The sequence below is a fragment of the Alligator mississippiensis genome, chromosome 4 (assembly GCF_030867095.1).
Source record: "Alligator mississippiensis isolate rAllMis1 chromosome 4, rAllMis1, whole genome shotgun sequence".
In the NCBI taxonomy this organism is placed as follows: domain Eukaryota; kingdom Metazoa; phylum Chordata; order Crocodylia; family Alligatoridae; genus Alligator; species Alligator mississippiensis.
The window spans coordinates 47,765,609-47,837,697 of NC_081827.1; the positions used below are offsets into that span (position 1 = coordinate 47,765,609).

The 72,089-nt window shown below is 43.4% G+C and overlaps 1 long non-coding RNA gene across 1 annotated transcript; it reads left to right on the plus strand.

Annotated features, from left to right (window-relative positions):
* The first annotated feature begins 24,805 nt into the window (after positions 1-24,805).
* Positions 24,806-58,522, plus strand: LOC109284291 (uncharacterized). The gene is made up of 3 exons (XR_002091689.2): positions 24,806-25,055; positions 32,913-33,071; positions 57,940-58,522. It is a non-coding gene; the product is annotated as an uncharacterized LOC109284291 (long non-coding RNA).
* Positions 58,523-72,089: the final 13,567 nt, after the last annotated feature.

Sequence of the window (72,089 nt, forward strand, 5' to 3'; positions counted from 1 at the left end):
TACCAAAATGAACAGCATTGCAGCCTACCCTGAACCTTCAGTACACAAGCAGTTTTGGTATAAAGATTATCATAATGCATAATGTTAAAGGCACAGCTTTTCTGACATTTTTAAGAGTGCTTGGAGGCTAGGTTTGTTTATTTTCCATATAATTCAGATGTGGTTGCATAAAATTCCTGCAGCAGATGGATGTGTTTCATTACAGAGGTGGTGGATTCATGGTAGTTCAGGTCTCAAAGTCCTGATAGTTTAAACGGTAAACAAGAAAAATGGAAATGGAAAAACAAAAAATGGAATATGCAACCTCAAAGTTTTGTTCTCCACGATAAGTAACATGGGGGACAGGGTTTAAATAACACTGTATAATTATTTAGCCTGATCAGTTCTGGTTTATAATAATTAGGTCTACACATTCCTTTCACCTCTGCAGGCCAAATATAATTCACTTGTGTGTAATGTCCAAATCAACAGAATTAACTCGATTTCAGGCAACAGAAAAAAAACTCAAATACTTTGTCTTTTTAAAGCCCATATGCATAAGGCTAGATGGAGGAACAAGAAATAATTGATCAATGTAGTCATTTTAAAGATATCTCAATGGCCCTAAATGTTCAAAAAAGGCAATGTTTTGGAAGCATTGTTTACAAGGAACCCTTGAAAGCAGAAATGTATTCTGAAGCTTAGCAGTATTATTTTACCCCAAAGATTTTTCTGTGCGTGTTACATATCAGCTCTAGAGTTGTTATCATAGCTGTTGCTGAAACCTCCAAGGGAGTTTTGTGCAATCTTTATGTAGGGGAAAAAAAGAAAAAAGCAAATGTCTGATAATATGCATATCATCTCAGACTTCACCTCTTCACATGCACAAGAGGAAATATATGTTCGATCTCTATTTTTCTTAACTGTTCATTTTCCTGTAGTTTTTCCTGTGTTCTTCCCTCAAAATGCTTATAAAGAAATCAATAGAACATACTTGTGCTATAGGTTGTAGCTAATTAGTAAGTAGGGTTTAATCAGCAGAGAGAGCTGTGAGAGATAAAAAAGAAAAAAGAAAGAGAATAGGCAGACCCAATCCTTTGTGGTTCTCAGGTTCAAGTTTACAAAGCACTTAGGCATGAATTAGTCCCAGAGTCAGGGTCAGGCTGCTTTCTGGGTGACTCTAAGAATCATTTGTTTTCTGAGTGACTCTCAAACATCAGGCTGAGTGACTCCAAGCATCATAAAGTCCCTTAACTTCAGTAGGAGAGAAGAATACAACATATCTCATAGGATCCAGACATAAGGACCGACTCACAAAAACCCCTATTTACATGACCAATACTTAAACTTGGAGGTAGTTCTCCTGTCACCTGTGCAGTGATTTCAGTGTGTTTGCTATAACTCAAGAATTTGCTCACATGCATTTTTTTTTGAGGGGGGGGGGCAATAATAATATTTTCCCTCTAAGCATAACTGATGGTAAGGTGTTAAAAAAGAAATCTAGTCCCCATGCTTGAGAGAGCATTCATATTGTTCCATCCCACAGTTCTTGGCATGGAAAGAAAGAGGAAACATAGTATTACCTTTCCTTCATATTAGCTAGCAGAGTAGACTAGCTATGCTGAAGGGATTTTGCTGTTCCGCACGAAGGGACATAACAGAGACACTTTCCCTACAGCCTGGGACTTTCCAGGAGGTTTCCAATGGTTCCTTTAGGACAGTGTGACCCCACATCACCCCTTTTATGTGCAATATGAACAATCTAGCGCCAGTGTTTATGAGTTGGCATTTTATAGCTTTGCAGGGCAGGCCTCTGCCTTTTTTCTTGGATATTAACCTCTGATCTGAACCAAATTAATTCAGTTTTATAAAGAATATACTAGTAAAGCCCTGTAGCTGTCCTTTGTCTTGCAATTTTGGAATTTAAAAGTAATAATGATTTCAAAGTTAAAAAATCATTATTTGAGATTAAAGTAGTTAGGAAAGATCAATTATGCTGTACCAGAAAGAATAATTGATTTCCTTTACAGATTATCAATATTTGAGACAAGAGTCATGGACTTTCTGGGGAGTGTTTGAGCAGAGCCCTTTACCCTGCCCCCCTTGTCTCCCTAGTCTGAGCTGACTTAGCTAAGAGTACCACCTCCATATTCATTCAGGCACAGGGGTCACCTACGATGCATTAGATTAACAGACAAAAGCACAGGTACTGTCTTTGGGAAGTGATCCAAAAGTGTGATTTAACTATAAAGATAGTTCAAGATTGTTCAAAATAAGACTCATTTCCCCACTCTTCAGTTATATGGATGCAATGAGGGTTTTTTTCCACTGAGGTTTTCTGGGCTGCTGCAATATCATCTTTCTGAGGAAAAAATCTTCTCATACATGGAGCAGAAGTCACAGAGAAACTAACCGTGTACTAATTCCCCAGAAGAAGTGCATTTCAATAGTAAACTTGAACATGGACAACTGGTGCCGCCTTAGTCACGGGACACACATGCCCCCCCAACAACCAGTCAGTGACCTGGGGGGGGCGTTCCCCATAGCCAAGTCCCCCCATGGCAGATTCTGCTGCCCCGGGGGGGAGTCCCCCCATGCCCATTGTGCCAGCTGATTGCTGCAGCCATTTCCAAAAGTGGCTGCGACCACTTCCGGGAGTGCAACAGCACTCCACTCCCTGGCTGGCACTTGTAGGGAGGGCACCAGCACTCCTGCCTGCCCGCCCTGCCCATCACCTAAGCGGTGAGCGCAGCCAGTCAGGGGGTACACCAGCGCTCTCAGGGGTGCACTTGCACCCCCGTGCACCCCTTTTGCATTGCCACTGAACTTGAATAATATGACTGAAAAGATTGAATTGGTCCATTATATTTCATTTATCATTGCAAAAATCTTTCATTCGGAACAACTATACACTATTAATGCCCTTACATTACACACCTTTCTGTGTGCTTCCCATTCTGTCTAATATCTAGAAACAACAGGATTAAGATTACACCAAGATATATTATAACAAAGTGGGTACCTTGCTGTCAATGAATGTTATGTAGTGACTGTTAATGTTCTCTTACATTATCCACACCAAAATAAATAGCAATAATGTGTATTATGGTTCAGTGCCTTTAAATAAAGTCCTGTGTATTTTAGATGTCATATTTCTATTATACAACTTAGACTTCGTTAGTTTGAAAAACTGCTTTAATTACTCTGTGTGTGCATTTTGTGTTTGCATGTGTGTGAAACTGGAGTTGTTTCAGCTTCTTAGAAAGAATGCTGCACAGTTTCTAATGTGTAACTAAACTTTTTTCCCACCAAATCGTGCAATTCCCTGCACTCTAATTTGTTATCCATGCCTTATTTGCATAATTGCTTTATTGTTATTGTTGTGTTTAATCCATACAACATACACATTTTAAATGACAGTTCATTATTAGTACAGCAATTTAGAAAATCAATGTATGGTTATTTCTCAAGAACCATGCTGCAATATTCAAATTACTCTATTCAGGTTACCAAAACGTCTGTTCTGTTGGGCTCTATACTCAGAATTGTCAAGCTGTTTTCTGGCAACAAAGTTACCTCCTCAGTTTCCCATTTCCTTTAGATGAAGTAAGAAACATTTCAACACTTACCTGCATGAGAGGGTAATAATAATATCATAATAATAAAAAAATTAAGATTAATACAGTTATGACAAGTATTTTTGTCAAATTGCTGCATGCATTGGTACATTAACTTTTTCCCAAAGTTGTCTCTGATCTATCTAATCAGGTTTTTAGATAGGGACCCATCACCATTATAACTGGCAGCACCACTTTGCAGCTGAAATAGCTGAAATTACTACTATCTGTTAATATTGATTACTATGAGAAAAAGTGGGATTGCCTGCTGATCCAGTATACTTCCATTGCCCCACAGACATGGAGACAGATCTCCACATTTCTTTCATACAACTGAGCAAAGATAGTTCTAGGGGTAGAAATAATCTAGGGATGGGATTTGATGGGCGCATTACGTATGACCTGAGCTAAAAGTCTGAGGTGGTGGAAACAGGTTCCAACCTTAATGAACCACAGTAACCTCTTGCAGCTTTTCTTTTTTTGAAGATGATTTCTCCACGTACCCAGCTCCCTCAGTCTCTGGCAGAGTACACAGTTCATTTTTGGTTATCTCACATTTGGATTGCTGTAAACAGACTGTGGGCGAGTCTTCCTGCTTCCTTTGTCTCCTATTTACCATCTGTCTAGAATGCAGACAGAAAGTGAGCCTTAGTCTTTAACTCAAAATTATCTTGTTTTCTGAGTTCTACTATCTGCTCATTATCCAGGAAAAAAAAAAAAAAAATTAACTCTCAACAGTGCTTACAGCATTTTGATCTATGGTTTCTGCTCATTTAAATGTATTTCCAAAGAGTTGTCCCTTCACACTTTAGCTATGGATCTGAGAGCAGGCAGGGTAGATTTTCACCTTAGGCCTCCTCTAAATATGCAGGTGAAGGTGCGATGGGATCTAATATGCTATTTACACAATTGTGCCTCCTGCCACATCAGCTTGGACTCCCCCTGCACTGAAAATAAGCAAGCTCCCACTGCTGGGAAGCCCCCTCAGTTGAGAGGCTCCCCAGCTGCAGGGGGGCCCCATGCATACCCAAGGCTGGCAGATGCCTCCTGTGGCAACCCCCCACCCCCACCCCTGGGAATGTGGGAAACTCCTGGGGTGGAGGGATCACCTTGTGGTGATCCTCCAGCCTCGGGGGTTTCCCACACCTTGGAGCCCTAGGGATCATGGCAGCCATGATCCCCAGAATCTGGGGGTTTCACTCACCCCCACAAGCCCTAGAGATCACAGCTACCACAGTCGCTAGGGTTCAGGGGTGTTTGAAAATCCCCGGCCCTGAGGATTACAGCTTCCACAATCCCTAGGGTTTGGGGGGGTTTCACTGGGCATCCCCAGCTGCAAGGGAAGCCCCTTAACATGTGCAAATTAAAGCTTGAAAACAACCAGCTATGAAGTTAGTACACATTTTCAAGGTCTAGTTTTATAGCTGATTGGAGATTTCTATTATGTAATATCTAATATCCCCAAGACCCCCCTCAAGAAGGTGGACGCCGAGATCCGGCGGCTACTCAAGAAGTGGCTGCACCTGCTGCTGAGGGCCAGCAACGAGGTCCTGCACATCCCCTACCGGCAGGGAGGTGCCAACGTGCCCTGCATGGGAGACCTCAGCAACATTGCGGTGGTCACCCACACCTTCGGCCTCCTGACCTGCCTGGATGCAACGGTAAATATCATCGCTGCCGGTGCCCTGGAGGAGACCACGCACAAGAGGATCGGGAGGCAGCCCACCGGACGTGACTTGGCCACCTTCCTCAGCAGCTCACTGGAGGGCGAGTTCAGCTGAGACAGCAGGGCCTTTGCCTCGCTGTGGAGCCAAGCCTGCAACACCACGCGCCGCCTCGGGAAGTGTATCGGCTGCGCCTGGACCTGGACCGAGGAGCACCGGGAGCTGGGAGTCTCCTTGCAACCAGCCCCACACGCCGACCCCGTGACCATGACGCCCCGCACGAGGACCTTCCTGGAGAGGTTCCTGAAGGACAACGTCCGCAACAAGTACGCCGGTGACCTGAGGGCCAAACCTGACCAAGGCAAGGTCTTCGACGTCATCTCGAAGTGGGACTCCAGCAATCACTTCATGCCCAACAGGAGCTTTACATGCTTCGCAGACTGGCGCTTCCTCCACCGCGCCCACCTCAACTGCCTGCCTCTGAATGGGGCCGTCCGCCTCGGCCACCGGGACAAGAGGTGCCAACGGTGCAGCTACGCAGCCAAGACCCTCCCCCATGTGCTGTGCAGCTGCAAGCCACACACCAGGGCCTGGCAGCTCCGCCACAGCACTGTCCAGGACTGCCTGGTGAGGGCCATCCCAGCCGCAGCAGGGCAGGTCTCCGTGAACCGCACCGTCCCGGGCTGCGAGAGCCAGATGCACCCCGATATCGTCGTCACCAATGAGGAGGCCAAGAAGATTGTGATCATGGACATCACCATCCCGTTCTAGAACCGGTGCCAAGCCTTCACCGACACCTGGGCTCACAAGCGGAAGAAGTACGCCCTGCTGGCCGACACCCTGAGGGGCCGCGGCTACGATGTGACTGTCGACGCACTCATCGTGGGAATGCTCTGAGCCTGGGACCCCAGCAACAAGAGCATCCTGCATGCCTGCCGCATCTCCCGCCATTACGCCAAGCTCATGTGCTGCCTCATGGTGTCCAACACCATCTGTTGGTCCCGTGACATCTACGTCAAACACATCACGGGCCACTGTCAGTACACGGACCCCACCAGAATAACAGCCGCCAGGCCAGACCCAGAGGGGACCGCCTGAACACCCCCCTCTGCACCAGATGGACCTTCGCTTCAAGAGGATTCTTCAGCAACGGACGACGCTGCTCCACCCGAAGAGGACCCCCGCGATGAGACTGTATATGGACTGAGACACTTTTTCTTCAGACCACTTCTTCCACCATCGCGGACCATTGTAACGGGTTTGTGTGTTTCTATCCTCTTTTTCTCTCAGCGTTGTGAACCCCCACCCTCCCCTTCCCCCTTCCCCCCTCCCCCTACCCCCGGGCTTAGTTGGCTAACTTTGTATCACCTGTAACCTAGTTGCATTCCCCTCCTCACCCCCATCCTTCTATTGTTAGTCCCTCACCTGTATTTCCCTATTGGGTTTGTCAGCTTTTTTCTGGATTTACAATCCTAAACATCTACTAATAAAAGTCAATCTACTTTGCATATGTAGCTGGCCTCCAGGTAATTGTCCAGTTCACTGGTTAATTGTGTAATACCTGTAACATGTAGACGGGGCCTTACAGACTAACCAAAGTATGTATGTATGTATTTATATATATATATATATATATATATATATATATATATAAATACATACATATATATATATATATATATTATAGTGTGTGTGTTTGTATATATATATGTATATATATGTACACACACTATAAAAATATATTATATAATACATATATATATATATATATATAGTACAAGCTTTTGTGAGTTCAAGATCACTTTATCAGATGCTGTGAAAGGAATAGGACCCCTGCTAAATGGGCAGAAACAACTGGTGACGGACAGGGGGGACAAGGCTCAACGAGTTCTTTGCCTCAGTGTTCGTAAGCAAGGGGCACGACAAGTCTCTCACTGGGGTTGTAGAGAGGCAGCAGCAAGGCACCAGACTTCCATGCATAGACCCTGAGATGGTGCAGAGTCACTTGGAAGAACTGGATGCCTTTAAGTCAGCAGGCCCGGATGAGCTCCATCCAAGGGTGCTGAAGGCACTGGCCGACAGCATTGCAGAGCCACTGGTGGGAATATTTGAACGCTCGTGGCGCACAGGCCAAGTCCCGGAGGACTGGAAAAGGGCCAGTGTGGTCCCCATTTTCAAGAAGGGGAGGAAGAAAGACCCGGGCAACTATAGGCCAGTCAGTCTCACCTCCATCCTTGGCAAAGTCTTTGAAAAAATTATCAAGGCTCACATATGCGAGAGCCCAGCAGGACAAATTATGCTGAGGGGAAACCAGCACAGCTTCGTGGCAGGCAGATCGTGCCTGACCAATCTAGTCTCTTTTTATGACCAGGTTACGAAACACCTGGACACAGGAGGAGGGGTGGATGTCGTATACTTAGACTTCAGGAAGGCCTTCGATACGGTATCCCACCCCTTACTGGTGAACAAGTTAAGAGGTTGTGACTTGGATGACTACACAGTCCGGTGGGTGGCAAATTGGCTGGAGGGTTGCACCCAGAGAGTCGTGGTGGATGGGTCAGTTTCGACCTGGAAGGGTGTGGGCAGTGGGGTCCCGCAGGGTTCGGTCCTTGGACCGATACTCTTTAATGTCTTCATCAGCGACTTGGACGAGGGAGTGAAATGTACTCTGTCCAAGTTTGCAGATGACACAAAGCTATGGGGAGAAGTGGACATGCCGGAGGGCAGGGAACAGCTGCAAGCAGACCTGGATAGGTTGGACAAGTGGGCAGAAAACAACAGAATGCAGTTCAACAAGGAGAAATGCAAAGTGCTGCACCTAGGGAGGAAAAATGTCCAGCACACCTACAGCCTAGGGAATGACCTGCTGGGTGGCACGGAAGTGGAAAGGGATCTTGGAGTCCTAGTGGACTCCAAGATGAACATGAGTCGGCAATGTGACGAAGCCATCAGAAAAGCCAATGGCACTTTATCATGCATCAGCAGATGCATGACAAATAGGTCCAAGGAGGTGATACTTCCCCTCTATCGGGCGCTGGTCAGACCGCAGTTGGAGTACTGCGTGCAATTCTGGGCGCCGCAATTCAAGAGGGATGCGTATAACCTGGAGAGGGTCCAGAGAAGGGCACTCGTATGGTTAAGGGCCTGCAGACCAAGCCCTACGAGGAGAGACTAGAGAAACTGGACCTTTTCAGCCTCCGCAAGAGAAGGTTGAGAGGCGACCTTGTGGCTGCCTATAAGTTCATCACGGGGGCACAGAAGGGAATTGGTGAGTATTTATTCCAAGGCTCCCCAGGGGGTTATAAGAAATAATGGCCACAAGCTAGCAGAGAGCAGATTTAGATTGGACATTAGGAAGAATTTCACAGTTCGAGTGGCCAAGGTCTGGAACGGGCTCCCAAGGGAGGTGGTGCTCTCCCCTACCCTGGGGGTCTTCAAGAGGAGGTTAGATAACCATCTAGCTGGGGTCATCTAGACCCAGCACTCTTTCCTGCCTATGCAGGGGGTCGGACTCAATGATCTATTGAGGTCCCTTCTGACCCTAACATCTATGAATCTATGAAATACACAGAGCAGTGTATAAAACACAGAGTGTTTGGATCTGTTTGTGAAATACCTTTTGTATCCTATGCCATTTTTAACTGAAGGATATTTGGCCCTGAGCTGGTTATGACCTGGATTCTGCGTTTTCTGTTTCCCATGGAAAAACAAAGAAACATGCAGATTTTACCCAAAGAAAACATGGATTTTTTACGTTAACAGAGAAACCCACAGATTTCACTCTTTTGCAAACAGCTCTCTTAAGACTGGCAGAGCTGCAGCCTGCAAGGGACTAGGGAAGGAGGGGGAAAAGGACAGTCAGGCAGGGGGTGCTATGTGCATATATATGCACATGCTGCCAGGCAGCCTGGAGAGCAGCTCCCTCAGGTAAGTCGGGGGATGATTGAGACCCCCATAAGGAGGGTGTTCGGCAGGGCTGGAGCTCAGGCTGGGGTTGGGGGGATTGGGGCTGTAATGCATGGCCTCAGGACCCCAGTAGGAAGCAGGATATAGCTGTGGGCAGCTCATCTGGGGGGGAGGGGTTGGGGCCAGCTCTTTGCTACTATGCACACTCTTCGGGTGGCAGGGGGCAGGGAGGACTTGTGCCCCATAGATCTGTGTGCTGGTTGGGGGCAGATGTGGGCTGCCTGCTGCAAGCTCAGACTTCCCACCCTGCTGCCCTCCCCTCAGGCCTCCACAGCCCAGTGGGTGTGACCCACCACTGCAAACCAAAGCGGGAGCGTGCAGGGAAGCTTCGTGCCACTGTGAGCTCTGCACTGCCCTGGCAAGGCACCCCCTACCTGTGTGGCAGCAGTGGGAGCAGTGGTGCGCGGTTGTGCCCCTCGCTGCTGCGGGGTCTGCAGGGGATGCCTCACCAAGGAAGCACAGAGCTTGCAGTGGCAAGGAGCTTCCCTGTGAGGCCCCACTCTCCCCTGCACTGCTGGGTCACAAACACTGAGTTGTGGAGGCCCCAGGGGAGGGCAGCAGGGTGGTGAACCCAAGCCCATAGCAGGCCGCCTGCTCCTGCCCCTGTCCCAAGCACAGATCTGGGGGGTATCATCCTCCCTGCACCCCTGGGAGTGCACACAGTGGCAGGGAGCCAGTCCCACCCCACACTCGAGCCCACAGCAGGCAGGTAGCAGGCAGCAGGGCGGGGATGGAACTGGGCTCCATGCTCCACCGCAGCAGCTGCCAACTCCTGTGGATGGCAATGAGGGTTCAGGCAGTGAGGGGTACCAGCAGGACCAGGGGTTGTCAGGGAGTGAGGGGCACCAGCGGGGCTGGGGGCAAGTGTTGTGGCTTGAGAGTGAGGAGCCTGGAGATGCATTCCGTGAGCAAAGTGGCAGGGGGAGCTCTGATTTTCCATGATAAAAAACCCAAAATCAAATACCAAAACTTATAGGTATTTAGAATTTATTTTATTATAATGATGGAGGCACTGGTAGGCATTGTGTTCAGCTGATATCTATATACAGTAGCCTTTCATTTTTATCACGGATTTGGTGTTTTTAATCAGAGAATTTGTGATTTATATTTTTTTAACAGAGAAGTTGCGATTTTTTATCAGGGAAAACCAGGATCCCTGGTTATGACGCTTTTCTATTTGTCTGTCTTACTAATAATTCCTCCCATGTTTTTAAGACCAACATTTCTATAAAACATTTTTCCATTTAGTTTTGATGTATAGTACATGTCCAGAATATTTTACTGGGGTTTTTTTGTGGTTCTTGTCTTTTTTATATTGAAATTACAAAATATGTAACTTTATTAAAATACGTACTTGAAAAGACCTAAGAGCTTGCTGAGCTGCTTTTTTTCCATTATTACCTTTCAGAACTAGTTTTTAAAAATATTACACTGATATATTCATTGGCTGCTGTCACTGAAGGAAATGGCAATATTCCTGTTATGTTCAATAATGCAAGATCAAATCCTGAGGGAATAAGAAATCAAGAAAACTTTTCAGTATCTATATAGATCCTTTCCAGCCTCTAATAATAAATATGGTGGGTTGCTCTTTGTGGTCTATATTCCCAGGCTCCTAAGAGTAATAATTTACTAAGAACTGCTGTTACACAAATGTAAGGAAATTAAACTAGTAATTACCTCAAGTAACCATTTTCCAATTCACATAGCACCAATGACAGACCGCACATTTATTTAACTTTTTATTATGAGACCATTAACTATACCACAACTGTGATGGAAGAACTATATTCATCATTTGTTTGACAAAAACAGACCTTTATTTGTACAGAATTTTCTTTATGGCAAGCCAAGTACATTGTCTGCCTGCATCTGACAGAATTAGCATCTGAAAAACTTGTTTGCATTCCCATTTTGTATAACAGGCTGTTTATGTGAGGATTGCAAATGGAAGGAAAACATATCACCTTCCAAGGACATCAGGTAAGTTGAAGACAATAGAAAAAGGATACTTCATGAGGTATTCATCTATTCAGCTGTCTTGATGAAGGCTGAAAGGTTGTCATTTGTACAAATATAAAAAACAGAACCTACCTGAAGTGAATTACAATGAACTTCAAGAATTAGTATTTTAATTATTTTAAATAGTTGAATGTGATTTCCTTAAGCTTTTGGCAACTATGAAGTGTTCTATACCAATGGGGAGTAAATAAAAAAACCTGCTCCTTGAATACTTAGATACTATAATGATAGGTGCTACAAACATTCTTATAATAGATGTGAAACAGATATAAGCACATAAAACTGATGAAAAATGTGTAGATGGTTTATAAAGTATGCTTTTGTAGTTACAATACCTAAGATTAAATTTCAGCTGACTGTCTTCAATCTTCTGGGCAGAAAATAATTAGTAACATAGGACATAGGACTCAAAAGGACCCCTTGGGTCATCTACCACAAGCAACTATATCATATAATCCTTTTCATGAATTTATCAACATGCATCTGGGAACTAGTTATTTTGTTTTCCTCTACTATTTCTAGTGGGGGACTTTTCCAGAATATTATTCTTCTCCTTATTTTCTAGCCTAAATATGTTCCTGGTGAGTTCATACTCATTTGGTCTTGTACATTGTCCTTTAGTTGAAGCAGCCCTTCTCCCTCCCTTGTGTTTACTGCCAGATGTAAAGAAGGATTGTGTTCCTTCTTAGCTGTGCATCAGATGTGTAACAACAACAGTTGGCACCCTGGGCAAGTGCCATGGAGTGAGTGGGGAAAGGTGGCTCTGAGGTGGGAGAGGGGACACACATGGATTCTGAGAACAGGCACGGGCATGCCTGGGCTCCAAAAGCAGAGGGCAGATGCACATATTTCTGTGAGCAGGGGGCTAGGGTGGTGTGGCAGTCTAACCATGTCCGGAACTCCCAAACAGTCCCCAGATGAGCTGCTGCTGCCACCGCTGAATGCTCTGCCCACCGCAGCTGGTGCCAAGGACTGGTTTGGAATTCCTGGCATGGGGGAGCTGTGGGGCTGCTGCTGCTGCCAGGGCGTGGACTGCACAGGGGTGGGGGAGATTCCAGCACCCCTCCCAACTCAGAATCTGGGATGGGTGCCCAGTGGCCATGTGTAGGAGGTGCACGTGTACCCCCTGAGAGCACTGGTGCATCCCCTGACAGGCCACGCTCACCGCTTAGGCAATGGGCAGGGGGGCAGGTGGGAGCACTGGTGCCCCCCTGTGAGTGCTGGCTGGGAACTGGGAGCACTGGATGAAGTGCCGTGGCCACTTCCTGGTCAGCAAGATTGGCTGCAAGGGACTTCCTCCCCCCCGGTCGGCAAGATTGGCTGCAGGGGGACTCCCACCCAGTCACTGACTGGTCACTGAGGGAGCACATGGCCCCCCTGACTAAAGGTGGCACCAGTCACCCATGTGGGTGCCCCTCTCCCCTACCCCTAGTTACACTACTGCCTTGTATTGCTACCCCAGGCCCCTTTAAAGTCCCCTGATAAGACACAATCAGATCATTCTAATCGCCCTTCTCTACATCTGGGTTGTTTTGAATTCCTTTTTCATAAACACAGGTCACATGAATTGTAAAAGTATACATAACATAGGCTCACAAGTGGCTTGTGTAATGGTGTTAATACATCCCAACTTCTATTATGGTGGGGAAGAAATTACCCTGTGTATTCCCACAAAAGTTAAGCACAACTTCAGGTTTCTTCTTCCTCGTATTCCAAGCTCATTTAGGTTTTGACATTCAGTCCCTACCTAAAAATAATACTTTCCACTAAGTAAGCAAGGGTAAAGGATAAGGGCTCTCCGTTATTTTTGTTTAATGAAGGTTTCTCATTGTCACATAAACCTTGAATAAATTCCCTACGTAATAAAGGTTAGGCTTATTTTTTTGTAGTCACATGTACCTACTAGCCACAGATTAACTGTGGTGGCAGGAATGACATACATAATTATGCCCATTGTGAATTTCTGCTTTTGGGTGGAGCTCAAAAATTTGGCTTAGTGCATTTATAAACTGCTGGATAGAGGTAAACATTAAATTCCTGCAGGCTGAATTCACTACATTAGTCCTTTGAATGACCTACATTTTTAATTTGGCATGAAACTACTTCAAGCTAGGTAGTGAAACTAATGAGGCTGCCACAACTGTGCAAAGCAATAATCAACAGTTACTTTATTGTTGTAGAGTGCATTAAGCCTATGCATGAGGTGAACTGAGATGGGTTAACTTGTTTCACAAAAAAAAACCCATCTTGTGAGTTCATACTGTTTCTGTGAAAATGAATAAACATTCCACGTGTACATGATGAGTGGAGAAGGTCCAAGATCATTAGTTATTTTGAAATAAATGTGAATAAATCAAAAAACACGTTGTACAAGAGAAATTCAGAGCTCTAGTAGATTCTGCTCCAGAACATTAACCCCGTGTAATTCACCTAACAATAGTCACAAACAGCAACAAAAAATAGAAGAATCAAAAACATAGAAGTGTGTGTATTCAGATAAAATAAGTACATTGCACATTGATAAAAGTACCACTTTTCTAATCACTGAGCACAATAACTTGCAATGAGATCAGACATCCCTTTCTCTTCAGTATTTCTTGTGTCATGCTGGTTTATCATCACTTCTGGCAAACAAAGTAGCTGTACAATGTAGGAGTATCTTTTCTGCTGTTGTTGTGCATCTGTTTACTTTCTCGAGATAACACCAGTGGATCAAACAGATGCCATTATTGGGCACTTCTCAACTATTTTCAAACTGGACAGGGTCACTATGCCTCAAACCTATACCAATGGGGCCTTAGCAATGACAACAAATGCCATTGTAGACAAGTTCAAACCTTGTCCCACATTGTTGACCTGTGTCCATTTAGTGTTACCTGGTAGTTTTCAAGCTCTTCACACTGGTGATGACATCACATTAAGATGGCTGAAACAATATGCCAAAACCACATACTGTAAAAATCAAAATGAAATTTGTATAGGAGATTCCAAGGGCAGTTAACCTCTCCTGCTAGATATGCAGGGTTCTCCTCAGACAATGCCTCAAACCTGCTTTTTAGGTGATGTGCAAGTATGCACCTCAATGGGATGCCTCAGGAGTCACTTCTCTCTACACACTGCACAACACCTCTGTGGACTCAGAAGGAGGTTCCAGAAGAACTGTGGATAACTGACATTTTGCTTGACTTACCACACCAAAAAGCCCCAAAACAAACAGAAAAGCAAAGTTTGGGGTCTACCGATTCTCTTTCCTTTTTTAGCACAATGAAAAACTGGTTTGTTTGAAATTATCTGAATAATATTTTTGCAATTACTCAAAACAGCAAGTTTTAGTTTAAAAAAACACGTTCCAAGTGAAAAGTTTGCCCAAAGCTATTTTCCAGTTGCTGATTCCCAGAACAGTTAGCAGCCAAGTACAAAACACGACCCACTTCACACACCAAAGCTACCACCCATTCTGCTTGAAAATGGATACAAGCTCTCTGGCTTTTAAACTCCATGGTTCTCAGTGCCTTCAATGTGACATGAATATCAGGTTTTTTGCAACTCGTCCACCTCAATTCCTTCTCCTCTACCCTTCCAATATCAGTACAGGTCACATATACACTTCTATATTTTGTTTATTACAGAGTTGACTTTAGTTGTACTCCTTTAACCAGTGAGTTCTACATTGGGCATGTTCTCTGTAGTTTAAGGAGTATACTTTGGATGCTTGGCACCAGAACTACTCTTGGATGTGGCTCAGATTCCCAGTCAAGGACCTTATAACCATTGCTGATCACCCACATCCTGGTCACTGAGCGTACTGAATTAGTTGTACGTAGAAAGCTAAACTGGAAGTTTGTTTCTAATGTAGGATAACTATTTGCTTGGTCAATACATTTGTTGCTCTATAAGCTACATCCATATACATGTGCTAAGTCAATTAACATGGCTTATTTAGTGCGGAGAAGAGAAGACTGAGGGGAGATTTAATAACAGCCTTCAGCTACCTGAAGGGTAGTTATAAAGAGGATGAAGCTAGACTGTTCTTAAGTGGTGGCAAATGACAGAACAAGGAGCAACAGTGTCCAGTTACAGTAAGGTTGGTTAGAATGATAGCTAGATTGATATAGAGGAAAAACTCTCTCGTGGAGAGGGTAGTAAAGCACTGGAACAGGTTACCCAGAGAGGCTGTGGAATCTCCATCCTTGAAGGTGTTTTAAGCCTCAGCTAGATAAAGCCCTTGCTGGCATGATATAATTGGTGATGGTCCTGTTCTGACCAGGGGGTTGGACTAGATGACCTGCTGAGGTTCCTTCCAACCCTGATTTTCTATGATTCTAAGACCTACATCAAACAGTCAATAGCACTTTTCTTTGCCTGTAGTCAATAGAACTACATTTTTTATAAGGAGAACTACTTCCTAAAGAGTTAGGTGTTTTATCAAAATAAATGTTGATCAATGAGACTAAATTGCAGTTAGAATATTATACCTGATTGCTTTGATTTATTTAAATTACTCAGTGTGTCAATGAAACCTGCTGAGACTTGTCTTTCTTCTTTCACAAACGAAGGCAAACAAAATCACATAAATGCCAAACTAGTATAGTAAGTCCTGGTTTATTAATTACGTGAACTGGAAGGACAAGAGATGGTGTTAATTCATCTGGAATTAAAAGTACACAAAATTGTTCCCATAAGTCAGTAAACAGGCTGAACTTAGTATCCTTGTAATATTATTTATATGACTAAAAAACCGTAAGAACCTTTCACAGGAGCTGACAACAGTCCTATCAATGCCAATTCACTTTAATACTCAATTCTACCAAATCTGCACTTCTTTTTCTGTACCCCAACACACTTAAAACTTTTTACCCATCAACTCCAGGGAAGGGAGGTGCACTAACTTACCTTTCTCCCTGCCTTTTGTGTCCCATTAATGGGGTCCTTTAAAGTCACTTACTGGTTATTCATCATATCTTCCCTTTCCTTCAGAGTCTCTATATAGTGCCACTGCTCTGCAGTTCTGCAAAGGTGTTAGGAGGATACCTTTTTCCCTTCTTTTAAGCATCCTAGCTTACCTAAACCACAATGGTAGCAGCACCTAATAAAGAGCCCTCACAATTGCTTATTAAGCTTCACTGTTCACACCCAGAAAAAGCAGATATTGGAATTCAAATATTAGTATGTCCATGTGCAATGGCAGTTGATACAGTAATTAAAAAATGAAATGCAGGTGGATTAAACCAACATTTTAGGGTTCCCAAAAGACTCCAGATAAATGGCATGGCAGGTAAACAGCCCAAGAAGCTCTCCCAAAGGCACTTCAAGATGGAGGGGTGATTTCAAGCACTCAACAGAAGGGACAGCTAGTGTGGCTAGGGAATAACTGCTGGGTAGGCTTAATGAACTGCATCAGGTTAGGTCTCCCAAATGTTAATGTTCATCATCTGCTACTCCCCATTGCTATAGCTCAGGGGTTTTCAACTTTTTTTAAACAAGTGTACCCCTTCTACCTCAAAGTTTCAGCCCAGGTACCCCTTTATATTTTTTTTCTTGGTTTTAAGGAATGGTGGTGTTGGCTACAAAGGACCAACTCACAGGATCATAATAAATTCTAGTTTATTGGACAGGATGTGAAGTTACCAATACATTCATAAATGCAAACTTTGAGTTATGGGTGGTATTGGTCACCTTAGCACATACACACACACACACACATGCACTCACTCATTCAAACCCATGTAGGATAGTGTATAGTAGCTGCTTTAATGATTGTGGGACCACTGGTGTCAGTATATCTACCTATCCGAGGCCCTGGAGTCTGCTGTTGATGGTCAGCTTCCTTCAAGGCGATGTCTTCTCCAGAAGGGGGTCGCCTGCTTGTCCTGCTGTCTCGGTAGGTCAGGTGCTAGACGAGAGGGCACCACTGAGGGTCACGCTTCACTGCCTTTTACCCCCTTCTGGCAGACTTGTGTAATCCCCCAGCATCACCTTGGCTACCCAATCCAGAGGTCGCTGTCCCACATGGGTCTTGAGTAGTATCTAACAGCTGTTAGTCACAGGGGTCTCTGCCTGCTGGTACCTGAAGTTTCGAGTGTCCACCCCTGATTTATTGACTTAATGGCTGTATTGTCATGGATTACAGGATTAATCCATAGGGTGACTATTCAGTTCCAAGTATCAGTTCTTTAGCTTGATTAGCTTAAAATGGAGTTTCTTTGGCTAGGCTATTGTCTACTGATGATCATCATTCACTCAGATTCACTCAACAGATTTTATCACTTTACAATTACAATTACAATTTCAATGCCGTTTTAACAACAGTCCAGGGTGTAACTTCATTCTACAGGGAGTACATTCCTTAAGAGTTTAAAAGTATAAAATATAAAATACAAAATGCCATGGTAAAGATGAGATGGATGAAATATGAAAATGCACTGTGAGAAATATATAAAAATGTATTGTGAGGCAGTGAGGATCAAAAACTACTTGGGACAGTATGTGAGTTAGGTTAGCACAGGATATATTTACAGACTTTGCAGCGGATATTTTAGTTATTTTGTTTTCTTTAGTGATGTTGAACTTAATTGAGATGTAGATGTAGTTTCTAGGCTTCTCCTACAGAAAGCCACTTCAGCTTTCTGGCTTGCCCTGAGTCTCGCCACACCCATGTAATGAGTGTGCTACGTCTCTGCCAATACTTAGAAGGAATAGAAATGCACAAAATGGGGCGGGGGGCAGGGTGCAGGAAAGAAGGGGCTTCTGTTATATCCATGTCCATATGCAGGTGCAGACAGACATGCAGGCGCATACACAGACACACACATGCAGGCACACACAGACACATACACACACAGACACCCAGCAGGTAAGTGCATGTGGAAGTAAGGGGTGGGGCAGGCGAGAGAGAAGGGGCTGGGGTGGGGGGGGAGGGCAGATCAAGAATGTGGGGGGACAGTGTCTCTGCCCGCTCCCAGGAGCAGGGCTGGGAAGGTGAAAGCAGCATTGCCCCTCTGTAGGCCGCACATGCACCTCCCAGCCAGCCAGATGTGGGGGGCAGGGGTGCTGGGACTTGCACATGGCAGCTGCCACCACCCTGCACCAGCACGGCCATGCCCCGATCTGCTTTGCTGCAGCCAGTTGCATGTGCAGCTCTGCGGGCTGGTGACGGGTGGCACACAAGGTGCGAGGCATGTCAGCAGCCCTCAGAGCAGCACATGCGACCATCTGCATAAAAGAAGCGCGGGGCATGGCAGCAATGGCAGCTTTCACGTGCAAGCCTCCTTCCCCCACCCCCTATCCAGCCCGCCGGGCAGCATGTGTGTGGCCGGCAGAAGGGCACCACTTTTCTCACCCCCCCAGCCCTGCTCCTGGGAGCAGGTACAGAGTCCGAGATGAGGTCGGGGGCGGGGAGGTGTCGTGGTGTGCCACATGGGGCTAGCAGTGCCCAGTGCATCCCTCCACACCCCCTGGGTAAGAAGCAAAGTATGGGAATGCACCAGAGGGGAGACTGCCACCGTGTCCCAAGACATGCTGCATCCCCACCCACCTGTCCACCTGCGTGTACCTCCTGCAGGCTTTCTAAGTACCCCTGGTGGTACACGTACCCCTCGTTGATAACCCCTGCTATAGCTGAACACTTTATGCATTTTTATCTTTGAAACCAAAGTTCCATATAAAAATGTATGGTGCTCAAAGTGTGTAAGTGCACTAACCTTACTATGCATCCCCTCAGTAACTATCATTTGCAGTGTGGTGAGTGAGCCTTGCTGTTTTTGTTACTCCTATGCTCCTTTTAATATTTCTTCACTTATAAGATCCAAGGTTCAATATTGTTCAATCATTTATTTTTTTCCAAATTTAGTAATAAATAAATGGCCTATAGCACAGACAGATGTAGATTATATTTTAGAATGAATCCACTGCATAATACACACAACGCTATCATCCCAACCAGCAGCGTCTCACTTTTACTTTCATTATGGCTGGGTATTTTTCCCCACTGTGTTTATATGCAATGTAGCCCAATCAAACATAGTCTTGCAGCTCTGTTCCCAGAAATTTTTCATGTACATTGTTTGGTTGACGCATTAGGTTTCAGGGGATTTGTTTCCTTCCCCCTTTTCAGTTTTTTGGGGTTTTTCTTTTAAGAATAGCACTTAAAACACAGGTGGGGCTTAACAAATAATAATAATAAAAAAATCAAAAAGACTTCTAGTCTAATAATTGTGCATAGTGGCCTCATGTCCTAGGGATGACACAGCCCCTTTCTCTTCTGTGCACACTATCAGCTTCCTTGGTCAGTATTCAGGGACAATACCCTTACATTATTTCTTCTCTCACATAGGTGGCCGAGTATTAGGAAGACTAGTAGCTCCATCTCCTCCACTGTGCTGGCTAGGTGAGCTGAGCTACTGTTGAAAGGAAGGAAACTGCTACTGGTATGTAGATTGGTTTGTTAGACTAGATTTTTTGTTTTCCCCTGGAGCAATATTTGAGGCTCTGAGAGCTACAATTCCCCTTTTTTGCACACAAAGCATCAAAACTATATGCTCCTTCTTATTCAGTACAGATTGTACAGTTAGAATCTGATCGTATAAACAGAGCATTTTAAAATCTATTGTTACTACATATGCTAAATCAAAAATACTTACGAGAGAAATAATATATTTCTCAATCCTTCCCCAGTGGACTTGCACCACTTGATAGACACATAATATATGCCAAAAAATTAAGAAGCTCAACTTACAGACATTTTTAAGGGCTATGATTCCATGATCCTGGAAGACCTATACTACGATAAAGCAGCATAAAACTACTAAGTCATAACACCACCCCCTGGAAACTGGATACAACATAAGAACTATAACCCTAGCATACATTAGACTTAACATACATCAATCTCTGAGTTATAGATCCAGCACATTTTATACCATATAAGTAGTTGGAGGAACAGTCTGACTCAACTCTGTGCCTATAAGGGATATTGGTTTGCAATACTGAAGCAAAATTATTTTCATAGATTTTCATAGGTATTAGGGCTAGGAAGGGACCTCAGAAGATCATTGAGTCCAGCCCCCTGCCCCAGGGGTAGTAAGTTAGCTAGGGTCAAAGGATCCCAGCAAAGATAAGCATCCAAATGTTTCTTGAAAGAGTCCAGAGCAGGTGCTTGCACCACCTCTGGAGGCAATTTATTCCAGGCCTTGGGGGCTCAGACAGTAAAGAAGTCTTTCCTTATGTCTGGCCTAAAACAGTCGTGTAGGAGTTTGTGATTGTTTGACCTTCCTTTGGGGTGCTCTGGTGAACATGCGTTCCCCCAGATCCTGATGCACACCCCTTATATACTTATAGGCTGCCACCAGGTCTCCCCAAGCCTGTGCTTTTCCAGGCTGAAGAGTCCCATGGCTCTCCGCCTCTCCTCATAAGAACTGTTCCTTTGTCCTCTGATCATGTGTGTGGCTTTCCTCTGGACTCTCTCAAGTTTCTCCACATCTTTTTTTGAATAGTGGAGACCTGAACTGGATGCAGTACTCCAGCTGTGGCCTCACCAAGGCCAAGTACAGAGGGAGGATAAATCCTGAGATTTCTTTGAGAAGCATCTATAGATACAAGCCAGAGTTTTGTTCGCTTTACCTGCTGCGACATTACATTGGTGGCTCATGTTCATTTTGTGCTCAGTCATGACCCCCAAGATGCCAATAAGCCATTATTGTAAAACTAGATTCTGAGGAAAAATCCTTGCCCCTTCTCTCACTAGCCTAGAACACCACCTATTTACTTTCCTCCTTTTGTCCCGTTATTTTATGGTTATACTACCACAGTTACCCTTTATATTTATCTTTTTAAAAATTAAGTGTGTGCTTTAAAAATGTTAAAACTTAGCATAGAAATACAGTTATAATATAGCAATGGATAAATTATATAAAATTATATAATTCGCTAATTGTTGTCAACATTGCTAAGGCTATAGCAAACATAGATATATTTGTTATACAGTTTTGCTAATTTACCAATACTATGTTAGTAATTAAACTCTAGGCTCAGGCCTTCTAATAAGCTATTTAATGTTATGCCTTTCTTGATTAACCTAAATTGCAGAACCAACCATTTACCTTGCCTGACATGTTATTTACTTTAGGCATTTGGCTAGCATGCTATACGCAACACTGAGAAAGTTTACACCCAGGTTAGAAGGAACATTAGGTGTTTGCAGATTTAAAAAAAAACAAAACAAAACAGCGCTTTAAACTTAGCATGTTAATGCAACAAGCCCCATGCATGCCCAAAAGATTTAGTGCGTTACTCCTATCGGGTTCATTCAATGTCTGTAAAGATTGGGCACTTTTGTGGGGCTTTTTTGCCACTTTTGTCTGATAGCCAGTTGAATCAGATGTAGCTAAAAGTGCCAAAAAGCCCTGCTGAACTGTCCAATCTTTACAGATGCTGCAGAGCTGGGTTGAAGCACCATGCTACTTCTTCTGGTACAGAGCATTTACATTTTTAAATGTCTGCAAGCAATCTCAAAATGCCTTCATGTCTACCACTTAGCCACACTACTGTAGCCTCTCCTAGGCCATTACAAATGCTAGGATTGGCAACAATGACAAAATATGTAAAATGTTATAAACAAATAAGCTGGAAAAAATCACAATCTATTCACAATGTATTGGCTTAGGTTTACCATAATATTAGAGTTAGTCTTTCTTCCAAGATCTCTCTCTCCCGATACTAGCCATCCCTCACCCACCTTGTTCTTTTGCTTACAAACTTGAGGAAATGAATTAAAGTACTTTCAATATAACCTGTGCTTTTGGGGTGCTAGGTAGAGTTGGCTTCATTATTATAGTACTTTCACATAACTTAGAAGTCTAAGAATTTCAATTTCTCCCCTCTCTGCTGACAATTCTAGCGTATATATTATATAGCCAATTTTTAAAAGATGTCTGAGAATCAATATAAAAGTGGAAATGTAGGACAGCAATAAAACAAGTTTCCAAGAAAACTTGTAGTCTGCAGGAAGTCTGTAAGTTGCTTAACATAACATAGATGGTTGGAGAAGAAATTAATCAGCCAAACAGCCCAACTATACAGATTTATAGGCTACTTCTAAGTAATATGTGGCTTGTTCACTTTCTCTTTGCCACCCATTATCTAAGGGTGCTAAGTCTTCCTAATTAAAGAGATGATCCTTTAACTGTGAAATCTATATTCTATTATTTTCTCTATTTATTACACAACCTGTCTATTTCAGACATGACACTGAACTTCACTCCAGGATGATTATTAGTTTTATCAAGGGAAGTGTAGTGAAGCAGCTCTCTCCAAGAAGGAAACTTGTTAGATAAAATTAAATTATCACTTTAAAGGAGGATAAATAGGTTTCTTAACACAGAAGCAGATTGACATAAAACAGTGTGAAAAAAAATATTAACATGGGAAAGAAAGGGAAATAATTTCTCTTCATCTTGATTTTTTTTTATTTCTTTTTGTTTGTTTGTTGGTTTGTTTGTTTGTTTGTTTGGGGGGTTGTTTTTTTTTTTTGATATCTACGTTTATGGCATGTCAATTTGTGGTCAATCCCAAATGCTGCCTAAGATTTAGGTTCATTGCCAGAGTGACAATATGAAACCTATTTACGAGGGCTACTGAGTACTGTTTAATTGGGGTACCAGCCCACATTTGGAGAGGTATAGATTTATAGCACTCTAGAAAGAGCTCTAAGAGGTACCATGACTCCCAGAATTTCTAGGTATTGACATAGAATGTACTTGCTTCTAAAATATCTACATGGGTGTTATATCCACTTCCCTCTGTCCAATGGTGGTGTGATGATGGAAGTCTTATGTCTGGTGTTACCCATTGGTGAGGTAGCCCCTCCCCTCATCCCGCCTGCCACGACTTTGCTGGTAAATTTTTATGAGAGGTTTCCAGTGGAGTTCTTCTCAGAGGGGTTCCCCAACATGGGTGTACTCACAGTTGTTGCGTGCGTTGTTTCACGGAGCCACCCCTACAACCCATCCACTCGCCAACCAATCCTGTGCAGGTGGGATGGTGATCTTTGGTCCTCTGTGGGCTTGCCCACCGTTGATTTCACAATTGCAGGGGCAAAGACGTGGCTGCACCGCTCCACCAGCCCATCCTCTTTTCTCTCTCCATCTTTCATCTCTTCTTGTATTTTCCCGTGTCCTTCCTCCCTCGCTTCTCTAGAAATAATACTCCCCTTGGGCAGACAGGGTCATGGAGCTGCCTTCCCTTACCCGGTGGCTCCCAGGGGATTCCGCACCTGTCCCCGGCTCTATTTCCCCTAGGGGAAGTGCTGGTAGCTGCAGGATGCCTCAGTGTTCCCCCTGCTTCCCACCTCCAAAGGGGAGTACTGACCTCTCCTTGTTTTCTCTTTCTCATGAGATAGGAGGTTTCCCCTTGCCTGCCTCCACTAGAGGCTTAAAGGCTTTCCCTACCTCCTGTGCTGGTACGGCATAGCCTAGCTTGTGCCTCTCCCCAGCAGGAGCCTCAGCACGCCAGCCATGCTGCCTGCTTTCTCTCTCTCCTTCTGTCTCCCCCTCCCCGCGGGTGCTGTTGGAGTTTTTAAACTTTCCTGTTTAATGTTGGCTGCCGCGATTGGCCCGGCTGTCTCCCTCACTGGGAACAGCTGCTTAAATAGCTGGTGTAATGCTGGCTCGCATGGCTGTAGCTGCTGCTGTGGCTGCTGCCGCAGTCTAGGCTCCAGCACCGCCAGGACTCCCCAAGGTAAGTTACCCCCTCCGGGGTTCTGTTCCAGGGTTTTGTATGCCCCACAGCCTTCCCTCACCTCTTCTCATGCCCGTGGCAGCGCACCGCTGTAACAAGTGGGCTTTCACTCCCAAACGTCCCACCCCTATCTGTGGTAGAGGCTTGTCTCTATCGGTCTAGGTGTTGCCAATCTCTGGAGTTCATCACTTGTCTGAGCAGCTTTTTTTCCTTTTCTTCCTTTCTGACTCTATCTTCTACACCAAGACAACTTTAGCACCTCGGCTAACAAGCTGAAGTCCACCACGATGTCCTTATGGCCCCTCCCACATCCACGTTCCACGTCCATGATCTCACCTGCCATGACTTGTTGTTATGGGAGAAAATAGAATGCTGGGGCATGTGGGTCGTGATGCTTTGGCTCTTGCAATTTGTCTTATAGTGAGGGCTCCACCAACTCCTACACCCTCACCCGTTCCACCAGGTGGTAATTCAGTTGTCTCCGCAATATGCCTTTGAGCAGTAAAAAAAAATGCTCCTTGGGTCTCTAGGTCTGGCCACTCAGTATCCCTGATGGGCCCGGTTGTACCTCGCACGGCTGAACCTGGCACAGACCTGCCAGTAATCCTAGCCAGTCTTTTTCCTCGCTTATTGTCCTGATAGTTGTAAACACACTATCTGGGGTGACTTTCCTCTCACCCTAACGAAAAGGACAAAAAAACAAACTGGCACTTCTTCTGCCCTTATAGTCCCAACTTTGCAGTACCCTTTTTCTTCAGCCCTGCTATTAGGGTCTTTATGGTACTGTCTAACTGCCTGGCAGCAGTTTCCATTTCTCTCCCGGTGTTTCCTTCAGTGTTCTCTCCCCTGGCAGCTCCCTCCACAGAGCTGCTTCCCTTAAGCCTGGTCTCCCTTGCTTCCTCAGTGCCTGCGCCTTTCCCTGCCATCTCGCTGCCTGAATCAGTCTCTTCCAGTTTCCTGTGTCCCCCTTTTGCCTGCTGCATGTCTCCTTTTATCCTGGAATTCTGGCTGGCTCCCCGTCTCCTCCTGAAACACCGGGTGAAGAAGGAGCCCTGTATAGTTGTTTGCAATACAGGTAGAGCCATTTTACTTCTCTGGGGCTCTTCTCTCTCCTCACACCTTCCTAGGCAGGCCACTTCTGTTTGCTTGGAAGCAATGGGACATAATAGCCAAGGCCTAGTTTCATCCTTGTGCCTTTACAGTATTAACATGTATGTTCGTATTCTCTAGGAACTATGACTGTCACTGGGAGACCCTAATCTTTTTCTGTTACTGCAAGGCAGAAGACAACCTGAATTTTGATTTAGGATTTTAATTAGAGATGGGAATCATATTGCAGAACAGAAATATGATGGGTATTCTTCCACTGCTTGCATTTCCAGGATTCTACAGTATAGCATCTAAGCATTAATGTATACATTGATTTTTTCATCGATGGGAAAAAGGGTCTGCCAATGTAATTATTGCCTCCATAGACTGTTGATAATCTAGAGTATAGGGAGACTGAACAAAGCATTACCAGATAACTTTGGTTTCTTCTATTTGCCTCTGAAAATTGTGGAACCCTCTTCAACATTATGTCTGTCCATACTACTACAAAAACAGGGGAGAGAATGAAGACATTTCTCCCTTTTTGGTTCTTTTTTTGCTTTAGGTGGATTATCCTAGGCTCCCTCTACACAGTAGCTGTTCACACAATTACCAGGTTAATTGCCCAACTAATTTAGACCAGCTACATATGCAAATTAGCAATTACACCATAAAAATGTCCAACCGGCTATAAAGTTATTGCTTGAAAATGTGTAACAACTTTAGGGCTAGTTGCTATCTAGCTTTAATTTGCATGTGCTGCAGGGTCTGCCCCTGCAGCTGGGAGCCCATGGGCAGCTGTGAACTCTAGGTCCTGACAGTGTCCTACAGGGTCCCACAGCTATGAATGCTGGGTCCCAAAGCCAAGGGGCACAGCTGTGATCTCCCAGCCCTGGTGGTGCATGCAGTGCCCCAGTGATTGGGAGATCATAGCAACTGTGGTCTCCCAGCCATGGGGTTGCATGGGGTACCCTGTGGCTGTTATCTCCCAGCCACAGGGATGTATAGAGTGCCCTTTGGCTAGGAGATCTCAGTTTCTATTCTATCCCAATCTTGAGATTGTGTGGGGTGCACCTGCATCTGGGTGCCCCTTCAACTAAGCAGCCTCCCAGCTGCAGAAACCTGCTTCTTGCACTGTAGGGGGAGCTCAGGATCAGGCTCCCCCTGTGCCAGCAATAAGGTGAGATGGGATAAGATGTGTGGCAGGAAGAAAGCACAACTGTGTGGACTATGCATTACATTCCATCATGCCTTTACCTACATGTGCAGAAGGGTCCCCAGGAACATAAAATATAACCTACACTTCCTTAAGGAAATATGTATTCTCATTTATTAGAGGCAAAGAAATCAGTGGCACTAGATTGGAACTCCATGGGCAAGTTTATCAGCAATCATGAACATTTTTGTCTCTGTTGCATAGTGGGAAAGAAAAATGCTCTTACTACTGCCCTTTGGACATAAAGATGACACTCGCTGAAAAATTACATTTCTGCAAATGTCTATATACTTGGTAACAGAATTATACAAGCTGAACCAGAGGCATAAAAACATTTTGTTTTGGGAGCCTGGAGTAGAAAATAACAACGTATTACTTGTTGAATATTAAGTTTCCACTAATTATGATAGTAAGGATAGTCTCCTGATAACTGAGAGCTGTCTTCAGTCCAGGCAGGGTGCATAGGGTGCAGTTTTGCAATGAATCACTACTTAAGCCTTTCATGGATATCAACTCCACATTATAACCAGAGAAGGCTGAAGGTCTTTTCTGCAGCAGGCTCTGAGTTCTTTCTGCCCTAACTGGGAAATGATTTAGCAAACAAAATGTCCTCTTTTTGATGGAGAGAATTCTGCATGGTTAGGTGAAAATTACCTGAAAGACTAACAGCTTCCAACTTTCTTCTATGCAAGTTTCTGATTTATTCTCTCTCTGTATTCATGAAGACTTTCAATTCTATCTCTTTGGCTAGGGACGGAAGTTACACATACACCAGTTTAAATTATTAGAAACTGGTTTAAACCTGTAACAGAACAGAAGCTCAGTGCACGTAAAGCAGTTTCAAATTGCTGAAACTGGTTAAAGATAAACCTGGTTGAATGCAGTAACAGATGTAACTGATTTGGGTCAAACTAGTTTATGAAACTTCTGTCCCACACCCCTTTCTGGTTCAAGTTAAATCACAGTCCCCCATCATCTCAGTATGCTTTCCAGCCCCAGGCTGGGCTCTGTGTTTCAGAGAGCAGGGCTAATGCTGCCCCTCTGCTCCCCAGATGGAGTAGTGAGGGCTGGCTGATAAGAGAGGGGAGGGGGAGCAAGTCTGGCTGGAAATGCAGCCCAGTCTAGGTGGGGCTGGGGGTGGGGGTGAGACTACCCCCTCCCCCCCAAAGCAAACCCTGGCTGGGCTCTGGAGCTGGGGCAGGGGGTTGAACACCTCTTCTACTACTCAAACTTACTGCTGGCTACAGCTGTGGACTACAAATGCCAGAGGCACCTGGAAGCAGGAAGAGGAAGTGATGAGCAACCCTGCAGAGTCCTGCTGCTTTAATTCTGGACTGCAAATCCCAGAGACCTTGGGGGCAGCAGGAAGAGAAAGTAAACACAGAGCCAGAGAGCTGTGTTCTAGTGTCCCCCGTTTCTGGCCTGGGCTACTGCTGGCATGTGGTTGCAGTTCCTGAATCAAGGGTAAATGTCTGTGCACTTCTGTTTCACTTTAATCTGTGCAGCTGAGACTAACACGTGAAGACTAAATTGATTCAGCTTTTTGATTTTTGACTGTCTATACTTAGCTTTTAATTTGAATCAACTGTCACTCTGTGGCTGTCTCCCTGAGCTACCTGATGAGTTCTTCCCTTTTCATTCCTTCTCTTCCCTTGTCTTTCCCACTACTTAAGTTCCATGTGCTCTGGTCACAGAGGGAGGAGCGAGGCCAGATGTCATGGAATCCAGGATCCTTTTAGAGCCTCTGGCTGCAGCCAGAGTCCCAACATGCTTAAGGCATTGAAGTACCTCCAGACATTAACTTCACACAGTCTCTGGGGAATTCAAGAAGGTTAAGTAGGCAAAACACAGCAACAGGGTCATCAACAGATCAGATGCAGGCTGTTCCATTTCTTCATTCTGACACATCTAGGCTTTACAAAGAATACACAAACACAAGAGGCCAACTAAGTATTTCGGGTATTGTGGTGGTAGTGGGTGGGGGGGTGTGCATATATTTTGCTAAGTGTCTAGTAAGTGGATTAAGTATTTTCAAGCTCCTGGCATTAAATTACAAAAGCATGGCTGATTAAAGAGGAGAAAGATATTTCCAACAGACTGGAACTTCCAAAGTATCCTACAGTTTGTAGTATTGAGCTGTCTCTATCACCTGTAACAGAAACAAAATGCCAGTACTTGACATTGTTATCATTTCTGAGCCACCTTATCAACTACCACTTAAGACTTTCCAAGTGTATAATTATGAAAAAATCCCAAACACATTGTTCTTTCAGCTTAGTTGGGTTTGAAGTTTTTGAAGTGGTTCCCTCATTCTGAAGCTAATGAGAGCATATTTTGTTTCTGCTGTTATACAACTTTTAGATGCAAACTGTTTTTGAGTAAGTACATGGAAAAAGCTTTCTGGGAAAATGAAACAAATCTGAGGTACTAAAGCTTTCTTGTGTCACCATGAAGCATATGAACCTATTCTTTAGAAGACCACCAGAGAACACTGGTGAGATGCTTAATATTCAGTAGGGTGAAGAATACCAGATGATCATAAAGAAAATACTTAGTGATGTACATTTTTTTCAAGATGAACTCACACTGAAAGCAAATTGAACATGCTGAAAACACACCCTTAGGAGGAGAGAGAGACTCTAACATTCTTCATATGTATTGCTTGGGGCAAAATCTGATGCTGATATTTTAGAGTGGCTGGGGGAAAAGAACACAGACAAATTTACGAAGTCCAGTTATTCAAAAAGAGAGAAGGGAAATCATGGCTCTTAAAATCATAAGGAATATTTTAAATACCATTTTTATAAAGTATTACCCAATTAGTATAGATTAAACAACAGCTCCACCAAAGATCAAATGGTTTAAACCCTGAGATATGTGCATGAATGTCCTTGAAGCATTAATTTATACTATGTAGCCTGTATATCACCTGAGGCAACTGAATCAGAAATTAAAGCTATATTATTGAATGTAAATTTGAGCATCAGCCCCTGCAACAGAAAATAAGCCGAAGGCAAGTGTATCAACCAGATTGCTAATGCCCCCGCCTGCCTCCCCCACACCCCTGAAAAACCCCTGTGTATAGTCATTGCTTAGGCCTGCTTTGTTTTTAGTGAGGCAATATGCTATTAAAATAATACCACTAATACTATGTTTTGAAAATCACAAAAATAATTTTAAAAATGACTGATATGGGATGCTGTGTTTCAGGTCATAAATTATGAATGTTAAGTACATCTTCACCCATGATGTCTGTCCAACAAGACTTTTGGTGCACTTGATTCAGTTTCAGAAAATATCCTTGCTCTGAGTGCAAGTTAGGTGGCTGTGAAAGATTAAATAAAATGGGAGCTTATATTGGTGGTAGAATAGCTCAAATAGAAATGTTTAACTTCCTCTTTTGTATAAAGTTGTGCTGGAAAGATTGACTAGGTCAATACCTAAAGAGGAGACAATCTGTCCAAAACTCTGCAAGGGTCAGCTATTGCAGAAACATCCAGTCACATATGTACATGTTTTAGGTCACTTAACTTATCCAATCATATGAAAGCTTCAATTTATTTTTGGTATAAACAAAACAGTTTACCATTGGAGAGACCATGTCTGAGCTTATAAGGCAGAAAAAGATTTAAAATATAAAAATGAAATAGAGACAGGTAACCCCCACTACCCAAATTCAAAAAGAAATGTTATTAATACTTTTAACTGATTTTACAATACCCAGTATTCACCTGAGTAGAAATGATAAAGCCTTATTCAACATCCTAAAAACTCTTTAACGATTCCAATCAGACCAGAAAGGCAAGAGTTCAAAACATGTCAGGTGTATGTTCCCAATTTCAGTAGTGATCAAGAATCGTGGAGTAAAGATCATTGTTTGCAAAACTTTTAAATTTGTAAATAGTTCTTTTCACTCATGTTGGTATAATGAGTACCTTTATTTCATAAGCAAATGTATCCAGTTTTTTTAAAAGTGAGAGAAATGAGCTACCATTCTAAAACCGGAATGTCCTTTATTATTATTATTATCATCCCCTATATTTTGGAGGCAGGGTTAGGGATCCCAGTTATCTATGTTTATGGAATGCAATATATATGACAGCTAAGCATAATGCAACAATATTATATTATTATATAAATCAGTGGTGCATCCTCCTTTGAAATACCAAAAAGACTTTTGGTCAACCCATCTCAAAAATAATGTTGATGAATGAGAAGTGGGTATAGAAAGCTCAGAAAATGTTTAGGGACATATACAAACCCTAATATGAAAAGTAAAAAAAACCAGCTCCCTTTAGAAAGTAAATAACTAATAAGGGACATGATAAGCATATACACCAGAATATAATGGTCTAATGATATAAAGAAGTGAATGCTCAATTAAATTAAAATATGATACATTTAAAACCAAATAAAGGAAAGACTTCTTCACATAAAGAATAATTATACTGTAGAATTATTTGCTGAAAGATATCATAGGAACCAAAAATTGAGGATTACCAAAAAGAAAAAAGGAACTGACAATAATAGTCAGAATTATAATTGTTAGTGCTAGCATATGTTTTGGAACAGTTTGGAAAAATATATTTCACCTCAGGGTTTAAGACAATTTTTAACTATAACTGACTTGGAGTAGAATTAATGTTGGGGTAAGATTAGCCTGTGTCCATCTACTGAAAGACTTCTTGCACTTTCCTCTGAAGCTCCAATATTGGCCACTGCTAGAAATGGGTTACTGAACTAGCTGGACAATGAGTTTGATTCAACGAGGTAATTCCTGAGTTCCCCATCTCCTTTTATGCTAAACTTCTTTCAGTTCATCATCTGTGGTTTTAGGTTATGTTATTTTATAGCAGAGAAGGTCCCACTTCTGGCTTTTGTCTTGTCTAATACTTTGACCTAAACTGGAATTTCCATTTGTCTGTAAGCCTTGTATGTCCCTTCCTGCAGAGTCTGGAGCTATTCTGGACTGGATCCCACTTTCATTAATGACTCCAGGACAAACACTCCCACAAAATCCATTTATTATGGGATTCAAATGCCAGGAGAGAGTGAACCAAACTCTTCAGAAAGTAATCAGCAGAGGATGGGAAAGGTCCCCCAAACCTTTTAAATTATTCAAAAGCTTCAGGTGCACTTGAAGTTAGTCTTAATGAGAAGGATTTATTCAATGGCAATATCTGCTCAGGGAGGTTGGATTTGGAGTTGTTACACTGTTACCTAGCTACAATAAAGTTGTTCGATCGAACAACCTTTGTTAAATTTTTTTCTATTAACAGCTTCCTACTCTTAGGTAGTTTAAATACAATCATTCAAAGTGAATTGCCCCTTTCCTGCACTTTGGCTCCTCAGATTGTAAACACTGAGCTTATTAGTATTGCCTCAGTTACCCTGGGTTTCTCCTGTAAATTTTCTTTGGCAGGACTAACACTTGTGTCTACAGTATGAAATCTGCTCTCTCAGGCTGGAGGGATTTATTTGGTATAAGGCTGGATTCATTTTGTAGACCTCCAAAAAGCCCCCGTGTATTCTACCTATACATAGAACACTGGAACATTGTCCTATAGGATTTAAAGAAATGGATTGAGAAGTGAACAAGTGTGCTTATCTGTTTCAGATTCATTGTTGTACCCTTTCTAACATAACAGAATTCATGTAAAGCCCATAGGAATAACTAGATATTATTTAAACTTGCTTTTTCAATAGTAAGGTGAAAATAGCTAGGCAGTGATTGACTATACATTGGTGATATAATACATGTGTATCACTTGAGTACCAAGATGAAGGTGGATGATTTAAACAGAGTGATTTCAGTGGAGTGATTGGATTTATTACAGCACAGCATAAATGGTTGGGTGACCCTCATTCTCACACTTATTGACCTGTCAAGTCACTGTCTCAATGAAGATCAAATGTTCACTGTATCTTGCATAAGTCAACATCGTCTCCATGATGTATACCTCAGCATAGATATTATCATGTCATTTTTTTGTATCTCAAAGGTCTGATGGACATAAGGACAATAAATTTCTTAGGAATTAACTGCTTGTGTTGACATACCAGTCACATTCAAAATGCATTAGCTTGCTTCTGACCTGATTACCAAATGGCTGTTACTTAGATCAATGTAACAAATATTTTCAGGAATAAAGTCCAATAGAAACCTTTTAAGAAATTATTAGCAAATTATCATAGAATAATAAAAAAGAGTCTGGAAGGAACCTTAGGATATCATCTAGTCCAACACCCTACTCAAAGCAAGACCATTTCTATCAAAACCATCCTCCATAAGAGACTGTCCAACCCAGTGATTCTCCACAGGGGTGCCACAGCAGAAGGGGACTCCCTGCCGCAGCGCAGCCTGATGGGAGAGGCCACCACAAACCTGCTGCTGCTGGCCTACCTGAGAGCCCATACCAGCAACACCATACTATATCCCATAGACAGGATATAGTAAAATGCCATCCTTGAGCTTCCTAGTGGACAAGGGGCACCCCCTAGGCTTCATGCATCAAAGCAAAAAAAAAAAGGGGGAGAGGGCATGTCTCCTTTGTGCTGGGAAAGGCTCTGGGGGCAAAGCTCAAAGAGACAGGGGCACAGGTGGGTTTTTTTCTTCTATCCTTCCAGTGAGCAGACGTGGATAGTGCCACGAGACATGCGCCAGCGAGGTCAACCGGTGGCTTTGGAGCTGGTGTTACCAGGTGTACCTTGGGTTCTTGGACCATGACCTGCATTTCTGCACAAAGGACAAGCTTGAGTGGGATGGGCTTCATCTCTCCCCAAAAGGTAAGCAAGTTTTTTCTTCCAGGCTGGCTGATCTTGTACTGCAAGCTTTAAGCTAGGTTTGCCAGGAGACAGGGATGCAGAGGAACATGAGGACACTTCACCGTCAAGCCAGGTGACACACACGGGTAGTACCCAGGTAAGTGATGGGCCAAGGCAGGCTTAGGAACAAGGGGGTGGCACGGACACCTACAGGAGGTCTCAAATGCCTCTACACAAATGCTCAAAGCATAGGGAATAAGCAGGAAAAACTCATCCTCCTGCTAGCTAGCAAAAACCCAGACCTAGTGGGGCTCATGGAAACCTGGTAGGATTCTACCCACAAGTGGGCAGCAGACATTGAGGGATACAGGCTGTACAGGTGAGAGAGAGCAGGGAAAAGAAGGGGAGGTGTAGCGCTATATTTCAAAGAGCAATACACATCCTCAATGATCAGGATAGGGTCAGAGGAGGGGCAAAATGAGGCATTCTGGGTAAGAATGCAAGGGGAGAGTGGGGAAAGGGACTTGATAGTGGGTGTCTACTACAGACCGCCTCACCAGGGGGACGAGCTATACCTGGAATTCTCAGGTCAGCTCACGGAGGCAGTAAAGTCAAGGGATGTGGTTGTCATGGGTGATCTGAACTAACCAGACATCTGCTGGGAGGAGCAGTCAGCCAGGTCCAACCACTCATGTAGGTTCCTAGCTGGGATACAGCACCTCCATCTAACCCAGGAGGTGCATAGTCCCACCAAGGGAAATTCCTTGTTGGACTTAAGGGTGTCAGGGTGGATGTTGTCTTCCTGGTCTTTAAGAAGGCCTTCAAAATGGTTTCCCACCACATTCTCTTAAAAAAACTTGGTGACTGTGGCATTGATGCCTGCACAGTCGGATGAGTGGCAAATTGGCTAGATGGTCACACCCAGAGAGTGGTGGTGGACAGGTCATTTTCGACCTGGAGGAACGTGTGCAGTGGAGTCCCCCAGGGCTCGGTCCTGGGGCCTGTACTGTTCAACATCTTTATCAGCAATCTGGATGTGGGTGTGGAAAGCACGCTTTCCAAATTCGCTGATGACACCAAGATGTGGGGAGAAGTGGGCACACTGGAGAGGAGGGAGAGAATCCAGCTAGATCTAGACTGGTTACAGAGGTGGGCAAATGAGAATAGGATGGAATTCAATGCAGACAAGTGCAGGGTACTACATCTAGGGTGAAGGAACCAGCAACACACCTATAGGCTGGGGAACACCCTTCTTGTCAACACGGTGGCAGAAACAGATCTTGGAGTCATTGTTGACTCCAGAATGAACATGAGCTGCCAATGTGAGGAAGTGGTCAGTAAGGCTAACCGCACCTTGTCATGCATCTACAGATGCATCACAAGCAGGTCCATGGGGGTGATCCTTCCCCTCTATGTGGCATTGGTCAGGCCAGAGTTGCAGTGCTGCATCTAACCTGTTTTTAAAAACTTCACAAACAACCATCTTGTACAACTCCCAGGCACAATGCCCAACACATCAAAAAACATCCTTACTTGCCACAGGTGAAGCTAAGGGTCAAATTCACTACCAAAATCCTGTCTGCAAGGACAGAAACTCATTGTTAAATATGCTCAAGAGATTCAAGGAAGAGGATTGTGCCTCTTCTCAGAAGGAGCAGCATCACACACTGGTCAAAATCGGAAGACCTGGCTGCTTTTAACAAAGGGGGGAAAACATCCTGACACAGGAGGGGGGAAAAAATTCTTCCTGGCTCCATGTGGCAACCAGAAAGGCCCAGAACCATAGGAAAACCAGATACCCACCACTGTGCACTGTGACCTAGGGACCATAAATACAACTCCACACATTACCATTTTGGAGATTCTGGAGAGTTTGAAATGCCATTTTGATCCCTTCTTTGAAAAGTATCCTAACTCGTGCAATCTTCTTTCATAACCTAGCCAGTTGGGCAGGATATTCTATTGTTTCATTGTTCTAACAGTAAAAGAGTTTTCCCGATATCCATTCTAACCTTTGCTGCAAGTTCAAGTTATTAGTCTGTGTCCTCTGCAGTAAGGGAGAAAAGCTTTTCTTTCCACTTTTTAGGGCAGCCCTCCAGATATTTAAAGATTGCTATCATGTCCCCTTCTGCCTCACTCACTTTTTCTGCCAGCTAAAAATGCTTAGTACTTTCAGTCTCTTCTTGGAGGACTTGCCTTGGAGGACCCTTTTATAATTTTAGTCTCCTGTCTTTAGACCTTCTCTCACTTCTTCACATACTTCTTAAAATGTGGAGCCCAGTACTATACACAACACCCGAAGTCATTGGTGACCAGCATTCTGCTCCCTCAGGCTGGATGAGTGGAAAAGTTTCAGTTTGGGCCATATTCCATGTGGGGTTGGTACGTGGGGTCAATCTACAGGTATGAGCCAGCCACATGCTGGACTGGCCTGATATGACCCAGATTCAGCCACAAAGTGACCCACCACACAATGGCAGGACCATGTTATCCAGTTCTCATGGCTCCCTCAGTGTCTGGAAACCTGGCAGCTGGAATTAACACCACCACTGACCTATGTAAAATTTCCAGACCAGTAGAGAGCCCTGGTGGCCAAATGACATAGTCCCCTAGGCTGGGTCTGTTCTGTGGGCCAGAAGTTAAGCATCACTGCCCTAGGTTGGTCATAACCAGTGTCAGGGAGAGTAGCACTATCACCTCCCATGTTCTGCACCTAGTATACCTGTTGATGCTACCCAAAATCTATTTGCATTTTTGCAGTTATAGCACATTGCTGATTCATGTTAAATCTATGATGCACTAAAATATCAAGATCCTTCTCTATAGTTCTGCAAGTTATCACCCATTTTTAACTTGTGCTTTTAATTATTCTTCCCTACACCTTACATTCATCAGCCCTGAACTCCATCCTGATGTCTCAAGCCAAGCTTTCCAATCTATAAAGATACTTTTGAATAAGGAGCTATAAAGACTTTCTACCTCTCATCTTCCAACATGTTTTCAGTCTTTTCTAGTTTCATGTCATTTCCAAATTTGTTCAGGAAGCTCTCTAGTCTGCTATGCAAATCACTGAACATCCCTGGATTCAGGACAGACCCCTGAGACAACCTACTCAAAATCTCATGCCATTCTGACCATGATCCATTTATAGTCATTCTTTGCTTGAGGCTATTAAGCCAGTTATCTATCTGTCTTGTAGGAGTTTGGTCAATACCCAGAAATCCAACATCACCTCAAATGTGCAAGTGTAGCCTTTGGACACCTGAAGAAATGGGTGTTCAAAGATTGCCACATCAGATCTGAAACCAAACTCATGGTTTACCAAGCAGCCATGATCCCCACCTTGCTCTATGGTGCAAAGACAAGAACAACATAGAGGAGACATGTGAAATTGTTGGAAAATTATCCTTAATGTTGCCTGCAGAACATCCTCTAAATCCAGTGGAAAGACAGACACACCAACGTTAGCATTTTTCTGCAAGCAAACACTACAAATACTGAGGAAATGATCATCCAACATCAATTTTGTTGGGCCAGTTACGTCATCCAGATGTCTGACTCCAGACTCCCAGAGCAAATTTTATTGTCCCAGCTCAGACAAGGTGGTATGCTCAAGAGGAGGGCACTTCAGAGACATCGTCAAGGTCAGCTTTAAAAAATGCAACATCGATGTCAATTCATGGTAGATGATTGCCCAGGACTGACCAAACGGAGGAAAATTCTGCTGCAGGGATTTCAGGACTTTGAAACATCACGACAACAACAGGAGATGGAAAAGCAGGAGCAGCAAAAAAAGTGTGTCACAGACGAAATCAAGAATCCAGCAGTACCCACTCCACATGGAAACACATGTCTGAGCTGCAGTAGAGTCTGTCAATCCTGGATAGACCTCATCAGTTATCTTCAGACAGATAGATAAGAAAGTTATGGAAGACAATCATCCTCAACTGTGAGGGATTGCCAAAGAAGAAGTTTGGTTTAGCCTATTTTTCTCCAATTTGTTTATGAGAAGCTCACATAGGAGTTTGTCAAAGCCTTATTGGAATATAAGTACACTGTATCCACTGCATTCCCATCATCCACCCAACTACTTACTTCGTGAAAGAATGAGATAAAATTGTTCGACATGATTTGTTCTTAGAAAATCATGCCAAAATCTATGCTGGCTGCTTGTAATCAGCTGTTCCTCTTCCAAATACAGACAGACATCTTTCTAATCTGCTGTATTCACAGCCAAGTCTTGAAGTCAAGCTTGAATTCCCTGGGTCCCTTTCCCCACCCCACCCCTTTTTTTTTAACAGACAGACATTAGATTGGCCCTTTCCTAATCCTCTGGTACCTTACCTGTTATCCATAACTTGGTAAATATTATTGCCAAGGTATCTGAAATCCTTCTGCCAGTCCTTCAGTATTCTGGAATAAAGCTGTTCAGGCCCTGCTGACTTGAATTCATTCAAATTGTTCAGAAGTATTCTGATGGTCTCTTTTGTTCTGGCCTTTTCCCCTTCCGTGTTTACATAAAAATGTGAAAAGGAGTTAACAGAGTAAAATCTAAATACTTATGTTAGATAACAATTTACACATTTTGGACCACTAAGAAAATGGTTATAAAATAAAAATGTTTTTCTTCTTTAATTTTCCTTGTTATTTACACTCAGACCACATAGAGATTCATAAACAAGGCACCTAAATAAGACCCTTTCAGAATTTCTATGCATAAATCTCTAAAAGCAAACCTACTCCACAAAACCTCATAGATATTTAAATTTAGGCTTCTGAGAATATGCAGAAGCATCCAAGTCTGAGCTATTAGGACCCTAATTTCCTCTTAACCTCTGGTACAATCCAAATTGGATATGGAACAGTGCCTAAACTCCACCTCACTCCCCAGAAGCCCAATCTCTGAAGAATGCTCTGGGTTGGTGACGGATTTGAGATAGTAAAACTTTCAAGGCCCTTACTTGCCATAGGTGAAGCCGAGGGACAAGGGCACTGCCAATATCCTGCCAATGCAAGGGGAAGAAGGAGTTGTTAAATATGCTCAAGAGATTCAAGGGAGCAATTCAGGCAAAAGAACCTACCATAGTAACCTACTGGTAGGCCAATCAGCTGGGGTTGGGGAGTAGGTCTGGGTTCTGGTCCCTGCTCTCAATTTTTAATCTAATGTAAAATGCATGAACAGGGGGGGGTTTCCTCTCCAGTTCTGTTCTTGTAAATGGCCTCCATATATTTAGTCTTGCTTTTCACTATAAGCCCTACTCTCTTGGCTATGCATTCTAAAATGTTACACATCTTGGCAGATTCAGACCCATCTTTTCCATGTTCCAGGTATAGAACAAGCTGGGAAGCAGTCTCCAAACCCCCCTGGCAAGACTGAATGTAAAAGTCCTCAAGCCAGGAGGAGGGAAAATAAGAGGCAACCTACCACAACAGCCTATTAGTTAAGGCACTCAGCTAGGGTTAGGGAGTAGGCTGGTCCCTGTTCTCAGTTTTTTTCTAGTGACTGACTAATGTGAAATTCATGAACATTCTAGGAAGTAGTATGCTAGAACTTATAACATCTCTCCTAAAATGGACCCAGATAAAGGATGTTACTATGGATATAATATCAATAAAGCTTTTATTTAGGCATTGCATGTTATCTTATATGTTGCCAGTTATAACTATTCTCTCACATACTGCATGCCCCCAAATAAAACATTAATCTTCTATTTGGATGGCGGAATGTAGAAAAAAAGATTTCTCCAGAGTCATAGTCTAGAGATGGCTTTTTCATGAAGAGACTGTACTTCAGAATGCCTGCTAGCTTCTCTCTGCTTCGAATTTGAGAATGGCTATGGTTAACTCTGGACTTAACCCCCCTGCTTGCTGGTAGGTAGAGAGAATCTGAGATCCATTTTGAAGCACAGTGTCTTCATGCTTCTACTACTCTATGCTTCTATTTTAGCTAAGAAAATCAGCTTCACCACTTAAAAGATGCACTCCAATTTTGGACAGGTGATTTTGGGGAAAGGGTGCATGTGGTATGCAAGTAAATATGGCATGCAGTCAGTGTTGTAATTCTAGCGCTCATCAACGTTGGGTAGGCTTCTTGGTGTAACTTTGTTGTCTTGAGTTCTGATTTATAACAGCTGTGTATCTGGCCCAGTATTTTGAAAAAGAAACTCAAGTTATGGGAAATATTCTTATGTATAGAGTAAGGTAAAAAGGTTAATCTAATATTATACCAGCCACCTTATTCCACTAATTTTTAATTGTGCCCATATTTTTTAAGACATCTGCCTGCCCCCATTTGCTTCTAGGTAGGCTGAGAATTCTTGATAAGCTTTTTTAGGAAGACTAAGAGTAACTAATATATTTCATGAAACTATTATGTTCACACTGATATTCCACAGGTAAAAAATATAAATTATTTGCTGTGCATTATTTGGATAAATCTGGTTGCCAAAAAACAATACTTTTTTTCTTCAGGATCATATTACTTTGCATCCACATAGCATAATGCCATAATTCACTGCCCACTGAAGTGTGTTAATGTGATCTCCTATTAAAATCACAATAAAAGAAAGGCAACTGTGAATGTATTCTGGAAAGGGAAGTCTGGCTTCACTGTTTAAAAAGCCTGAGAAGTGATATACCCCTCACCCTTTGAAGTTCCACTTAGGCATTTACCTAAGTTTATAAATTGTTTCTTGACCATACAAGATATAAATAACTTGAGATAAACCAGCTCAATTGCTGGCTTTTGTTCCCAGAATCTTTTCTCTTGCCTGCATCATCCAGGGAAGAAGGAAATAGATCCCTCCTCTCTGCCCTCTGGGCATAGCTTCAGCCTCCTTATATATTCTATACAGTCATATGAACTAGGCCTTTCTAAGCTACTGCTTCACCTTATAAAACAAATTTTGTCTTTGGGCAGCTGGAACTAACTGAATTAAAAGAAAAATTCAAGCTGTATTAAGCTTTGTAAAAGAAATTAAAATAAATAATAGAAAGATAAATAAAATGGACAAGGAAATGTTGGATAACTATGCAGTAAAGATGGGAGATAAATATTTTAGGTATGGCTCAAAATCTGAAGGATTCCTTGGTCTTAGATTTCATTAGGAAGATGTTTCATAGTAGCTAGGGTCAGGAGGGACCTGAACAGATCATCTAGCCTGACCCCCTGTCACAGCCAGGAATGAATGCTGGGTTCACCAGACCCCAGACAGGTGATCATCCAACCTCCTCTTGAATTTGCCCAAGGTAGGGGCAAGAACCACTTCCCTGGGAAGTTGGTTCCAGATTTTGGCCACCCTAACTGTAACATATTGCCTTCCGATCTCCAACCTAAACCTATTCTCCATCAGCTTATGACCGCTGTTCCTCATCACCCCAGGTGGTGCTGGGGAGAAAAGGGCTCTGCCTATTTGCTGTTGATCTTCCCTGATGAGCTTGTAGGCAGCCACCAGGTCCCCCCTCAGCCTCCTCTTGCTGAGGCTGAACAGGTTCAGGTCCTCCAGTCTCTCCTCATAGAGCCTGTCCTGCTGCCCTCTCACCAAGTGGGTGGCCCTCCTCTGAACCCTCTTCTGGCTGGCCACATCCCTTTTGAAGTGAGGTGCCCAGTACTGGACACAGTACTCCAACTGCGACCTGACCAAAGTCGCATAGAGGGGGAGTATCACTTCTCTGGACTGGAAGATGTATATTACCACAACCAAAGTGAAAGAAAAACTAAGTTTTTTATATGTTCTCAGATTAGAGTAAGCCAGATCATATCCATTCTAGAATACTGAACAAAAGGTCCTAGAATACTGAGACATTAGGCAAGCTGTATACCTTACTACTCTGGCAGTCCGAGTGAGTGTGGGGAGAGCTGAGACTCAGCATAGCAGTGCAGTGGAAGAATCCCAAGCGGCGATAGGCACCCTGGCATGATGTGCAGGCAGGAGGATCCCAAGCTGGTCCAGACCCCAACCCCAGATCTACAGTGTTGTCACAAGCGGCAGCGTGGGAAGCAGAGGGGTAGCCGAGACTGCTCCTGGCACTCGACAGATGCTAGAGGCATGGGGAACATGCCTTGTTAATGAGTTAATCAGCACTTGGAACATTCAGCACTACATTGTAACTGGCGAGTCATCTGGTGCCGAGATATCTGATTGGCAACTCAGACATGCCTCGCTAATGAAGTCATTAGCGTGGCTACTCTTTCTGAGCTATTTTTCTTTGGGAAATAAGCCCATATAAAGTATGTACCATCTCTGGCACCTCCTCATCTCAGGTCCTGCAGTCTCAACATCTTAGCCATAAAAGACTACTGATCTCCTTCACTTCCTTTTGATCTAAGTCATGGCAGGCAAGTACAGCGAGGAGACAAAACTAGGATCTCACACCCACTCACTAACATGAAGGTGGTAAATCTGGACTTCAGTAATGTGTTTGATGAGGTACTGCATGGAACGTTGTTAGTTCAGCTAGAAAAATTGTAAGGAACTGGTGGCACTCACAGAACTTTTGAGCCTAACAGCATAGTGAGCCCCTTCAGCACGAGGGGTGGGGCAGGGGAAGTAGATTATACTGACCGCTGGATACTGTAGGGGAGGGGGAGGGAGTGAAGTTTTACCTGCCCTGACTCTCCACACTGTGGAGACAGCTGTTACTGTTGTTCAGGCTCCAACAGCCCTGCAGCGGGAGACTCCCATTGAGGGAGCTGTGCTTCACACCTGTTTAATCCCATCCCTCCCCCCATCCCCAGTATGCTACTGGGTTCTGGTTTACATCTCCTGTGGCAAAGGCTGCACCTGTCCAACTCCTGTGGGCAGTAGCGTGAGGCTGCTTCTGCTAAGACAAACTCTTGGGGGAGGGAGCATTCTCACAATCAGTGCCTGGGCCTGGTGCCCTGCTCAGCACACCATCGTTATGCTACTAGAGCTAAAGGGATGTTACTAGTGGACTTCCTCAAAGCTCAGTATAGGAAGAGTTACAGTTCATATACTCATTAATGGCTAAGACACAAAAAGCAAGGATAATGAAATTTCCAGGTGAAAATGTTGGGAGGCATCCTCACTACAGAGGAAGATTATAATGCTAAAGGAGAAAAGCTATATTACCTTGAGGAATGGAGTAATACAAATGGGTAACATGCAAACTTGTACAGTAAACAGACTAATAAGCAGAATTTCTGTTAGAAGCTGGGAGGTAATCAGTTGGAAATTACGTAGTAGAAAGACCTGAACATATTAGTCAATCACACAATGACAATATGATGAAAAACAAGATATCAAAATGAATTGATGAAAATGAGATACTAGGGAGTCCAGGAGGAAAAAAAATAGGGAAATACTAATACTATTGTACCAGGTACTGTTAGCACTTAATATGGGCATTTGTACAATGCAGGTCATGCATGTTTAAGAAAGATAAATTACCCTAAAATTGATACAGATGAGTACTATTAGGAAGATCAGGGACTAGGAAACTTATCTTACAGGAGGTGACTAAAAGAACACGGCTTGCTTATTCTAGTAAAATGAAGGCAAAGAGATATATTGCATTAGAACGGTAAATACTAGTAAAGAAGATATTGGTAAATTTGTACAAATGTGTATTCACCAGGAATTAATTTAGGCTAGAAATTCAGAGATTTCTGGCAATTAGAAGACTGAGGTTTCTAACAGCCTCCAAAAGGAGTAGTGAGGACAAGCTAAATAATTTTAAAATCAAGCTTGATATATTTCTGAGTGGGATTATTATGACATGGTGCCTACATCATGATCCAGAAGATTCTGTCCAGTCTTATGTCCTATCTTCCTATGATTAAAAATACTTCTTTTATTTTACAACAAAGAAAGAGTTTCAGTCTTTCTCTCCCTTGCTCCCTCTCAGATGGATACTTCAGTACATGGTAGGCAGTGTTTTAATTTTGATTCAACTTTCAGTATTATCCGGCCTTTATATTGTATATACATGACTTATCTCAAAGGAAATGCCACTATCTCATTCCTGAAGACTGAATTATATCAAATGGGCTAAATAATACAACTCATCATAATAAGATAGGGTGCCTGTACACGAGCACAAAGGCTGCTCCAATGCGCTGCAATTTGGAGCAGACTAGATTAATTGAGCCTGCTGGACTGTGGTAATTAATGCACTCCAGTAGCCTCCTGTATCTCATGTATCAGTGTCCCTGCACTTCAAAATGGTGTCAGGGGCACTTTAGTTCAAGCACCCCCACCACCCTTTTAAAGTGTGAGGACACTGATACTTGAGACATTGTGATATTTTACTTACAGAGACTCTTGGAGCCACTAATTAAAGTACTGTCCCTCCCACCCCTGGAGCATGTGTAAAAGTGCCCATATTGCTTTGTATTAAGAGCAATAAGCTTCCTTTTATTTGTGACTTCCTTTTTTCCTGGGATGATTTTGTTTATAATAATTTGAAAAAAGTGATGCATTCAGCCAAAGCAAGCTATCATAGCTAATTAAAAAATACACATGATAGCAGGAAAAAAACTGCATTTTCTTTGTATGGCTCTTTATAGTGAGTTTCATTTAAACAAAGTTTAATCAAAGTCTAGAAGTATTAAAGCAGACATAACATTGGCACATCGTATCTCTTTTTTATATTACATAAAAATTTTGAATTTGCGATTGATTTTAAAAGCTAATTCTGTCTAGGGACATGTTTGTAACATAGAGCCAATAGAAACCATCTCAAAGGAGAATAAACCTCAACTGTCTAAATAATAGATACCTATATTTATATTAATGCATAGATTATATCCAGTCACTCAAGAATATTAAAATATCATAGTTAAGCATTCAAAATTCAGAAGATACAAATGTATTTTTAGACCAGTATTTCTGTCCATATTTACTATGAGAGAGGCAAGGATTTCTTAGGGTGATATATTTTATTGGATCAACTGCATGGTTAGGATAGAGTAAACAAGATTTCAAATGCAAGACATTCTATGTCAGGACCTGATAAAGAATTGCATTAAAAAGCTTGTCTATATCCTAACCGTACAGTAGGTCCAATAAAAGATAGCACCCTAAGAAATCCTTACCTCGCACATAATTTCTCAACCATCACAGTCACATCACTCTTACCTGGTCATATTTGCCGTAACATAACCTTTTCTCTCTTGCTGAAGAGAGAAGGACATACACCAATGGTTTTAAGTTGCAGCAAAGTAAGTTTAGATTGGATATTTTGAACAACTTCTTTACTATTAAAACAATAAGGAAATGGAATAGACCAAAAATTGGTTGGATCATGGGACTCAGAGGGTAGTATTTCAATGGCTTAATGTCTAGCTGGCAGCCAGTATCAAGAGGAGTGCCGCAAAGGGCAGTCCTGGGGCTGGTTTTCTTCAATACCTTCATCAATGACCTGGAAGATAGCATAGAGTGCTACAGTTGGCAAGTTTGCAGATGGCATTAAGCCGGGGGGAGTAGGGTTAGGAATCAGAAAGAGAAAGACAAATTGGAGGATTGGACCAGAATTAATCTCATGTGGTTCAATTAGGATAAGTGCAAAGTCCTTCACTTAGGACAGAACAATCCCATGCACCAGTATAGGCTGGGGGTTGACTGGCTGGGAGCATCTCTTCAGAAAAGGACCTGGAGGTTACAATGGACAATAAGCTGAATATGAGCCAACAGTGTGCCTTTTTTGCCAGAAGGCTAACAGCATACTGAGCTGCATTGTTAGGAGTGTTGCTAGCAAATCAAAGACAGTGATTCCCTCTTTTCAGCACTGGTGAGGCTACATCTGGACTACAGTCTCCAGTTTTGGGCCCCCCACTACAGGAAGGATGTGGATAGATTGGAGAGAGTCCAGCCTCCTAACCATTTTGTCCACATCCTTTCTGTAGTAGGAGACCCAAAACTGGACTCAATACTCCAGATGTAGCCTCCACCAGTGCTGAATAGAGGGGAATAATCACTTCCCTTGATCTGCTGGCAATGCTTCCACTAATGCAGCCCTTCTTTGTAACAAAAGCACACTTGGGTAATTTCTGCTTACTGTACTAGATAAATCTTCCTCAGAATTTTTCCTTCTCTCAGAGGAATTATAAAGAAATGGTTAGATACCCAAGAGTCTGTAATGGAATATTTGAACTTCCAGTCTTACATGAAGTCATTAATTATTAAATTTTGTGGGTGGAAGAAAAAGCCTAAAGAAATTTCCAATAAGCAAATGTATTAATATAAAATTGAGGATGTAATCACGGTTTTAGAGAGAAAATAGACTAAATTTCAAATTAATCAACTCCCCATTAATACTGACTCAAACTTTACATGATAATGCAAACACTTAAAAAATATTATTTTCTACACAAAAATCTGTCCCTCCCAAATCTTGTATTAATGTTGTAATCTATAATATTTTCACATCCTACTATCCAGAGACAATGCTTGGCTCTGCCCACTATAAGACACAATAGGTGTGTCTACATATTCATTAATGTGCAGTGATTATTGCACATTTAATTTAGTACTTGTTTAATTGAGTACTAAATAAATGCTCAGTAACTGGAATTACTGAGCAGTAGTGCAGGCCAACTCCTTTTTAGTGTTGCTACAGTGCAGTAGACTAATAATACTGAAGTAGCATATTTAGCATTGTTTGTGCTGCGATGCACTACTGTTCAGTATTAGTAGGCTACTGTACAGTTAGCATCTTGTGTAAACACACCCACTGTCAATGTCTAGCCCACTTCATCTTTCTTTCTTTGTGCTGACTAGGCAGAACCAGTAATGTACGATGTCCTGCTGTGGTTCCAAGATAAAATCATACAAACATTGGTCAGACCCTTGAATACACCATCCTTCTTCATTTTCCAGAATAATTAAACTATGTCTGACTATGCCTATTCCACAGATAAATGTGCAGACAGTATCATTTTTAATGTCAAAGCTTTGAAAAACTTTGGTCTATAGCAGCATTATGTAGATGCTATGCCACGTTATCACTGTGGAAGTTGGGGTAAGGTTATCTTTGTAACCGCCTTCTGAATTTCCTGATATTTTCCTGTTTTTTTATCCTGATGTTTCCTTACACATCTTGATATTCAAATAATGTTGTCAATCTGTCACATTCTTACTAACTCTCCTCTGGTTTCTCTGACATGAATTTTCATTCTGTATACATCTGTATTTTTATTTGGGAATTTTACCTAAAGGTCATTTTTCATTAGATCAGCATAAAAATGGGGTACATTCATTATGAGAAACCCTAAATTGTACATATGTAGAATTTCATACATAATTATGGGTGCCTTCTCATTGGTGCTGATTTAAAAGCCATCCTTGTAGTAGGCAGTGAATATTAGAAATTCATGATGGATTCATAATGCCATCTAAAGCATATAAAGGTCTTCCAGGTGCTATTTTACTCTCATTACTTGTTGACAAAATCTGTACTAATTCATTAAATGTGACTTTGATTCTGGGATGCTATTTTCTGTATAAATTGGCTAGAATATAAGATGTTTCTTCTCATTTGTCACTCTTGCTATTCACTACAACTCCATTCCTAAATTGTCTTAAGCCCCCAGGGAAATTTCATCACTTTCTGTTGACATAACAGTTGTTTTTGTAAGCTGACAGAAGTTTGATGAGTTTCCTGTAGCAGCTTTGCTCAAATAACCTGTAAATAATGGGGATATACCAGCAGAAGTAGTTGAGATGATTTTTAAAGGACTTTAGCATCTACCTTTTATCTGACTGCAAAACATTAATGGGTTTTCTTCATTTCATGTATTGGAAAAACCAATGAGTCATGTATAGAGCAGATGAGAAGACAGATGTGATGGGTTTTTGTATGGAAATTAAGCCCCAGTGCCCTGTGATGAATGTATAGTTGTTGATCCTGACTTTCTAATTGCTTCCATTTAAAATAGATGATGCTATCATTACAAGTAAGGTTCATGCTTTTTGTAGCTGCCTCATGATAAAGTATAGTTACTATACTCTTGGCCAAAGTTCAGAATTATCAAATACCTTTTCCATCCTTCTGCCACATAGCATTATCTTTCATTCTTAGAATTGGATGATTTCACTTTATTAAGAATATTCACCTATACTTAGAGCAACAACATAAAGATATTTTGTATTATTGAACACCATTTTGCTTCATCTGTCAACTATAACTTGTTATTACTACTGTATTCAGGGTGCTGATTTTATGGTATGGTTGATGAGACAAAATACTAAATGAAGCTATCTCTATTTGGTTGGTCACGAGCTAGTATTTATTAAAGTGTCAAGAGCTAGCATTCCTGAAAGTGCGGGTCAATAGATAGCATCATTATAAACACCAGACTTTTTTTAACCTGAATATATCTATAGAAACATAATGGAAATGGGCATATAGACTGCTTACAGATGTGGAAAAAAACCACAAAACAACACTACTTTCAGCCTGGTGCACCACCACGCTAAGCACAATGCAAGCCCAGAGGAGGAATCACATCAGTTTAACCAGACTCACACAGCATCTGTATAGCTTGTGCACTTCAGTGAGACTATACAGACACTGCATGAGTCAGGCCAAACTGATTCAGTTCATCTCCTAGTAAAGCGCTGTTTTGGGGTGATGTTTTTTTTCCACGTTTGTCAGCATCCATAGTAAACAAGCAAGGATACTTTGTTTTCTCAAGGAACTGATTTCATTGAATTAAATCACAATTAGGTCTTTCAGGGTTGAAATTCTTATTTGTCCTCTGAACACTTTTAATTTAAAAAAAAAAGGAATTTATTATTTGATTTAAAGGGAACTTCTACTCTGAGCTCTCCCTGAGCAGTGAAGGCCTCAGCAAAACCTAGAAATAATGTACATTACCCCTTCATAAGGGGGTTGGAAAGGTGACAGACTTCCAGATACTGCTCAAGAGAACCTTAGAGTATACCTCCATGGAGACACTGTCCTCCTGCTGTAGAAGGGAAGTTCATGCCAGGAAGTTATAAAGCCCAGAAGTTGCCACTGCTCCAAGGCTAAGTACAGATAGTCAAAAAGCCCAAGGCTGAATTGATTCAGTCTTTGCAGGCAGGTTAGTTTAAGCTGCAGAGATTAAATTGAAATAGAAGAAAACAGACATTTACCTTTGATTCAGGAAATGCAGCCACATGCCTGCAGTGGCTCACGCTAGAAGCTGGTGGACATTAGAGAACAGCTCTCCAGAACCTAGCCAGCATGGGCTGTGTGCTGACTTCCTCTTCATGCTGCCCCCAAGGTGTCTGGGATTTGCAGTCCAGAATCATATCAACAAGACTCTGCAAGGTTGCTTATCACTTCCTCTTCCTGTTTCCAGGTGCCTCTGGGATTTGCAGGCCACAACTGCATCCAGCAATAAGTTTGACTGGGGGTAGGGGTGTTTAACCCCCGCTCCCTGGCCCCAAACCTCAGCCAGGGTTTGCGGGGGGGGGCAGCCCCACCCCCACAGACTGGGCTGCATCCCCAGCCAGGCTTGCCACCCTCCTCTCCTTTGTCAGCCAGCCCTCACTGCTCCAGCTAGGGAGCAGAGGGGTTGGGCCAGCTCTGTTCTCTGGAGCAGACAGCACAGCCCGGTCCAGCCCGAGGCTGCAAAATACGCTGGGATGCTGTGAGACTGTGATTTAATTTGAACCAGGATGGGGTCTTAGACAGAAGTTTCATAAACCAGTTGTCCCCAAATCAGTTAAGTCTGATACTACATTGAACCAGGTTTATCTTAAACCAGTGTCAGGCATTTTGAAACCGGTTTATGTGCACTGAGCTTCTGTTCTGTTACAAGTTTAAACTAGTTTATGATCAATTAAACTGGTTTATGTGTAACTTCTGTCCCTCACCCAAGTGTGCAGTAAAGTCATCTAGGTGAGACTCTATGGGCGCATCCAGACGAGTGTACACATGCCTCTTGGCCCATCTCAAACCCCTTTGAGGTGGGGCAAGAGGCATGTGCAGGAACAAAAAATGTTTGTCTGTTTATCCCTGGATATCCAGGGGTCTAAAAAAAAAGCTTTGCAGAAGAGTGGAGCAAGGCACGATCCCAGATCATGCCATGGAGTCACTCCTCCAAAAGAGATGCTCTGGTGTCAGCCAGAGCATCTCTTTGGTTCTCCTGCTGCCTGTGGCCCCCGGCGCTGTCCAAGATAAGTGTGGGGGGGGTTAGGGGTGTCAGGAGGTTGTGGGGGGTTGGGGAGTGGCAGAGGGGATGTCCCCAGGGCTGTGGGGGGGTGGGGACCCAGCCCAGCCCCGTGCAGCTCGCTAGTCCAGTTTTGCACCAGAGCAGGTTGCAGGGCTCCAGGAGGCATGCAAAGGACCTGTGCCTCCCGGAACAGTGTGACCCACTCCAGTGCAAAGCTGGACTAGCAAGCTACACAGGGCCGGCCCAGGTCCCGCCATGCACCCCCCCTCCCCCCACCGCAGGCACAGTGGGGAAGAAGCAGGACCCAGTGCAGTGCGTGGGGACCACGTCCAGCTGGGCCCTTCCAGCCCTGAGGCCCCTCTACCACCAAGCTGGGCCGAGGCCTTGGTGGCAGGACCCCGCGCAGAATGTGGGGACTATATCCTGGTCCCAGCTGGATTCTGGGGCCTCTCTTCCACCTGGCTAGGCCAGGCCATGGTAACAGGACCTGGCACAGCGCGGAGACCACGTGCTGGGCCCAGCCGGGTCCTGCCTCCCTTGGGGCCTTGGGGCCCCTCTGCCACCTGGCTTGGCCATTCCCTGGTCCACAGGGTGCAGCCCCCCCTCCACACAGAGCACATGGAATCCCGCCCTCACAGGGCCCCAGCTCCCCCCTGGAGGACCACAGTCCCTATCCCCCACAGGGCCCCAGCCTCCCTGCCCAGGGTCCTAGCTCCCCCTGGAGGGCCACAGCCCTCCTGCCCAGGGTCTCAGCTCCCCCCTGGAGGGCCACAGCCCTCCTGCCCAGTGTCCCAGGCATCCTGGAGAGCCACAGTCCCCCCTTCCCAGGGTCCCAGGCACCCTGGAGGGCCACAGCCCCCCTGCCCAGGGTCTCAACTCCCCCCTGGAGGGCCACAGCCCTCCTGCCCAGTGTCCCAGGCATCCTGGAGAGCCACAGTCCCCCCTTCCCAGGGTCCCAGGCACCCTGGAGGGCCACAGCCTCCCTGCCTAAGGTCCCAGCTCCTCCCTGGAGGGCCACAGCCCCCACTACCCAGGGCCCATAACTTACCTTGAGAGGGTCCAGAGGAGGACCACCCGCATGATCCAGGGAAAGCAAGGCAGACCCTATAATGAGAGGCTATGGGACCTGAACCTGTTCAGCCTTCACAAGAGAAGTATGAGGGGGGACCTTGTGACCATCTATAAACTCACTAAGGGGGACCAGATTGGTTTGGGGGAGACCTTGTTTCCCCTAGCGCCCCCCGGGATAACAAGGAATAACGGCCACAAGTTGTTGGAGAGTAGGTTTAGATTAGACATCCGTAAGAACTACTTCACAGTTAGGACGGCTAGGATCTGGAACCAACTTCCAAGGGAAGTGGTGCTGGCTCCTACCCTGGGGGTCTTTAAGAAGCAGCTCAATGCCTACCTGGCTGGGGTCATTTGAGCCCAGTTTTCCTCCTGCCCAGGCAGGGGGTTGGACTTGAAGATCTACAAGGTCCCTTCCAACCCTATGATTCTACCTTCTGCAGCAGCAGAGGGAGTGGGGCACTCTGAGCCATGATGGCAGGACCCAGCACCGAATGTGGGGGCTGCGTGCTAGCCAACTGGGCCAGATCATGGTGGCTGGGTGCAGAGTGTGGTCTCCATGCTCTGAATTGGGTCCTGCCATCATGGGCCTGGCCCAGCCTGGTGGCAGAGGGGCCCCAAGGGTGGCAGGACTCGACTGGGAACAGCACATGGGCCCCACATGCCACACCAGGTCCTGCCACCAAAGCTGAGTGGCAGATGATCCCCAGGGCCAGCAGCACCTGGCTGGGCCTGGCATGCAGTCCCTGCATGCTGTGCTGGTCCTGCCACCATGACCCGGTCCAGTCAGCCAGCAGAGAGGCCCCAGGGCCAGCAAGATCCGGCTGGGCCTGGCATGCAGTCCCTGCATGCAGTGCTGGATCCTGCAGCCATGGCTCAGACTGCCCCACTTCCCCTGCTGCTGTAGAAGGTAAGTTACAGGCCCTGGGTGGGGGTGGCTGTGGCCCTCCAGGGAGGAGCTGGGACCTTAGGCAGGGGGGTTGTGACCTTCCAGGGTGCCCGGGACCCTGGGCAGGAGGGCTGTGGCCCTCCAGGGGGGAGCTGAGACCCTGGGCGGGTGGGCTGTGGCCCTCCAGGGTGAGCTGGGACCCAGGGCAGGGAGGCTGGGGCTCTGTGGGGGATAGGGACTGTGGTCTTCCAGGGGGGAGCTGGAGCCCTGTGGGGGGGGGGGGGATTCCATGTGTTGTGTTGGGGGGGCTGCACCCTGTGGAGACCAAGGCACCCACCCCTCCTGAGCAGCCCCCCCCCCCCCACAAGGTCCCCTACATCCACAGTTCCCCCCAACAATTGCTTCACACCTACCCACACACCAACTGACATCCCTCCACACACACCCACTCACCTTCCCCCACACCCCTTCCCACCCCCTTCCTGCAAACACCACATCCCCCATCACACACCCATCATGTGTGAAAAAAGCCAAAAGTGCACATCAACACACATAGGTATTTAGAATTTATTTTATCATGATGATAGAGACAGTGGTAGACTTAAACATTCTAAATATACCGAAAAAGCTGTGAAAAGCTGTCTGTCTCTCTCTAGATGTGTGTGTGTGTGTGTGTGTGTGTGTGTGTGTGTGTGTGTGTGTACAGTGGTCTTTTGTTTTAATTGACTGGCCTTGTGTTTCAGCACCAGGGCAAGGGGCCAACCATAGAGACACTCTGGCAGCAAGAGCATCCCCATGGAGGACCCAGCCTCTGGTTGCCTCAGGGCATGGTCTGGGACCGTGCCCTGCTCTGCTTTTTTAAACTCCAATTTTTTTTTAGACTCCTGTATCCAGGGGTCTAATTTTCTCCCCGTGTAGCAAACTTGCAGTGCAGGGAACATTTTTTCAATCCCGCACATGCCTATTGCCCCACCTCAAAGGGATTTGAGATGGGGCAAGAGGCATGTGTGCTCTCATCTGGATGCAGCCTATGGGTTCAGAGGAAGGATTACTTCTCGCACCTCATTGCATAACCCGGTGCACAGCCTATGTACTTTGGCTGCATAGGACAAACATTTTTCCTTCAGCCTTTATCTAATTTTGGCTACATTTACCTTGCTACAAGTAAAAAGAGCATTAGAGGTTAAAAAAAATTAAAGAGAAAGTCAGAACAGGCATGTACATATGCTGGAGGTGAGGTTTGACCTACAATAGTTACACTTGTAAATAATGTGTTATCAAAATTTAAAATACCAATTAGGTGCCTAATTATATGTTGAATAGGCATTTACAAAATTAAAGAGAAATCCATGTCTCCAGGGTCACTCACTAAGTCTTGTATATATTTAAGAGATAGTTTGGGCAACTTCACTGAAGAACAACTTCTGTATGATCTTAATGCATGGGTGGACAATTATTTGGGCCCAAGGGCCACAAGCCACATGGGGAGTCTGATGAGCTGTTGAGGGCAGAGTCAGTACCCCTCACAACAACTCACCAAAACTCCTTATGGGGCTGCGGGCAGGTGGGGAGCAGTGTTCAGGAGTGGTTGGGGTGGGTGAGGCTGGGATCACAAGGCCAGGTCCTGGGGCAGTGACAGCTCCAGAAAGTGTCAACAGGAGTGGGGAGGGGACATGTGTATGTGTGTGGCAGGGGAGTTGCCTGGGTGCTAGGTCCCAGGAGTCTGCTGTGGGTGAGGGAAGAGAGGGGGGATGGAGGGCACGCATCCAGATGATACAGTCAGTGTTGCCCCTGTGGCGCTCTGCATGGGGCCAAGCCTCGCCCTCTCACACCAGGGCAGCCCACACCATATTCCTGCTGGTATCACAGCCTACTCAACCAGGAGCTGTTTTGCTCCCCCACCTTCAGCAGCAGCTCCTGCTCCTGGCCCTGCCACATCATGCCAAGCAGCTTCTGGAGGGGCTGTTCCCAATGTGACTACAGCCAGCTGCTGTGTTCCCCCACCTCCAGTGGTAGCTCCTGCTCATTTTCTTGCCCCTGCTGTGCCACTCTGGGCAGTCAGGCAGCTACAGCCAGGTGGGTCCTGCCCCACTGCACAGGGATATGGCTCCAGGCCAGGAGCTGAAGCCAGAGCCCCACATGCTGGGGCAGGAGCCACCTGACTGAAGCTGCCCACCTGCCCAGATCAGCATGGCACAGTAGAGGCAGGAGAAGGAGCAGCTTCCACCAGGGATGTTCTTGGTGTGGCTGCAACTGGCCAGTTGCTGCTCTGCTCCCACTACCACCAGCAGTGGATCCAGGTCCTGCTCCCACTTCTGCTCCTGCTGGGCCATGCCACACTGTGCTGCTCTCAGGGTGTGTGAAGGGCTCCAGCTCCTGGCCACCTGGCTGAAAGGTGGCTGGGAGCTGGAGCTCCACACACTAGGGGGGAGCCACGTGGCTGAAGCTGCTTCCCTGGAGTGGTGCAGCACAGCATAGTGTGGCATGGCATGGCGCAGCAGGGGCAAGATCAGAAGCAGGAGTTGCTGCTGAAGGTGGGGAGAGCAGAGTAGTACCCAGCTGCAGCTGCAATGGGAAAAGTCCTGCCAGGAACAGCGCATACTAGCCAGGGCTGGGTCATGGGTACTGGTGGGGCTTGGCCCCAAGCAGAGAACCACAGGGGTAGCTGCAATATGGATCCAGCCCATGCACTGTATTTTGCCCACCCCGTCTTGGTGCAAACATATTAAATTGTATGTTCTTTTAGGGATCAAGCAGCCTATGTTAGGTTTTAAGAGAACAGGAGAATTTTTGCAAGAAACTTGATCCTTAAAGTAAGTAGAGTGGAAAAGGAGCAGGAATGGGAAATGTCTTTACATGATATTACCTGTTCAACATCTAGCCAATGATGGCTTGAGTGTTGCTGGGACTAAGCTGGCTTCAGCTGATTCATTTTCTTCAGTATCTGTTCTGATTTTATTCAGCAGGCAGGAAGCCAATTCAAAATCATAAAATGAGAAAAGCTTATCAGGAATTAGATCCGGGTTTTTTTTCCCCAATGATCTTCAAGCTGCCTTGAGGGTCTTACTTCTTCCTTTTGATAATAGAAACTTCTGTATCCCACTAGATAAGTGCAAGAACCAAGAGCAAATGAGTGTCATTCCCATTTTTTTCATACACTACTACTTTCTCAGAGGTGTTGTCAACCTACACAATTTACATTTTTTTAGAAACAACTCATGATATGTGAAGTCACCTGCTGGCCTTGTGCTATCAAACTTCCATTTATTTTAATGAGAGTTTCCATGGGACTGAAGGTATTTAATTTAAAGCTTCACTGCTGTCACCAGATTGTTACCAGGTATCCCAGCTTTTCTGAATGTTAACTATATTGGCCTTTCCCAGTATATTTGGACAACTATTTAGGTGCACATTATCCAACTCAGTGGATATTTTACAAAGTAATTTCAATTGATATGACACTCTACAAAGATAAGTAAATATACTTTACAATTCTCCATGTCCCCAAAATAAGAGGCTATAGGCTACATTTTTTTAAAGTGTCCATTAATTATGTTGCCAAAATTACTGATCCTTTTGAAAATCTGGGCTCTAAGATTCACTCCATGGGCTGAAGCCAGGGAAAAAAAGCTTCCAAATCCCTTCTCGGTAAGCATGAACAGAGAATCCATAACAACTGTGTATAAATAGCTTAATTCAGCACTGCTGTTACTTTGTTGACTTCAGTGGAGTTGCTTTTAATTCACAGCAGGATGAAATCTGAAACAGACCTTAAAATTGTGTAATATTTAACAACTATTATTCCAGAGGTAAACTTACCATTTATCATTCAACATTAGATGAGTATAATCAACCTAAAAGTAAATATTCAAATCCAATATTTAGGACCCTTTTATACCATTTCACAGCATGAAATATATCTGAGTTCTATACACTAAACATATATTGCCTTGTTTTATTTACAGGTTTTGGGGGTATAAATGGTGCTGCAAACAGATGGCTAGATTTAGAAAGCTTTACCTTATGTAGTAAAACGAAGCTCTGGCCAGATGGACCTGTAGATATCAGTGCCAGTACTGTACCTTGTCCATATGGACAACAAGATTTATGGCAGGAGTAATTATTTCCACATTCATACTTGAAAATGAGCTAATGCCTGCTTATTTGTATAATTCTACTCTTTGCCACTCAGAGGCATTCAGGGAAGGCATTCACAGAAGGAGGGGCTATATAAAATAAACAGAAATGTTCTATTTCCTTGGACAAATTGTGCACAATACATTCATGTACAATATCTAATTAGTGCTTTGAGTTCTTTCAAAGGAAGTAAATGACAGTGCTATTTTTTTCCCCAAACAATAGACTTGGTCATGAATACATAAAGCATACAGTTTGGCATTTCTATGTTTGTATACCAAGGAATTCAGTTTAGGCTGCTGCAGAAAGAGATTTATATGCTAGAAGGTTATGGAGGAAGAAAAGTAACCAAAAGGTCTGAGACATTACCTCTACAGGGGCAGAAGAAGGTTCTTACAGCAGATGTAATAAACTGCACTATCTCCAAGCAGTAGTAGACACACTGGAGTACTATAATCCAAAACACCCTTTTAACAAAGCATTGGGTCTTGACACTCATATATGCAACTCAATGTCCCTGTACAACCCTTGGGCCCTTTGAAAAGCTGTAGCTGCAGGTTATATAGAGCCAGACTAAAATAGTTTTTGTACATGGCTACACTCTGGAATTAGAACACACAAACCATAGGTGCTTTGCCTAGGAGAGTAATTTGAGCAGGTTTAGATGCCCAGAAACCTGTACCTACATCTCCTTTTTAGACATGATTCTCAGTATTCAGAATAGTAAAATACAGACCACATGATACAATAAACCCACAGACTAACATATCTGCACAGAACCAGCAATCAACTTAAACACACCAAGAAAGCTGTAACAGACAGCCAAGCCCTCAGATAGCACTGAATCTGCACTGAGAACACCTAGGATTGCCACCTCTCAAATCTCAAAAAGGCTTTCACTCAACAAGGACACTCCTCCAGAGAGGCAGATCACACAGCTGAAAAAGCTACCCAGATACTACGTGAAGAATTTCTCCAGTACAGAAGGAAAACCTCCATGAATCACATACCACCGGTTATGACATATCACCCCTCCCTTGAACCTATACGGAAAATCCTCAAACAATTGCAACCCATACTAAAAGAAGATCCAATTCTTAAAGAGATCTTCCCAGAACTGCCTATCCTAGCCTTGAAACAAGCACTGAACCTCACTAACTGCATCACCAGAAGCAAACTTCCTATGGCCCAAAACAAACTGAATGGATCCAGACCATGCCATGACAAGAAATGTAAAACCTGCAAACATATCTCCACCACCCCCACAATTACTACACCTGGATCTTACAGCTGCACCTCCAGAAATGTAATATACCATATTTTCGCGCGTATATCCCACAGGGTACACGTGATTTTACAAAAAAATGGATGGGTGTGGGCTATACAGGGGTGCGGGCTATCGATGGACTTTTTTTCCATGGGGGCCGGGGCAGGCTGCGCCACCTCCCTGCTGGGCCTGGGCAGGCCGGGCTGTGCCGCTGCTGCCGCAGGGGTCAGGGCCAGGGCCAGGGCCAGGGCCAGGGCGGGCCAGGCTGTGCCACCGCCGCCGTGGAGGCCAGGGTGGGCTGGGCTGGGCTGCGCCGCCTCCTCGTGTATACGCTGCCGCGGGGAATACACAGGTGAGGCATATACATGGACTAATTTACAAAAATACAATTTTCCATGGGTTATACATAGATGTGGCTTATACCCGTGGGTGGGCTATATGCGTGAAAATATGGATTCTAATCCAATGCATCAAATGCCCTGATGGAAAATACATAGGAGAGACCAAACAACAACTGCGCACCAGAATGAATGCACACTGGAAATCTATCAAAGACAAGAATACCCAATTACCCATGGGGGCACATTTCTCACAAGAAAATTGCCCTCTCTCCAATTTCTCAGTTCTAATCCTCAAAGGGAATTTACAAAACACTTTTCACAGATGAGCCTATGAACTTCACTTCATCAATCTCCTGCATACAAAAAATCATGGACTAAATATAGACATTGGATTATGACTTGGTGTTTCTTCTTGATGTTAGAGGGTCCAATGTTTATTCTTAACTCTCAGATTGCCTGACTTGGGTACTTCCACGTTACAATCTGACTTTCACCTGCCACATCTTGATCTTATAGGATATTATCAGTCAGGAGTTGTTTCTGACGCAGAAGAACACCAGCAATAGTGATGGAAGTTTATCTCATCATGTTACCCCCCTCCTTCAACTCCTTCTAACACGCACCATATTTTTATCATCACTTTTGTATGCGGTTGATCACTTCTCTTTATCAAAAATGTGATTATGTATCTTTTTGTTTCTCTTTCTTTCAGTTGCTATCAGATAACTCTCATACAGCCAGGGAGCCTTTCCAAATGCTTTGTTTACATTTATTTATTTATTTCCAAACACTTTGCTGCTATTATATAACACCAAAACAACATGCATAAACCATATAAATCAACTTTCAAGATTGTAAATGAAAATTCTTTTTTTTTTTAAACTGAAATACTTCTTTCAGTTTCTATCTTTTTCTTCTTGCTAAGTACTCTTGGCCCTACTTAAGGTTCCACAAAGCTAAGAAAACTGGACAGGATAAGATTGAACTTGACCTTAACTGGCTTCAATGATGATCCACCATTCCTTCCTTCTCTCAGCTTCCGCCTTTGTTTCTCTCCTTTTCAGGTGGCTCCAGAGTCAATATGTCTTCCTGGATCCCAGCTCTTACCTTCCAACTGAGCTCCACACGTCCAAGCAGAGCCATCCCCCAGAATCTCACCTTCTCCATCTGCGCCCCTTGGATCCTCTTCTTCCGGACCTATGCTCCATTCTTGCTCCTCCAGCACACCACACTGAGCCACACCCCTTCCTTTTAACTTCAAACAACAGCTGCTCCAGAAGCAGTGTTTTTCTGGCACAATCCCTGTTTTCCTTTCCCTGATCTCCCTTTTAGCCAGTCCCTCATCACAATGACTCATTATAACTTGCCTAACATCTGGCTCACCCAGGTACCTCTTCACTATTTACCAGCTATATTCTTTCCCCTTGGCCTGTATCTTAACCCACTGACTCCTCAATTTACATTTTCACTAACTGCCTTTTTGCATGCATACCAGCCTCTGGCTTCTTTAGTATTCATTCCATCCAGGAAGAGCACGCAACAACTATAGATGCTTCCTCAGCCTAATGAAGGGTATTTATACCCAAAACCTTGCTAAGAAGAATTTTTCCAACTATCTGAGTTTTCTAATAAAAGATATCAGATTTACCTAAAGAATCTTGTCTGCCTGAGGAAACATGGGCACCTCTTAGGAGTTATTCCGGATTAGGCACATAGGGGCTCTGCACAGAAAAATGGGTGAGTTATGTACCTGTGAAAGGTAATTCAGAGGTCAAAGGTCTAGACATGGCAGATAGGAAACGCTAAGCATGGACTGGGGCTGCCACACACCCCAGCAGGAATTTAGGGACCTGGTTCATGCTGCACACTAGACATCCCGATTCAGGATGTATAGTCCCACTTCTGAGGATGGATGCCTAATGATGTATTAGTACCCTCATCCATCTTTTGACAATATCTTATTGGTTGGGGCGTTCACTGTGTCCTAGGCCCACCTCACTCTGATGTCCTGATAGGCTATAGGATAGGCTACATAAAGGCACTTACCACACCTACTGTTGAAAATGGGCCACTGGTTAGTAAAAAGTGCAAGAGTTATGGGAACAGGGACAATGAGAAAGTAAGAGGGACCCTAGTGGTTATAACATTACTGTGGAGCTAGGATGTAACCTGCGCCCCAGACTCTTCTTGTAGCATTATTTCTACTGCTTACCCAAGGACTGTCCAATATAAAATGCATAAACAGTCCTTAATCCAGCATCAGTGATGCAGTTCACATTATACAGTATTGGTTAAAAAAAAAAAAATATCCCTGGAATCCAGGAGTCTCCCATCTCAGGAAGTACTATAAACACTATGCAATAGAGGCATGCTTCCATTTGCTTACTGCCTTCTGGGCCCATTACTATTATACTCTTGTCTCCCTAAACACACCACCTTCTGAAATAAGGGATACAATCAGGAACTTCAGTTTCCCAACTGTCCTGTACATGTCCCACTTTCCTCTTTGTTTCCTTCCTCTGCATTGATAAGTTTCCCAGACTGCCCTGCAATGACTAGTACCTGACAAAATTTGCAGGTATTCTCCAGTGCTCCATGTTTCAGGGGTATGCTCCTAAAGATATTTTATAGGGTTTAATATATTAACTGACCAATGTCAAGTGTTTTGAGATCCTTTTTAGAAGTTACGTGAAAGTACCAGAACAGTATAAAGTATGTTTACAATGAACAATCTCTTTTTAACATTTAGTGTGTCCACTTGCATAAGTCAAATTACTAAGGAATGTTTGTGATATGGTGAACACATTTAAATAATATTTTCATTTTTTATTTCTGTTTTTTTTCAAGTCACAAAAACATACACAAAGTCTCACAAATAACACTGACAAAATACATTGGAAAACAAACTTTAGTCAAAACGATTGAGAGAATAAAACGAGAATGCTTTCAATTCTCTGAAACAAGGTCAAATATGTCAAGCTAGCAACACTTTCAAACTAAGAGTATATAGTGGTAAATGATTAATTTGGAGTACTTTTGCAGGGGCAGAGATTTCAGTTCTAGCAAAATCTAATTAATATGTGAGAGAAACCAAAAACAATGGGGGGGGGGGAGGGAATGAAACTACATCTTTCTTGGTACCTTTAAAAATATGTTTTAGCTATTGTAGAGATAATTTTGTTCTTGGCCAGAAACATTATTTACCTGAATGAAAAGGAAATACCAGCTGATAGACATTTTTAACAATAGCAATGAGCACCCAGCATAGTAGCATACCTATAGCTGAATGAGAAACTGGGCACCTAATATGAATCCAGATTATTCTTTTGAATTCTTAAATTCCTGCCAAATTTGTATTATAATTTCCATCTTAACCAGACTATCATTTTGCCTCATAATCTCTCAATATTATACATGCTTAAGGAATGTTAGATGCCCTTCAGTTCCAGTTCAATAAGTTATCCCAAATCAGGACTGCACTTAAGCATGTGCCTCCATTTGAAATCAGGCATCAAGTTATTTTAGGAAGAAAACAACAAGAAGTGAGATTGGAGATTGAACAGATCAGAAAGATGGGTAAATACATAAAGCATAGTTAGTGCCTTTGAGCACTGAACTATTGATACAAGAAATATCTTTCCATTTGGCAAACAATGTTTACCACAATGGGATGCATTCAGTTTTAATCCTATATTTAAAAGTCTCACTTATATAGTATCAAGTTCACTATTGAAAAGTCTATCAGCCTGCTTGTGGAAGACAACCCATTTTGCAAAGAGCTACAGATGAATAGTGTTATTCTTTACAGTAATTATGCTTCTCTTTTCACAAATATCAATATAATTTCCTTTCACTAAAAAGGTATTTGCTACTGCATATTAAAAATAAACTCCTTTTATGGACGATGAAGAATACAAGAATTTCATGGTCTTCATTTTGGCACAGAGAAGGCTATGTAGCCTCTTTGCATATTGCAGTATCTATTCAAATGCATCACAATTGAATTTTGCTTTAAAAGAAATAAACTGCACTCCAAGGCCTAATGACAGTTGTACTTAAGGAAAACCAGAATCCATTGTCCTAGCTCAGACTACTAAAGAATTCTTATGCTAGGGAAGTAAATCTTCCATGCTACTCCTTAGTAGTGTATGAAGGGGAAGAGACATTTAATTGATGGTAAACATGTAACCATAATTACCAGGTAACACATACTATGTAGAAACCACTGGTGTGAAAGACAAGAGAAAGTGAGGCTGCCTAGAGATGTTTAAGGGCCATGCTCTAACTTGTGGCGCTTTATATGAAGTGCCATCAGTTAGAACTCCCCCCCTCCCCCCAACCCAGCCCAACAAATATTTACTTATCGGGATGGGGAGGGTAATCGGGCATGCCTGCACTGAACTTGGCCAGCAGGCTGGGGCACTCTAGCAGCCTCACCCATCTCCCTGCCGCCCCCCCCCCTCCCCCCTGGCTCCAGAGCTGCCAGCAGGGAAGAGAAGGGAAGGTGGGGAGCAGCACAGAGCACCCCTGCCTGCTGGCCTACCCTCCTCATCTCACAAGCCCAGCCTGGCAACTGGGATATTTGGGGAGGGCCCACAAGGCAAGGAGGTTGCATTCCACCAAACTTCTGCCCTCCAGCTGCATCTAGGCAAAGCCCAGCTGGCAACACTGTGCCTCTCACTCCTCCCTCTCTCCCCCCTCCCCCCCACCTCCCCTGCTGACAACCTTAGAGGTGGCATAGGCTGGGCTAGTAGTCAACAAAGTAAGCCCCAGCCCAGCCCTGCAAAACAGGAAAATTTAACCCTAGAGGGAACACAAGTTTCCTAAAGCAGTCTGCTTTAGAGTATCTTAGTCTAATACCTGATTTGACAAGGGTTAACTTTTTGCACAATAAGACATTTTAAAAGCACTCTGCAGCACATGTGTTACATCACAGCTATAGAGCACTTTCAGGGCCCTGATCATGCAAAAAATGTAACTTGTGTAAGCACCCTGAGAGAGAGAGAACATCTGTCCATATGTACAGAAGGTTTATATTAAAAGAACATTTGATTGAATGAAATATCAATTTAGTAGACTATTTTAACCTCCATAAAAATAAAGAGGCATATTGTCAGTTTTGGGCATACTGAAGTTTGAGGCAACCAGAGGTAATAGGTTTGTTATCCTTAAAACCATCCTATTCTTGGAAATAACTTTGTCATACTGTTTCTCTGCTATTTTGTAGTGTTAAGGTGCTTTCTGTAAAATACAAGGAGCAGAATAATAGATGTATGTAAAACATGTTAGGGAGCTGAAGCATAAATTGTCATTTATACTCTGTACTTGTGATAACATTGTGATAGGCATCTTGATGAGAATCAGACTATAGTAGAAACTAGGGGTGCAATGATAGAGATTTTGGGGGCCAATACCAATAGCCAATTTTTAAGGAGGCATATTGGCCGATACTGATCTGATTTCCGATACAGCACGGAGAGATGTGTGCAGCTGGAAAGTCTGTTGTGGTGGAAAGGGAGAAAGGAAGGAAGCGGCGGTAGGGGCAGATCAAGGCCCCTGAGGTGAGGAAGGAGTGGGGCTGGGGCTGGGGCAGGGGCAGGGGCTGACCAGCTTGGGGAGAGAGTGGGATGGAGCCACAGCTTATCCAGGAGGGTGCAGGGAGGGGAGGCAGCTCCCACTGCTGCACAGACCCCAGGAGGGCACAGGGGGGACATGTGCTCCTAGACCCATGGGGCGTGGGTGGGGTGGGCTGCCACTATGGCCTGGAGTCAGGGCAGCACAGGACCCTTCCCAGCAGGGGATGGGCCTGGCTGCACTTGGGATAGGTGGTAGTGGTTCTGGGAGGGGGTTATGGTGGGGCTGCAGCCTCCCCAAATTTCATCATAGTCCCCCATACCCTCCCCTCCCAGTGCCACTGCTGCCCACCCCAAATTCAGCCCCAGCCCCCCAACCTCTGCGCCAGAAAGAGTCCTGCGTAGCCCTGGCCCCAGCCTGCAGAGGCAGCTGCCCTGCCCATACCCCACACAGCTCTGGGGCCACCCTCCCACCGTGCCCTCCTGGGATGCACACAGCAGTGGGAGTTTCCCCCGCCCCCTCCTCCCCATTCTCCCCAAATGAGCTGCGGCTCCATCCCACACCCAGCCCCAGCTAGGTAGTGCCTCCCCCACCTCCTGCCCCAACCCCAGCCCCACTCCCTCCATCACCGCAGGGGCTTTGATCTGCCCCCACACATGCCCCATGCCTTCCCCATACCCATCCACCACAACAGACTAACCAGATGTACACAGGTCTCCAAGCTACCAAGCTGTGCTCCTCACCACTTACATGCTGCGCTGAGGCTGCACTCATGCATGGGCATTTATCAGCTAAATTATTGGCCACATCAGACTATTTCTGATACACTCAATTTTCTTTATATCGGTGCCGATTTAATACGAGGCTGACGTATCGGTATACCTCTAGTAGAAACTGGAATTTACCTGGGGACTAGTCTGCTTATGATATATAGAGCAGAATTTGAAACTTATGCTATTTAGGATTTCACCTGCATTTTATGCAGCCATAAACATTATTTATAAAAGATGCTGAAACATCCCCATTAAGCATTAAGAGTCTGAGATCTGGAGCTTATATGTGTATGTCTTACTACACTCATCCACATATTTGATTATGTTTCACTTTATTTACACAAATAACAGGAAATACCTTGATTACCAATCTGACAAGACTATAGTAGCAATATATAGGTACATTTTTAGGTACAGTGAATTTTCAGTCTGATACCCAGATAATTCTGGTAGCTCCTAGAGGTAGCTCCTTATCCAGGGCTGGTTGGGGAGTTGAGTCCTCTGCTTGTTCTGGCCAGGGAAGGGGACGGGCTGCTTCCACTCACTACATGGAGGATGCTCAGATGAAGGTATTGGCTTAGCAAAGATGCCAGGATTTAGTTACTTCCTACCCCTTGGTTCTTTGGTTGGTGACTGATCACATGCCCATGTGGCCAAGGCTGGATGACTAGAAGACCTAACCATTCTAACCGTAGCTAAGTTTATTACTGGGAAAATGCCACCACACCGCCTCTTGAGATTTTTAGCCTGAGTGATAAATGACCCAGAATTATTCCACAGCATATACTCTTTAGCTAGATGACATCTTCCATCTTAACCCAATCTTCTATTTAGTGAGCTGCTGTGAGACATCTTGTGAACCTTCATTATCTCATAAGCTCATCCTCACTTTTGTCCTTCTCACACCTCTCAGCCCTTTGTGTAATAATACAGAGAGAATTCCTGAACAACTGTGTTTCAGAACATGATACTACTTCTCCCTTCCCCAGGCAAGCAACCGACCTATATAAGTTTCCCTCTAGGGACCTGTACACATATGCATAACAAGATTTTACTCAGAAAGCAGAGAAAAATTCAGAGAATTAACTGCTTCTCTGAATTTCCATAAACTGTTTCCATAGCTCACTTTGGAACTGGAAATTCCTTTGAGAGGGAATAGTAGGTTCTCCAAAAAAAATTCCATTTGAGAGAGGAAAAAAAGCCTACTCTCAAATGAGAACTGAATTACAGAAATCCTAAAAAAATGGATAAGAATGTTTAAAAAGCCAAAATATTTAATTAAAAAATTTAAGCCAAATATTTCAGCTTTATTATTACAATGGATTTTTTCTTTGGAAACTGATCTGTTTTAGAAGGCAATGGAAAAAAGTGGGTTAAACAAAGCCAAAATAAAATACGTAATTTTGTTACACATCAAATAAAGCACTCTGCTCAACTTGAAACAAAAATTGTTTGTGTTTCTTTGGTTTGTTTTGCCCTAAAACGCCAGAATGCCCCTTTTTGTTGACCAAATTGATATTTTGTTTCATTTTATTTTATTTTTCTGCTTAACAAGCAAGAAGTCTATTTTGTGTGACTCTGTTTAACTCCTTTGGAGGTTATATGTTGCCATGCTGATGTTCTAGGAAATTCATAGTATAGCCCAGTGATGTGGGCACAGGGCTGGTCTGCAGGACAGATCATGTCCATGGGGTTTGTTCATGGGTATGATCCAGCTGCATACATCATAGCTGACCCTATGCATTGACCCAGCCCTCATGCCAAATCTGGCCATGCCCAGGCCCAGCCCCGGAAAATGGAATGATATAACATGAAGGGCCAATGAGTCCTGAAATTTGGGAGCAGGGAAGTAGCAGTTACTGCTGTCACCACTCCCCCACCACCAAATTACTAGTATGCCTCCTGATCTTCAAGTCTGTCTGTTCTTCTTGTAGGCCATCTGGGACTAATTCCTATTTTGCTTATGTACCTAAATGGCACATATGCAGCTCTATAACCACAGCTTTTGGCATTTACCCATTGTGTGTGATTCTATTTTGCCCTGCTGGAGAGGTGGAAGAGAAGGAGGACCTTTGCACTTTTAAATCCAATAGCCAAGTGGCTAAAGCATTTGCTCAAGGACTGGGAGATGCAAATTTCAGACCCCTTCCCTCAGATGGAAGCTGTATATCCTGCCTCTCAGCAAAATGCTCTAACCAGTAGCCCACAAGCTAGACATTATTTACAGCCTACTCTAGACCCCCTCTTGAAGCTTGCCTACCAGATAGCCAAGAGAAGGATCTACATAAACCCAAGATATCGGGACAAGCTACAGGGTGAAAGGTTCAAACAGTGCTGCCCTGAGGGAAAGGATCTACTGAAGAAAGTCTAATATATGACAGGATACTGAGGACTTTTCATTTTTTTCTGGTGCATTTTTTAAGAAAAACCCTCAGTAAATGGAACATGCTGTTAAGTCGAGCTCTATTGTTCATGTTTGAGCGTTGCAGTTTTATAATGAAGTATTCCAGACAGGAAACAAAAATCTGTTTGCTGATGGTATGGCTTTTGCTGGTGGGGGGCAACGGGAGATTGTTTGCTTTACACAGAATTGCAATTCTTGTCACACAGCAATTATTTTACACCTACAAAGCCTTCACTTAATACAGTTTGAAAATAACATTTTAAAATTATTCTTGGTCAAAAAAGCAATGAGAAAAAAAAAAAGAAGCATCTGCATAAGGCCTGATCTAAGGCTGCTCTCTTTATTGTTAATGTATAATTACAGTAAATACTGTATTTAACCTCAATACAATTTGGGAGGAAGTGAGGTATAAAGCAATTAAAACACATATAGTTATGAGGGGGAGGAAAACCCCATTTTGTTCCTATACAGACGTTGCAAAATACAGTTAACATTTTCATAAATATTTTGGACTACTTCATGGCAAAAAAATTCTTTTTTTTTTAATTATTTAAAACTACAGTAGAAAACTTTTATCTGGGAATGCATTAGTTCATAGGAAATTGAGCTGTTGGTTTTATTACTTGTTTTTCTTGTTAGGAAAGAAGCTTTTAAAGCTACTTGCAGTGTTAATTGTGCATTTCTTTCCTATCTTGCAGAGAATGACATAAAATCACTGATGTGTTTGTTTTACTTTCCAAAATCTAATGTAAAGGAATAAAACCTACTTAGCATGAACTCAATCTTTCTCACTATAAAAACTCTTTATTATTAAAACATGATGATATATGTTTCTGCATAACGGGAGAAAAGTAGAAAGAACATCTTGGAGAAAATGTGATGTACATACATTGACTAATTACAAAAATTACTGCAGAACTGTATCAAGTATTTGCCTACACTAAGTGTGAGGGAAAATAATACGTGGACTAGCTCCCAATAAATTAACAGCATGAATAAATTGCTTTTTTTTTCACTCCTTCCAAACACATCACCATAATTGATTGATAACATGTGCCAACACAATATAGTTTGGTTAAAAACAAGATAAATATTGGGGAAAGATTTTATCCTTTTAAGGAAAGATTGTAAAAAATTCTCAGCCCTATTCTCACGAGGGGAGAAGGAAATATATTCCATTTAGTGGTCACCCCCTGCTGAAGCCTGGAGAAACAACAGTATTAATTCCCCGGTAATATATTCAGTTGATGGTTGATGTTTGGGAAACTGAATATCTGCTAGAAAGACCTTTTGACACACCTTCCACTCTTAGATTTTTTTAAATAGCCTCATGAGGATATATCTCCATATCCAGACCATATCATTACTGTAATTGTGAGATTCCACTTAGGTCTGGTTTGTGACTAGCCCTGTAGCATATACAAGGGAAACTGCAAGGGGCATAGGGCACAAGAAGCCTTGCCTGCTTAAACTCTTGTCCATATACTTGACACAGTTCCTGTCCTTGTGCTTGCCTGAGTACAAAAAACAACAGGGAGAAGAGAGGGAAGGAAAGTGGGAGACAACAATAGCACTGGACATGAGAGCAGAGCCAGAGAACAGAACAGCTGAAACTATTTAGGTTTTTATGGCACCGTCAGCAGCAGATTTATCTGAGGTGCTTCCAAATAGTACCTAAGGTAACAGCTGTCATATGTCATTTGTTCTTTCATCCTCATCCTGGATGGAGGAAGAATGTGCAGAGCAGTGTCTTATTTTGATAGGGCACTTTTTTGCTTTTATTTTGGGGGGGAGGGGAGGGGGGAGGTTTATATACATGTGGCTATGAATTTAGCTTAGAGAAGGCAAAGTCAAAGAAATATGTACTTCTTACACAATCTTGAACCGATCCGAAAGAAATACTGGCTCCCCACAGAAACAAGCTTTATCCCTTTTTGTGGAGAGTTCCATTGTACTAAAATGGAAAAGAGATTGAACATAATCCTTATAATGGACCTGTTGGTGGTCTTTTAGATATTCCAGGCACCTTGAAGATAAGTTTTGAGACCCCCTTCAAGTCTCTTCATATTAGTTCCCTCCAAGTAATCAATGTCATATCTGCCCCATGTGGTTACAAAGAAAGTTTTTTTATGGCTTTGGCTTTCCTTATCCTGGCAGATCAAAACATAGCTATGAAAGAGAGAGAGACAGATCATATTCCATTCTGAGAATTATCTGAAGATCAATTACTAAGTCCCAGGGAGCTACCAATATGCAAGCCCCTTTGAGGACAATAGGGTTCACGTAAGTCAGTGAGCACAGAATTTAAAGAAAATGGTGTTATACCTGTAGGCATAAATTGACTGTCAGAAACTTTATTAAAGATGTTGATAAGCAAGTACAGACAGACCCTTGTGTTAGCTTTCAGGGCCAACTGTTAGGAAAAAATATACATTTGTAAACTAAGCACATACAATAAAGAATTATTGTGAGACAATAAACACAGAACAGAACTATACCAGTTTTTATTGTCCCTTTTTCCTTTAAAGAGAAGATGGAAACACAGTCCTATCACTGGCTAAGCCATTAATCTGCTAGGATTTGTTCTTCAACAAGATCTGCTATCCATTTTGGAGCATAACCATGTGACCTCATTTTAATCTCCATTTCAATGAATACATCACAGTTTCCTGCTCACAAAGCTTCATGGAACAGAAAAATTACCTAATTAATACAAAGTTTTTGATCCTATAAATATGTCATTGGCAATGTTTTTATAGCATAATAACATAGTTTACTATACACTGTCTGTTACTTGTCAAAAGAGCAGACAATATATAAACACTGAAAGCAAAATTGTATGTGTCATATCAGAGGAAAAAATATGTTGCTTGTTCAAAAATGGATGAACACTTTATAGAAATATAGAAAGTTCTGCACCAGTACATTTTGTTACTCAAACTTATTTTTACTTTGCTGTACCAGAACCAGGATTTATGTTTCCATTAGAATCAAGTAGAAATAGGCTACATCCTTTTCAGAATAGAAGAGTAGCTACCTATTTTTCACTGCCAAAGCTGAATGTTGCTAATAGGAGTAGTCATGTTGTTATTGCACATTTTAGTGGCACCCAAAGACCCCATGCGATGTGATGCCTAAGCTCCATCTACTCTCTTCTCCCTGTACTAAGGAAAAGGACTAGTGCTTCCAGCAAGCTGTACACATAAAGAAGTTCCCCTTTCCCAGTTCCATGTTCAGTGTCCTGTTCATTTGTTCCCCTGTGGGCAAAACAAGTGCTGTTTCCATCTGGGGCCCTGGATTAAGGGGAGGAGGGGGGTGGGAAGAAGGGCTATTTTATGGATGAATGAAAATAAATGGGTTAAGCATGTGTTCCCTTCCAGTTGTGATGGATCTTGTGAGGAACGCAGCATTAATTCCAAGATGGGCAATGCCTATCAAGCTGATTCACTAATCATCTTGCCCACTTTTAATTCAAAATCATAACTTACAGTCAGGTAAGAGGCCCTAGAGGTTGTGCCGGTTTTTACTTGTATGTTCCTATCACTAAATGTAATCATCATCACTTCAACACAGCACCTGAAATTATTCAGACTATGTTAAACAAACTATATCTACAGTGCAGAAAGCAATGCAGGCTCAGTTCAGATGGGCTGTGGGACATGCAGCTGTTGGGGACTTATAGCAACAGAGACAGGTCTGAATGCCACTGTGATATTTACTGCTTATGCCACTATGCCTTATGTAAGAGCATGCCAACCGCTTTACACTCTGACAACTCTGCCACAACAACAGCTTGAGTATTCTGAGGAAAATGGATCTCTCATGCTCATCTTGGCTATGGATGGCGCATACTGTAAATTCCCCTCTCCTTACTTGTTTGAAATAAATCTTCCTTTCTTGTTTCCATTATGTCAATAGTTGGCAACATTTTTCAATAATGGACCAAAACGCTCCAGCTCAGGAACAAACCAGGCCAGCACTAAGACCCAGCTGCTACTGATGCTTCTCCCCACCACCTAGCTGCAACGTGGAACAGGTGAAGCTCCCTGCCACCCAGCCACATAGCTACAGCATGGCATAGACAAAGCCTCCCACTACTGAACACTGCCAAATTCCCAGCAGATCCAATGGCTGTAAGCTGCTGACCACTACCTTATGTCCTCTACATACACATGCCTCATTCTGGACGTATTCTTTATTGCTTCTTCCACTTCTTGAACTTCAGTTAAACACCTTCAATGAAGGCAACTTTAATTTAATGAAGTACAGCTGTCTCCTGAGTGGATGGTGGTAACGTGGCACTGTTAAACAATAATGAAGAAGCTGTAAATACAGAGTTCTAGTTAGGTGAAATATAATTGTCTTCCTGATACTTGATTATAACACCTTGGCTAAGACATCTACTATTGCCTCAGTAGTGATACTACTGACTCCAGTGGTATAACTGAGGTTAAAATCAGGGCCACCATGTGCATCACGTGGCCACTATGGCCAGGTACAGATTTTTACCAATATAAGTGATCAGAAACCAGTCTATCCCCATAACAGAACAGAAGTTTGGCATGCATAGGCTGGTTTAAAAATGGCAGAAACTTGTCTCAGATTTCCCCACCACCGCCAAAGGACAAATGTGTGTTCTCTTCACTACCAATATAAACTATGCTGCTTACAGAAAACTGTAATTTAGAACTATTCCACCTCAGGCTTTTTGAATGTCTGTACCTAGCCCACATGTTAAGCATCACTTTTGGGGGACTTATTTTAAATTAGACATACAAGAAGCCTAATTTTCAGACTGTGGATACTCAACACTTTTGAAAATCTGGTCTCTTTAGGGTATCTCAGGGTGGACACCCAAGAATTTAGGCACCCCAAATCACCAGATACTTTGGAAAATGAACTGAAATAACATGTCCTGCCTCTTAAGGCAACCAGTTGTTACATTACTTTACATGTATTGATTAGTCTAGAAGGTACTGCAGGCATACTCTCAGGGTGAGATGAAATAAACTGTACTTACGAGTTAGGCAGGCACTTCCCTCACACATTCACACACTCACTTTAAGCACCCACTTAGTGTATTTTTAAAAATCAGTGTAGAACCCTATCCCCAAAAGGCCTTCCACCAGACAAACATTTCCCTTTAAATGTAGACAAGTAGAGGTGCTTTAGTTAAAAAAAAATGCCTGTCTTTCTTTTTGGAAGGTAATGCTTCCATTCATTGATACTACAAAAAGGAAGTCATCCATGAACAGGTGTTGAACAAGACGGCATTCATGATTCAGTAGGCAGAATGCTTTCCTCTAAGTCAGAGCTGGAGCCCTGCCTCAACATAATGTTTTGGGCTTCTCATCCACTGAAAGTGCCATCTTTCAAATGAGATTTACAAATGAGATTCTTTCTGCTGGTAGGTCTATTCTCGACTCCAAAATCAACCATTCCTTTTTCCTCTCAGGCTCTTGTTTATGTCATAAACAATTTCCCAATATTTCTTTGATATTTTCTTGATAACTCACAAGAAAATAAAAATAAGCAACTGCTAGAGCCATAAGCAATTTAAAAATATGGTCTATTTTGTATAGGCTCTGTACAAAATCTTTGCATCAGTCTGCCTGAACAGGCTTGCAAAATTAACTGAGTGTTTCCTAGTATGCTGAAATGATGCCAAAGGAATTATCAAGCCTCTGTCTTAGCTGTCTCAATGTGTAGGTTTTTCCTCCTCCTGTTTCTTCTTACCCTGGGAATTCTCACAAGAAAAGAAAGCCTAGCCAAAGGGAATGGCACTACAACTGGAAATAGTGGCCTGTCAGCAAATCAAGATCAAAATATGTAGAGGATCATATGCACTGCCAAATACAGAGGCAAAATTATCTCTGCCAAAAGAAGGCTGCTGGATCAAAGATGATGACAAAAGTCCAAGGACTGGACTGGATCAAAGCATCCATTTCTGTCTAAAAAATCCTTCATAACAAGCACCATTGTGGGGATCAGACACCAAGGCCAACATGGCAACAGTGTTTCTGTCATGGAACAATCAAGTTCCAGCTGCCTAAAACAAAGGGCACATCTGTGGTAGAAACTGTCCACAATTAACATCTCTCAGGATAGGCCCTCAGTAGCTGAAGGCCAGATTTGCCCTGGCTTTACACTTTTGACTCCACTCCCGTGTAATGGAGTGTAGCCTGAATGGTATCATTTTATACCACACTCTGCAGAAGGAAACACACAGAGTAAAAGCACTCAGCTGCACTGTTCACAGTAGTATAACTAAATGGGGAGGCCAGTGGCTCCAAGTGCTGACTTGAGGGGCAGAGGGACACAAAAACACAGCTGCCAACCAGCTGCACCACCCCCCACTGGCAAGCTATTGCTGCCACCCAGGATTCAATACTGCCCTGTTACACCTCTCATTATCAAGATATAATACTGTGAAGGATGGCGTATCTCTCTGTACCTTCAGAAG